Raw genomic sequence first — 72,089 nt, forward strand, 5'->3', positions numbered from 1 at the left:
TTTACATCCGGTTCACTAACTTGGATCGGGTACCATATATGTGTATAATAACAATTTGGGTATGAGTTTTGTGAGAGGATCATTGACCTAGCATATGCATATATCTGTGCGAGTAAGAAGTTGTACGTTGTTCTTAAGTGATGATTGATAGTTTATATGTACGATGTATGCATGTTTATTAAGTTGTAATGACCTGTCTATTTTTCACTTCGGGATAGTCGCGGGATCCTACCTCTACACTATGGCTTTATACTTATACAATACTTGCTCTTTCATTGTTGAGTACTAGGAATGTCACGCGTCGTGGCTACCCACTGGATGAGGACATGAGATCTAGGACCACAAGTGATCCCCAAGATAAACTTGTTGGCATGATCATTAACATAATAAATATAAACTGAATGATAAAAATTGTGCGGAATCTATAATCATAAAAAAGATTGGACAATATCCATATTCGAAATGGAGATATGTGAATCTGATGAGTTTGCTACAAGGAACAAATTAACTCAATACTAAGTTGAATCTATGTATGTATGAAAATAGTATTTATCTTACTAGAAATGATGGTATAGTCCCAGCTAAATCTAGCAAAACTAAAACTAAAGGTCTAAAAACACTAAAAAGAAAATCATAAGTATTTATAACACCTCTAAAACCAATTGGGTGAAGCTAGATCCTAACAGGTATGTCATAAGGTTTTAATGTCCTAAAATGGTCTATAATAGTGTTTGAGGCAGTGTCTAAATTTTGGAAGTGTTTCGAGGTCAAACGTCCAAGATCGTCCAAGAGGTTCAGAAGTTTTTCTTTGAAACGTGCTGGTGTGTTTTAGTGTGCCTTTGCATGTTTTACATGTTTGTTTTGGTTGAAATTGGTGTGAGAGGTTACTAACATGTATAGGAGTGTATTTGAGTTGGAAACGTCTAGGCATGACTACACAAAGACCAACCTAAGGAACCTTGAGGAGGACCAAACCTTGGGTTCTAGATAGCTAAAATAGTCACAAACCACGGAGGCATTGACGCCGCTATGTCCAATCGACGCCCCGTCAATTCGGGCATATCCCTATACTTGGTGGAAGAAGCTTAAGATGCCATTAGAGGAACCTCTAACACTAGCGACGGACTAGCATGATAGTTTGTTGGTAGGTCTACGAGGTGTAGATGGTGTTTGTCAATTGACAACTGCAGATTTTCTTCACGTGTCTCGGACAAAGGAGGGGTGCTTTTGGGATTTCACCTAACTTCCAAAAAACATTGGGCTGTTATTTAAGGGAATTTGGGGTACTTTAAGTAGTTTTATTAGTCTAGAACCCCAAGTCTAGTCATTATTTAAAAATTAAAACCTATACCCCAAAGAAGAACTCTCTAGAACTCCATCTGAGCTTGGAGCAAGGTAGGAGCATGGAGCTTGATTTCTCCATAAGTTCTGTTTCAATTATGTGGCTAATCACCAATTAAGGTATACAGTTTGATACTTGAATCTTCTTTCTTCAAGGACCCAAACTTCAAAGTGTTCTCCAAGACTTTTCAAAAGATGAATTCTCCTCTTTTGTTATCTAGCCTTGAGTTCTTGCGTAAAACATTTTGAAACAATTATTTATGATTGAATTGATGTTAATTTGATTATTTTAAGTGAGAAACTCCATGAACCCATGAAATAATGATTTTCTTGTTTTGCCTAAATTACGGGTGATTTTACCATGTCTCTATTGTATTGAATTCTTGTGTAGTTTACTTTGGGCTATTGAATTATGTTAGAAACATGTTCGAATTGTATGTAGGTTGTCATAAATTGATGAATTTCATATTATATTATCTTGTAGCATTGTATTGTGATTATTGGGTTTAATTGGTGATTATGGGTATTGTTAAGAGCCTTTGGATGTGGATTGAATTGTATGAATTGGCTATGGATTGGAGTTGTGGTGGATGGAATGGTGGTATGTTGACCAAACCTTCACTATATTTTTTTATATAGGTATTTCAATTGTGGTTTTTGGTATGTTCAACTTATGGTGGCGATTCTTATGTGATATATTTGTGAAGAATATGGCCTCGTCGGTATTACTTTATGAATTGTGAAGAATGTGGCCTTGTTGGCATATTTATGAATTATGACCTTATCATACTTTAACTTGTATATGTGAGCATTGTGAAGATCTATATAATTTATGTATATATGTGAAGTTAAGGCATCATTTCTTCTAGTTGATGACAACTGTATATAGTAGACTATGGTGATGCGTTAATGTGTGATTGGTTGATGTTGAGTACGAATATTCATACTTGACTAGGTGAGTGTTATGATTATATATGATGATGATTGTTTAGGAGTTAGTAGGGTGACTTGTAGTATACTTAGTTGACCCTATGTGCTACATGAATGTGATTGTAAATGTAATAAGATAAAGTAAATGTGTGTGTCTCGTTGTGGTTGACCTATGTCCCTTTCCTTGATACGTGAAAAATATGAATATGACTCTTTACTTAGAAGGATAAACCACCTTTGTAAGGAATGTGTATGTCTGATTGAAATATGATCATGAACATAGTTAATAGGGTCATTAGTGGGGAAATTTCAACATAGATAGAAGGTTATGATATCCTTGAAGTTGAAAGCCGTAATGGTATCTTTCTTGTATGAATGATTCACTTAGGGGTTGGTTGTCCGGAAAGACATGAAATCATCCTTAGGAAAGTCATGAAGCTACCTTATTTAACCATTGTGTTGTAGCCCTAGTGGACCCCCTTTGGAAAGGTGTATTATGATTTGGTTGTGACTTATATGTGGCACCTCTTCATATGACCTTACATTGAATAATCTATGATAAAAAAAGCTAGCACCGAGAGATTATTCTTGGGGAGTGACTCTATTTAAGTTGATACTAGAGTTCAATGAAACCCTTGATATTCCTTAACCATGTGCCTACATGGGATGTGTCCTTGTTGTACCCTTCGCAACTGAATATCCTCTATCAGAGTAGGGTAGAGTCTGAATTCCATGCCTAGCTAGTATTGTCTATGTCGATTGTTGACTATTCTCATCATCTAGGATACATTGTAGTGTTGGATTTTTTTTATCAATGTTTAGGTAGTGGAATGTGACGCTATCTAGACATTGCACGAGCAGACTTTGAATATGCTAGTGTATACGTTCCCTAGGTCTTTTTCAAGACCATTATGTGAAGTTCTTAATTGTTGAATGTCTCTTACATGGTTTAATTAACATAGTGTCTTAAGTAAAATGCATGTTAATGAAAAGGTACTTATACAGAGTAGCTTCAAGAATTGCGTAGATAGGCTTGGATAGGGTGTATGGGGCGGTCTCTTCATGTCTTACATAGGTGAGTCTAAGAGTAATTCTATTAAGGGATTTTAATTGATGAAATGGGAATAATCTTATCTTAGGTAGTCTTCAGGATCACTTAGATGTGTATGAAGGGGTTGTATGGGCGGTCGCTTCATAACTCACTCTAGTGAGCCTTCGAACAAACTTAGGTAGGAGGGTCTCATGTTTATGTGTTTTGCAGTGATCTTGATGCTATATTATGGAATATGACTTATATATGTTTATGTGTACTTGTAAGTGAATCTTATACTTGTCTTATTACCATACTTAGTGCATTCTAATGTACTAATTCCATATGCTTTGTCTTATATCTAAACGTATAGGTGGCATTTGAGAGAAGTCTTTTAATTGAATCTTAGATATTAGTATTCATTTAAGCAAAGTTGTGGTATTTCCTCAATTTAATAGACTTTCATATTTTTATTTTGTTGATGTATAGGGTGTGACCCATGATATTTGTATGTATTAGATGGTGACTTTGAACCGTAGTCTTTCCTATGATGTTCTATGAAGTATTTTTGAAGTTTTATTATTTCATATGAAAAGTTTTAATTTCACATTACTTTTTAGACATGTAAGCAATAAATAATGTAAAAGGTCATGTACAAGACCTCCGAGAGGTCAAGTACGCCGTGCCAAGATTTGAGATTACTATTTCTTCTAGGGTATACTTTCGGGTCGTAACATTATTGTCCTTGGAGAATGAGGACTCACCACTGATTATGCTAGAGTGGATATTGCAAACCGATCTAAACATGATCTGGATGCTGAGAACCTAAACCTACATCACAACAAGATTTAGCATAGCGTATGCATCAGTACTTGAAAGGTATTGAGCATGCAGGTTAAAATACAACTGAAATAACATATAACTAAACATTACAAATAAGCAATTATATAATATGAACATGATATAGCTATTGATTACTAATCTAATGGATACAAGGACCGCATTTATAAAATGCTTACTTAATACTAATTGATCTGTAAACATTGTCAATGCAATAGAGTGTGAATAATCCATGGGAGATACTAATAGTAGACGATAAATCCACATGAGATAAAAGTGGAGTGCAATGTATACGACCCATCAAAGAGGACCCAATATACCTAGAAAAAGGTATAGATGCATGTCGGCGTGATCAATAAAATGGTGCCCACAAATGGGACTTACAACCTACCTGAATAGTAGTTCCGTGACTCTTTGGGCATACGTAACCCTAGTCCAACTATGTATTATGCTACTCCCGATGAATTAAGAGATTAATTAACATGAAGGATTTTCTGTAATACTAGATAAATCGAAACTAAATATGCAAACACACAATACAACAATTAACCTAATAATGATGCATTTATGACTGAGGATTGTACATCTAAATGACTAATATATCTGACCTAACATGTGTAATACAAGAACTAAAGAAATACATAGCGAGGGTTTAAAATTCATGAAATAAACTGAATATTATCGTAATAATATTATTTGGATCATTCGAATATCTAAAACCATATAATTCTAACATTGAAGAAACCCTAGGTCAAGATAAAGTTGAAGGAATCACAACTTTGAATCAGAACTACAGACCTATTGGGAAAAGGGAATCCACTAGTTATTACCACTTGCCTGGTGATGAATTCCATGAAGAAATCTTTCGATTTCGAGTACGTAATCAATATAAACTTGTTGTGTTGTTGAACTAGGGTTCTTCACCCTTTTTCTCCTATTATGATTCTAATTCAAATATTTTTAAATGATCTTATATACATAAATTTTAGTTATGTTTCTAGTCTTAAATTGACTAAATCCTTATAATTTAAGGTCTAATCCATGTAGTTTAGAGGTCCAATAAAATAAGAAACGACCAAAAGACCACTTACTTAATTGTCCTTGGAGTGACTGACCAAAAGTAAGTACGAGCCATAATTCAATCTACGGTCCGTAGATTAGGGTCTTAGTACAAGTCCGCCTGACAGGATTTCACTAAAAAGAGCAACACTTTTGACTCGCAGAATGAATTTTAGCAAACCTTATTGCGTTGTAAAGAGGATTAAATTATAGATCATATTATGATCATGTGACATTCAATTGATTTGTGCTCAGATTTATGCCCACTTGAAGTTCCTAATCAATACTATCCCCTAACTGACTACAAAGCTTCACCTATGGTCAGACCTACGGTCCATAGGTCCCCCTTACGAACCATAGTGGTCTTCCATTTTTCACATCAGAGGATGGGTAGAGGAACCCTTAATCTAAGGACACAGACCTGTGACTGTGTTCTAGTCTACACAACGTAGGTCTTTTCTTTAGGTCAAAACTTAGCTTATTTTCTGAGCTAGTGTAGTGACCCTCATAGTGAAATACATTAAAAAACAAGAGCTTAACATGTGTTTAATTAGTTAATAATGTGTTAAATAGTGAATTTTTGTGTTTGATATCAGTTTCGTATGTTTGGAAGTCAAATGTCAAAGAACGACCAAGACGTTTAGAAACGAGCCTTGTGTGCGTGCTAGTGCGTTTTTATTTGTTGTGCATGTTTTTAGGTGTATTTAGAGTCTTCAAACAAGCGGGGATGACCCTAGAAAATATAGGTACATAGAAAGGGTCAAAATGTTTGAGATTTACTCCTCGGCGACCACCCTAAAGGTTTTTAACAAGGACCTAAACGTTGGCCAAGGAAGCTGTCACGCAGCCAGGATGTGGAGCAAAGGGCACGTTGTGCCTACATCACTTGAATGGAAAATTTTGCACTTCTATGCGGGGACAAAAAGATCAATTATGTACCAAAATATATTCAAGAACCAAGATCTGGAGGTGACCCGCGATGCGCAACTATGTCCCAGGTTTTGTTGCGTTCTTTTTAAGTCAAATTAGACTTTGGAAAAGGGTCCAATTTGTGTAGGGGTATTTTGGGAACTTTGCAGATTATTTGGGCACAGTTTTTAGATCAATTTAAACCTTAATTTTTCATCAAATCAAAACCCTCAAGTTCAAAACAAACAACTCACCAAAGAAGAAGACAAAATTCTTCATGTTTGTTCATGAAATGTCGTGGGTTTATTCATATTAAGGTATGGTAGTTCATCCTTTATTATTCTTTCATACAAGGATCCATTCCAATGATTTTTCAAAAAGGGCTTCAAATTCAAAATTCTTCGATTTTTAGTCTATGCATGGGTCTTTGAATGAAAATTCTTTCATTAATTATATATGTTATTTTTAATGTTAATTAATGATTTTAAGTCCAAAATCTCAATACACATATTCTCATGCATATTCTCAACTTTTGTCGTATGAAGTGGGTTTATTGTATTTGAATATATAGTGTTAGAGTTCTATTTGTTATGTCATATTTTGATACGTATTGCCTTAGTATGCTTTATTATGACAATTTTCTGGAGTAGTAAGAAAAGGTATAGGCTTTTGATGAAGAGTAAGTTTGTTTATATTCTTATTGAAGTGATTTCTAGTGGTATGGTCCACCTTTGGTGGCGGTATTTGCTTGAAGTATATGAATATATATATGTATAAATAGGTCTATTGTTATTATGTCCATGAAGGCATGGCATGTGATGTAAGTGATGATTTGATGTATATGCATGTGGTGTTTTATGAAGTTTTTAATATGTGTCTTGAAGATATCTTGTCTAATAAAATACATGTATATGTGAAGCATGATAGTCTGTGAATTATGATAAATGTAGTATGAGCATCTTTAGAAGTCAAATATATGAATATATTGATTACGTGAAAGGTGTGCTCACATGTACTCACACACACTATGAATGAAAAAATGAATTTAATGAATGAAAATGGTTGATTTTAGAGTAGACAATCTTCCTGAATAGAGATAAAGTATATAAGACCATTCCATACTTTTCCTAAATAACTCTAGTAATGAAAAGGGAGGATTTTTGGGTGAACACTATCAGTGAGTTGATATGAAGAATAGGTGGATACTCTTTGTGAGTAGAGATGTTGTATCTAATGTACCTCTTGATATGAGGGCTCTTTGTAAGTAAAGATGAGTTACTTAGAAGCAATCTCCTTACCTGCATAGGTGTAACTATTCCGAAATCCTTGTAAAGGATAAGAGTATGCCCCTACCTTAGGCAAGTTGGGATTCCTCATCCAGTGGGGGTTAATAAGAGTATGCCCCTACCTTAGGCAAGTTGGGATTCCTCATCCGGTGGGGGTTAATAAGAGTATTTCCCACAAATGAATGCTATGAAGTAAGTCTTCTTAAGAGTGACCTACGTAGGATAGGTTGTGGAATGAGACGCTATATATCCAATGCACAAGTACACACTTAGAGGGATTCTTGGTGCTTCCCTATACGAAAATTTATAAATGGTTCATTATATGATGTTAATGAAGTAATGTGACTTTTTGTCTACTGTTGAAGAAGAATGTTGGTATTACGTCTTGTATGAATAAAGTTATGTATATGATAAATATGATGATTCTAGTCTAACGAAATTCTCAAGAATAAGTAAGGTGGAGGTTGTAGTGTAGGATACAACTTTCACATTGAAATAAGTTTAACATGGGGGTTGTCTTAGAGGATGGTCCTTTTGTGAAGTTTAAAAATTCATGTATGTTCTTCTAGTGTCTTTAGTATTGAATGTTTACTTATTAAATGAAATGAATCATGCTTATCTTTGCTAGTCTTAACAGTCACTTAGTTGTGTATTAAAGAGATTGTATGTGCGGTTTCTTCATGTCTAACCTTAGTGAGTTTTAGCATAACTTTTGATAGGAAAAGTCTATATGATATGGGTTTACTATTAAATGTGACTTTAAGTTGAAGTTTATCAAAGTTTTACCTTATATGCTAAATGATGATTTATAGGATACTTTATGACTTGATTCGTGATGATTTTACTAAAATAGCATGAAAGGTTTGTTTAAAATAAAATATCCTTTTTTGCATGTTTTTGCATAATGCCATACTTAGTACAAAATTTGTACATGCCCCATGCTCTTTTATATTCCAATGTATAGGTTCATAGAAAGTGAAAGTTCTTACGAGGCAAAACATGGAACGTCAATTCTTTCAAGATTGGTATGTCCTCATATATTCGAGGAAATAGACTATGTTTCTTTTAATTTCTTCTTTTTAAACTCTGTATATTACTTAATATGTTTTCTTTGAATGTAAAGGGTCGTGACCCTAAGATATCAAAATGTGTGTTTAAGTTGGCTTGTGATGATGAGATTTATTCCTTAGCTTTTATAATGAAGTTTCTTTTTATTATTTACTATGAAAAGTTTTAATTCTGCACTAGTTTTCATACCTATGTAATGAATGATAGCTAAGAGGCTTGTGCAAAACCTCCGAGAGTTCGAGGATGCCAGTAACTTTTGGGGGTTGCTCAACGCTTGGTTTAAACTGTCTATCAGAGCATAAGGTTTTGGGAAATAGTTTAGGGTCCAAAGTCTCATAAGCCATGTCTAGCAGAGTCTTGTTCATCAATGTGAGTCGTTAAATATCCATGAGCGAGTCTATAAGGTGATAGAAGTTTCACTTTCTTCCTCACTCTAGTATCGTGACATAGAGTCGAGTTCTATAAGTGTCTTTTCTAAACCTCTTCTCTAGTGTTTATAGTTTATAAATACGAGAAGGACACCAGCTAGAAAGAAGGACGGAGGAGTAGCTAATGAGAGAATACCTCCCCGGGGTGAGCAAGTCCCTATAGCTAACCAAGAGTATGTGAATGAGGCGGTTCCCCCTAAAGAACCTCAAGTATCCTGAATGCCTAAAGTGCCCCAGGGTCCTAAATCTCCCTATGTTGAACGGATATGACTAATGAAGAGATAAGGGATTGTCTTTGGACTTTGACCAAACACATGAAGACTCAAGCTCAAGTTGGCACCAATTATGTTGTTTCGCAAGCTAACGTAGGAGTTGGACATCAACCTAATGCAAGTACTCCTACTTCTAGAATCCGAGATTTCATGACAATGAATCCGCCAACTTTCCATGGCACTAAGGTGGATGAATTTTCACAAGGATTCATAGATGAGGTGTTCGAGGTCGTCGAAGCTATGGGTTTGACTCCTAGAGAGTAAGATGAACTAGCCGCTTATCAATTAAAAGATGTGGCTCAAGTGTTGTTTAAGCAATGGAGGGATGATAGGCCCATAAGAGAAAGGTCTGGCAGATTGAGAAGTGTTCAAGATTGCCTTTATTTATAGTTTATTCCCTATAAAGTAGAGGGAGAGAATGTAAAATTCAAGAACCTTAATTAAAAATAAATGAGTGTGAAAGTCTATTCTCTCATGTTCACCCAACTCTTTAAGCATGACTCATCCTTGTTAGCCAACTCTAGAGATAGAATGAAAAAGTTTGTGATGGGAGTGTCTAGCTTGGTGGAAGAAGAGTATCGTACTACAATGCTCCATAATGATATGGGTATCTTTAGACTCATCGTGTATGTTCAACAAATGGAGGATTCCAAGCTTAGAAAGATGAATAGAGATGGGAAGAGGCCTAGGTCCAATGATCCAAGTCAACAAAAGTCAAGGAAGAGGTTTTATAATCAAGAGTCTTCCATGGGAAACAAGGATACGATCTTAGAAGAAAATTCTCAATGAGGTGGTTATGCTTTTGAGAGGCCTATATGTACTACTTATGTGAACTACATTTTGATAACTGTCTTACCAGTACGGATAGTTGTTTTGTATGTTGTAATAGGGGTCATAACATAAGAGATTTCTCGTTCCCCAAGACAAAATGGAGGGAGACAAACTAAGATCATAATGATGGTCCAAATCCTAATGATCCAAAGAATAATCGTTTCTATGCACTTCAAGCTAAACAAGGAGTTAATTCACAATGAAGGCCCCAGTAAGACATAGTTTGTTGTGGTTCTTTTGATATTATTTAGATGGGTTTACCCTATGTTGGGGGAGAATGAGTTGAGTATTAAGGTAATTTATATCCTTATCTTTTACTTCTATTCTTACTCAAGCTTGAGACGAATGTTAGGATAAAATTCACGCACACACACTAGATGAATGAAGAACACAAGAACTTTCAAGAAAAAAAGATGAGAGATCTAGAGAGAGAAAGAGAAAACCCAATATTTCATGGTAAACCCCCGTAAGTAAACTTCCACGGCGGTGAGGTATATTTATATTAATAAATCAGAGTATTTTTGGTTACAGAGAATAAATAGGAAAACCTAAAATAGAGAATAAATAGGAAAGCCTAAAATAGAGAATAAATAGGAAAACCTAAAATTAATCAGGCTCCACTACCTAACAATTCTCCCACTTGGAGACTGACTCAGTCATCCAAAAAATACATTCTCAAAAAAAATCTCTTCATCATCAACATCTTTACCGCACCGCAACATCTGTAGCAACAACTACAGAAGACCAACCGAGGTTTTACATAACCTCAGTTTCCCAACATCAACACATTTCGTCATCATGTCTGCCGGGTTCTTTGCACCCTCTATCTTCTCCAAGCACATATCACCATCCTCCACTGCCTTGCGAGTGAAATGGTATCGCCTTCTGATGTGCTGTGTCTTCAAATGATAGACTGGATTTTTCACCTAACCATATCATCTCTTTCCCTGCTTCAGCTATTGCCACATACTCAGCTTCAGTAGATGAAAGAGAAACACACTTTTGAAGCCTGGACATCCAACTCACTGTTGTTCCACCTATGGTGTAAATGTACCCGGATGTACTCTTTCTCGAGTCAACATCCCCACCAAGATCAGCATCCGCAAAACCTTGTAGAGTCACCTTGTCTTTGCGAAAACAAAGTGAAGTACTGGATGTACCTCTCAGATATCTCAGAAGCCACTTCACAGCTTGCCAATGCTCTTTCCCAGGGTTCGCCATGTACCTGCTAACTACTCCCACTGCATGTCCTATATCAGGTCTAGTGCAGACCATAGCATACATCAAACTACCAACTGCTGAAGCATATGGAACAAGACCCATGTGATCACGCTCCTCGGCAGCCTTGGGTGACTGCTCCTTTGATAATTTAAAGTAATTTGCCAATGTAGTAGTCTTGGGTTTAGCATCATTAACCCTGAATCTGCTCAGCACCTTCTCAATGTACAACTCCTAAGATATGCCAGCAGGTCTATCCCGAGAAATCTTCATCCTCAAAATCTGCTTTGCTTGACCCAAATCTTTCATCTCAAACATTGCAGACAACCTTGTCTTCAGATTGTTAATCTCTCTCATAATAGATCCTGCAATCAACATATCATCCACATACAAGAGTAGAAAGACATATGAATCAGTGTATTTCTAGAAGTAACAACAAGGATCCTTTTCAGCTTTGCAGAATCCACTCTTGGTCATGAAGGAGTCAAACTTCTTGTACCACTGCCTTGGTGCTTGCTTTAGTCCATACTAGCTCCTGGTGAGCTTGCACACCATGTGTTCCTTGCCAGGAACCACAAATCCTTCCGGTTGCTGCATATAGATCTCTTTGTCCAGATCTCCATGTAAAAATGCTGTTTTTTCATCCATTTGCTCTAGATGCAAATTTTCTGAAGCAATAATACTCAACAGAAGTCGAATAGAGGTTAACTTCACAAGAGGAGAGAATATTTCCGCATAATGAATACCTTTCCTTTGTGAATATCCTTTAACCACTAAACGAGCCTTGAACCTTCTTTTGCCATCTGGTTCAGTCTTGATTCTGAACACCCACTTGTTCAGCAAAGCTCTCTTCCCTGCAGGTAACTCAGTCAACACCCATGTGTCATTCTTCTGAAGGGACCTCATCTCATCATCCATGGCTTGTTCCCACTTAATCGAATCATCCAGTTGTAGGGCCTCATCAAAAGACTTTGGTTCCCCCTCATCTGTCAGCAATAGATAATGTAATGAAGGTGAATACCTATCAGGTGCCCTGATGGATCTGGATGATCTCCTTAAAACCTGCTCAGGTGTAACTTGCTCCACTTCAGATTCTTCAGTAGGAGTTGGTTGAGTATCTGCTTCGACATCGCTGGGGTTACTCTTCTCCAACTCAACCTCAACCCCCACTTGCTTTGTAATCTCTAGAACCTTCTACTCTCTGTCCTTGTACAGGACAGACTCATCAAATGTCACGTCACAATGTCTCAGGATCTTTCTGTTCTTGTCATCCCAAAACCTATAACAAAACAAATCATAACCATATCCTATGAAGTAACACTTCACAGCCTTGGCATCAAGCTTGTCTCTCTTTTCTGGATCAACATGAACATAAGCAGTGAAACCAAAAGTTCTCAAGTGTGAGTACTTGAGTTCTTTTCCTGTCCACACCTACCCTGGAATCTTGAACCCTAAAAAAAACTGATGGTCCCGTGTTGATCAAGTATGCAGCTGTGCTCACAGCATCTGCCCAAAGTGTTTTGGGCAGCCCACAATGTATCCTCATACTCTTTGCACGCTCATTCAATGTTCTGTTCATCCTCTCAGCAATTCCATTCTACCTTGCCTTACCGAGAACTATTCTCATCAATCTGATTCCCTCAGCTGCACAGAATGCCTTGAACTCTGATTTGTCATACTCTCCTCCATTGTCAGACCTTAAGCATTTGATTTTCAAACCGGTTTGATTCTCAACTTCAGCTTTCCACTTCTTGAAAGTTTCAAACACACCTGACTTATGCTTTAAGAAGTAAACCCATACCTTCCTGCTGAAATCATCAATGAAGGTAACATAGAATTTGGATCCTCCAAGTGATGATACTGGAGATGGTCCCCAAACATCTATATGGACCATTTCCAACCGCACTTTCTTTGGCTCTCTAGGAGTCTTTGTGAAGCTTACTCTTTTCTGTTTGCCCATAACACAGCTCTCGCAAAGACCCATATCAACAGACTGCAGACCCTCTAATGCTCCTTTTGCAACCAGCATCTTTATTCCGTTAGTACTCATGTGTCCAAGTCTGTTGTGCCACAGACATGAACCGGATGCACCTTCAGCAACAGCGGTCATGTTTATACACCCTGCAGTTGTGTACAAGGTTCCAGATTTGGTGCCACGAGCTACTACCATAGCACCTTTCACGATCTTCCACGAACCTTTCCCAAACACTGCTGCATATCCTATGCTATCAAACTAACCAATAGAGATCAGATTTTTCTTGATCCCAAGAATATATCTGACATCCTCCAATGTCAACTAGGCTGTTCACACTAAGGATTAGAGCATCCCTAATGTCCTCTGATGAATTTAAAGAATCATTGTCATCTCCAAATTTCTGATTCTGTTTTTTCTTTGGCATTGTACAGTTCATCCGAAAGTGCCCTTTTTCTCAATAGTTCCAACAAGTCACGTTTGATCTGTTCAGTGATTTTCCTCATTTCTTTGATTTTGATCGACCATGTTGATTTTGGCCTTTCCTTTTACTTCTCCCCCTTCGATCATCGCTGAGAGCACTGCCCGATGAATCTCCCACTTCTCGTTTGTGAATACTTTCGCTAAGAACAACATCACGGATTTCATCTAACTTCAGTTTTTCAGATCCACGGGAACTGCTAATCGCAGCAACAAAAGTATCCCAAGACTTGGGCAGAGATGGCATCAAAATCAACGCCTTAATTTCATCTTCGAAATTAATATCCACAGAATTGAGTTGACTCACTATCATATTGAACTCAATTATACGATCAGAAATGGATCCAGTTTCAGACATCTGTAAATTGAACGATCTACGCATCAAATATACCTTATTCATAGCCGATGGTTTTTCATACATATTTGATAGTGCCTTCAACATACCGGACGTAGTCTTCTCCTTCACGATGATGAACACCACGTTTCTTGACAAAGTCAACCGGATCAACCCTAGAGCCTGGCGATCCTTGAGTTTCCACTTCTCCTCCGTCATGGATTCCGGCTTCACCCCGGTCAACGGTTCGTGAACATCTTTCTAGTACAGATATTCTTCAATCTGCAACTTCCAGAAACTGAAATTGGATCCATCAAACTTCTCGATTCCAAGCTTTGAACTATCCATCTTCAGTGATTGTGTTGAATCTCCTTAGCTCTGATACAAGTTGTTAGGATAAAATTCACCCACACACACTAGATGAATGAAGAACACAAGAACTTTCAAGAGAAAAAGATGAGAGATCTAGAGAGAGAAAGAGAAAACCCAATATTTTGTGGTAAAACCCCGTAAATAAACTTCCACGGAGGTGAGGTATATTTATATTAATAAATCAGAGTATTTTTGGTTACAAAGAATAAATAGGAAAGCCTAAAATTAATCAGTCTCCACTACCTAATAACGAAAACCCTTAGTAGTTTGGTTTTGTTTTGGAGACTTCCATATTAGTATGAGTTGCATGTTTCCTTATGTTATAAGTGTCATTGATGATATGATGTCTTGCATGGTCTTGATGATATTTCCATTAATTTCTTCATAGTTCTTATGTTTGTATGCCAATATGTGATTTTAAGATCATTAAATTTTTATCTTTATAGTCCTATTATGAGCATGTCTAATGTTGGAGAGGGTAGTTCCTTCATAAGTGAAATGAAATTGATGAAGTGTGTACTTTAAATTGTGGAAATAGTTCAACATTTTCTTGTGTTGATTAAAATGCTTAATGATGTGTACTTGGTGTTCCTTGTAAGTTTGGTACACTGACTATGAATGTTATGTGAATAATTATATGTGTTTTGAGCTGCTAGTTAAGTCGTTGATTTCGTTGAAAGAGTTTAGTGTCATTTGAGGACGAATGTTTTTCTAATTGGGGATAATGTAGGGACCCTTAAAATGAACTAGGTTGAACAAGAGATTCAAATTTGTTTCATGAGTTAATAATGTGTTAAAATAGTGAATGTTTAGAAAATGACCAAGGTGTTGAGAAACGAACCTTGTGTGTGCGTTAGTGTGTCCTTATTTGTTGTGCTTGTTTTTAGGTGTTTTTTGGAGTCTAAAACAAGTTGGGATGACCCTAGAACCTATAGGTACATACCAAGGGTTAAACCATTTCAGTACGACTCCCCAGGGACCACCCTAAGGGTCCCCAAAGAGGACCCAAACATTAGCCAAAGAAGCTGCAGGGCAGGTAGGATATGGAGCTAAGGGCACGTCGCACCTACATCAAGTTAAAGGGAAAAATTTTACCACCAATGCGGGGCCACCACAAACCATTATTTCCCAAATAAGATTCTAGAACCCAGATCTGGGGTTGACCTCGCTACGCATAGCCATGTCCTAGATGTCGTCACATCGTTTTTAAGTAAAATTAGACTTTGGAAAAGGATCTAATGAGTGTAGGGGTCTTTTCGAATTTTTGGAGATTTTTGGGGACGGTAAGGTTACCTTGAACCCTAATTGCCCCATCAAATCAAAACCCTCAACTTCAAAAGAAATAACTCTCCAAAACCATTTCTATTAAGTCCTCCATTGAATAAGCTTCAAGCTCTAAGGAAGAAGACCAAATCCTTCAAGTTTATTCACCAAATATCCTGGATGACTTCCTATTTAAGTTATGGTAGTTCATCATTGACTCTTCTTTCATTTAAGGAGCCATTCAAAAGACTTCTCAAAAAGGTTTCAAATTCAAAATTCTTAATTCTATTTTTGATTCTAAGCATGGGTCTTTGTATGAAATGTTTTCATGAATGAAATGTGTTATTTTATATGTTAGTGGATAAATTTTAAGGTAAAAACCCAATGAACCCATGGTCATGCATATTCTCAACTTTGACGTATGAAGTGTGTTTGTTGTATTTGAATAGATATTGTTAGATTTGTATTTCTTGTGTTGTATTAGGATTACCTACTAGCTTTTTATGCTTTGTTACTGGGATTTTTTGAAATAATTATAAAGGGTGACTAAGGCTTCGATGTAGGGTAAGTTGGTTTATGTTCTAATTGAAGAGATTTTGAGTGATATGGTCCATCTTTTGTGGCAGTGTTTATTTGAAGTATATGAATATATACATATATACATACATACATACATACATATATATATATATATATATATATATATATATAGGTGTATTGTGAGTATTGCCTTGAGGCATGTCATGTGAAGTAAAGTGATAATTTTATTGGTATGCATGTGGTGTTTCATGAAGTTGTTAATATGTTTCTTCAAGATATAATGTCTAAATAAAGTACATGTATGTGTTAAGCATGACAGTGTGTGAATTTTGATAAATGTTGTATGAACATGTTTAGAAATCAGAGTTATGAATATGGTGATTATGTGAAAGGTGTGCTCACATGTACACACATAATATGAATGATAGAATGAAGTCAATGAATGAAAATGAGGGATTGTAGAGTAGACATTCTTCGTGAGTAGAGATAAAATTTCTAAGACCATTCCCTTCTATTCCTAAACAACTCTAGTGATGAAATTGGGGATTTTGACGGCGAACACCCTTCCTGAGGTGACATGAAGTGTTTAGTAGCAACCTCACTATTTCCAAGAGATTTACAAGATAGCTTAGGGGTTAGATACGATTCGTGAGTTGAGATATGGCATTCTACAGTAACCTCTAGGGATACGTATTCTTCAATAAATGAGATGTGGTACTACATAGTTATAAATTAAACAAAAGTTAACCAATGTTTAAGACTCCGTGGTGGAGTTATGATTATCACCGAGAGGATCTGAAGAAGGGCTGGATACACTGCGTGAGTAGAGATATTATATCCAATGTACCTCTTGAGATGAGTGCTCTTCGTGATAATAGATGAGTTAGTTAGATGCAATCTCCTTATCCGTTAACTATGCGCCCACATTGGTGTAGCTATTGAATAATCCATGTAAAGGCTAAGAGTTTGACCCAACCTTAGGCAAGTGGGGATCCCTCATCCCGTAGGGTTAATACCGGGAATCTATAACTAGCTCTCATAATCTAAGTTGATTAAAGCTAACCACAAAAAATTAATCTTACTATATAAGTTTTCTTAAAGCTTTTATACTTAGGGTAGTTTGTGGAATGGAACATCTATCCTTTGCACAACTAGTCATTAGGAGGGAGTCTTGCTGCGTCCTTAAATGAAAATGTATGAATGGTCCATTATATTATCTTAATGAAGTAATGTTACTTTATGTCTAATGTGAAGAAGCATTTTGATATTATGTCTTGTATAAAGAAAGTTATGTATATGATGAATGTTTTGTGCCTAGCCTAAGGTAATTCTCAAGGAGCACTATGGTGGAAGTATTAGTATGAGATGGTACTTTCACATTGGACTAAGTGTAGCTTGGGGGTTGTCTTGGAGGATGGTCATTATGTGAAGTTTCTAAACACATGTGTGTTCGTCTAGTGTCTTTAGTATTAAAAGTTTACTAAGACCTATGAGAGGTCGACGACCCAGTAACTTCTGGGGCATACTACCCGGTCGTTACAACTAGGTTTGGGGAGGGGTTCCAGTGGTAGACTACAGACCTTAAGCACGGAAAGTATGTCACACTACAGTCAATTAATGGTGATCGTAAGTTGCACTTGCAGTTTCTGAAAAGCTTAAATCTTGTCTATTTTTGGATACAATGTGTTACATTACCTCCTCTTGGGAACATGCATTGTTGAATCAAGACAAGACTAGCTGAAACGGAAGGAAATGGCTCCAATTCCTACAATCAAATAGTGGAAACTGAATTTGTTGTTGATCTTAGTTCTAAGAACATGCAGATACGCTGAAAGTTAAAAAACAAACTTATGGAACATGATACTAAGGTTGATCTTACACATAAAAGGCTAAAAAATTGAAGATGAATCATAACATAAAGATGGACTGTGTAACACCTTGAAAATCAAAGACATATTATAAAGCCTAAATTGGCGTCAGAAGGTATAAGTACTACTTCTATGTCTATTATTAATGAATATAGGTCATTTAAGAGGTTTAACAAACAAAACGTCCATGACATCCGGGAAGTTGGTTCAAAGGGATGTTAGTGTGCCTTAGCCTATTTGACTAACTTTTAAGAGTTTGACATGTACGAAAGTTTGTGGAAAGGTATAGAATAGGTGTTTGACTTGTTTCTTGGTTGAAACATACGGGTATATCTCCACAAAGAATAACCAAGTGCCCCTAAGGAGGACCCTTGTAGTTTATGCAACACTGCATGGCAGTGTGCATCGACGCGATAAATGACAGCTCGTGTGTGGATCTACGGGGCATCGATGCCACCGTCGTCCTACACTTAGGCTGGTCGAGAATTCCCCTTCACCCACACCACCTCTGAACTCATCGACGGAGTGCAAAAATGTGGGCTGTGGTCCTTGCGTGGATCGATGGGGTGTCGATGCCACCGTCATACCACACATAGAAAATTTGGAGGGAGCTCTAGACTTCATATTCTTATACTAAGACGACGGAGTGGAGGACGGAGGGGGGCTGTCCGTCGACTCACAAACGTCTCGTCGATTGGGATTTCGTCTACGAGGGTCAAGTTTCCTGCCTAAATTAAGTTTGACTCATTTACTTAGTTAGAGGGTTAGGTGGTTTAATTAGGGGTTAAGGGAGTGTGATTAATTTGATTTAAGACCCAATATAAGTACTCTCAACCCTTAATAATCTAAACACCTCTTAAATAAACTCTCTTCCTTCTCTTTTATTTCTCTCTCTACATGAACTCACCATTGAAGACTAGCAAGGACTAGGGTTTGGGAGCTGGAAAGGTACGAATTCAACATCAAATTGTTGACAAACATTAAGGTATGGGTTATATAAACCTTTGAGACTTTCCTCAAAGGTTTCCTTCAAAATAGATTTCAAAAGGTTATGTTTTCTTATGGGTTTGATGCAATTACGAGATTGAAGATATGAATTGAGTGTTTGATGATTTCTTTAGGTTATATTGAGCATATTAACACGTAATTCAACTTGTTTATGGTAATTATTTATTTTTTATTCTAAATTGAAGAATATGATCCTCCATCCCTAACCCTAGGTAGTGCTCTTCACCTATATTGTGTTATGATCATTCAATTGAGTTGGTTGTTGATTTAATTATTACTTATGGTTTTATTATGATAAAATTCTGATTAATTATAGGCTTATCATGCTAGTTCTTGAGATGTGATTTGGTCATGAATTATAATGTTAAATTACCGTATGTATATTATCTCAACTTGTGATCTAAAGTTGAATTTTGTAATAGAGATGCAATTTTCCTTGTTATTCTATTTGTTGTCATTGTATGATGATGTTACTTCCCAAGTTGGGTTTAGTTATGTCTTGATGGTAAGACTTTGATGATAGACTGTGAGGAAGACTTGGTAAGTCTTAGAATCTCAAACTTTACTTCCAAATTGTGATTGATTGTTGTTAAGTAATGATATTACATTGGAGTATGCCTTTTACTAGGAATATAGGGTGGTATGATGTTGAATTGAAATTTCTATACTTTGCTGTGAGGTTGATTAAGGTATATGTGAAATAAGGATGCTAAAAAATATCAAAGTTCCTTAATATGCTATGAATTGCTAATGTGTTAGCATTACTTATATGAATTGTGATGAAAGGACTTATACTCATAAAATTCTTATTAAGATATTGATGATGATGATTATACAAGGGGTAGACTATATGGTCTAAATTAAGCTATAATTTATAACTAAAGGATTAAAGAGATTTCAAAAAAGGGTCTCTAGCATATCACCGAGTGAACTAGATAGAGGAGTGTCCCTTTGCACATAGGGAATGTAGAAACACTACATTACTCTTGATATTGGAGACTAAAATGCATGACACATAAAGAGGGTCCCAACTAAATCTCCTAGTTCTTGAACTATGTTGCCCCCATAGGAATAATATCTTGTGTATCCACGTAGATTTAACGTTTCATGTTTCGGTACTACCTTTGAAGGTAGTCCGATTTCTTTCGGTGTAGGATTTTATGACACCGGATTCAAAACTACCTCATGTGGTCTATGTTACTTAGGTCAAGATGTTCCGAAATGGTAAAACGAATTAAAGTACTTGAACTCTAACTTATTTAGCCTAAGGGGTCTAACTTAGTCTAGGTAGTTGTATGGGACTCTGCCTAAACATTGCACTAGTTATCCTTGAGGGGAGTCTTAGGAGGGAGGTTCTTATATATGTTTATGTTATGATGATATATGATGCTACATGATGACCATGGAACATTGTTGATACTATATGTTAATTAGTTCATTTATGAATATACCTTGGGTTATAATGTTAATATATGATTAAATGTAAACCTAAATGCATGATATGTAAAGTTGGACATTGGTCATGTTTTCTTGTTGAGGATACTTAATTGAGTAAGGTTATGGGGCTTTGCTTGGTCATTGCACTTGTTGATTAAAAGGACTTGTGAGTAGTTGTATTGCTTATTATGACATGTTTGACTCTTATTCATTCTTGTGATATTATTGCTTGATGTTAAGGTTGTAGTAAATCATGGTTTCAAGTATGTTGGGATAAGTATTACTTATTAAGATAGTAAGCATGTTTGGTTTGTTGATATGACTTACTTGACTTTGCATTAAGTCCCTAAAATGGGTAAAGTGACATGTTTTGACAAAAAGTCCCTTTTTGCATGTTTTGCTTCTGTATGTGCATAAGATCTCGTACTTAGTAAATATGGAGTACTAACCCCATTTTCTTCCCTTTTCCTAAATATTTTAGGTTCAGATTGTTGAAGAGTTTTGAAGGTGACATTATTGAAGGCTTGGATTCTCCCTTTAATCCAAGTGGGGTAGGTCCTCAACATTCGAGGGCAATGCCATCCTCTAGCTTACCAATTTTTTTATGAGCTTATTGACTCTTTCATTCCTTTCATTTAATGGAGTATTGTATTTTGTATAACCTACATATGGTCTTGTTGAATTGATGTAAGGGATATGCCCATATTGTGATATTCGTTTTGATGGTATGAGACGAGACAATTGTTGAGACTGTTTCTATATTTTATGCATATGTATGTACAAAAAAAGTAGAAGTCTATTTAACCTTCCTATACAAAGGGACTATGTATATTCAATATGAATATATATATTATGTGTATGTAGAGGTAAATGTAAACCTTCAAGTAGTGATAATGAATGTTTTAAATTTTTCCACATTTTTCAACCTATGAATGTAATGACATGAAACGAAGAGGCTAGCCTTAGTCATTTAAAAGGACAACAACGCTGTTTACGTCTGGGGGTAAATTCGTATGTGACAACCTTGGTATTAAAGAACGAGGTTGAATATTGTTGAGGTATGTATCTCTCTATACCACGTCAATGTAGGTTTGCATTCATAATTGTGATGTGCGCCACACTTATGAGTAGGAACCTATATTATTCAGAGGAATCACACTCATTTTTAGAAATCTTATATCGTGCCAATTGAGAATCCATATGGTGAGATTTTGGATCTAATCCTATTGTTGTGCTTATAGGAAGCATGAACACTCGAAGGAATGCCGATCCAAGACTTGAGGAAGTAGTTGCTAATACGGTAGCTCCTTCCATGATTAGCAAATTTCTCCACTTGAAGAAGATGCTAATGTGGAGCAAGCCCCAGCTAATTTTCCACCTTTGACAGAGGCTGAGATAAGGGCTATTCTTGCTCAAATGTCCCAAGCCATGACTACTCAAGAACAAGACGCGACCATTCAAGCCCAACCTATGACAACATAAGCTTATCAGGATATTGCTCTCCGTCCTCTTCAACAAGTAACTACCATGGCTTCCCATCTAAGGGACTTCTCTCTATTGAACCCTCCTACTTTATATGGGTGTAAGTTTGATGAAGACTACTAAGAATTCATCGATGAGGTCTACAAGATAGTATATGCTATGGGGGTGTTTTCAGGTGAGAAGGACGACTTGTCCACATACAAACTCAAGAATGTGGCCTAAACTTGGTATGTGCAATAGAGTGATAGTGGGTCCTTGAGGGGTGGTACGGTGATTTGGGAGATCTTTAAGGCGACTATTCTAGTTCGGTTCATCCTTAAGAATATGAGGGAGGAGAAAGTGACAGATTTCATCAATCTTCGCCAAGGAGGAAAGAGTGTCCATGAGTACTCTTTGGAATTCATTAAGTTGTCCAAATATACTCCTTCTTTGGTCGCCGATTCTAGAGACCAAATGAACCATTTTGTGACGGCGGTGTCAGATGACTTAGAGGAGTGCCAATCGGACATGCGACATTACAACATGAATATTTCCCGTCTTATGGTGTACGAAAAGTAACCATAAGACAGGAATTTGGAGACAAGGTCTAAGCAAAAAAGGTAAGATGATAAGAGAGCAAAGTCATTTAATGGAGGTTTTCAAAGAATAAGCTTGAGATACAAGACAAGCCTAGAGTTAAGAAGCATGTTTCAATCAAGTCCCTTCCAAATTCCCAAGAGCTAGTGGTGATAGGGTGTCTAACCCTAAATTCAAGAAAGGAAAAGGTACTAATTCACCAAATCAGAAGCTAACTTGTTGAATGTGTAGTAGAAAGCACTATGGTGATTGCCTTAAGGGGATGGATAATTGTTTTAGTTGTGGAAAGAGTGGTCACAGATGAGAGATTGTCCAAACTTGAAGAGTCAAGACAAGGGTAAAGGTTAAGCTCAAACAAGTGGTTCTAGTGATGCTCCAAAGAAGAAGTGCTTCTATGCTCTCTGCTCTAGGGGTGAGAAAGAGACCTCTCCCGAAGTGGTGACCGGTATGTTGAAAGTTTTCTCTCGTGATGTATATACCTTACTTGATCAAGGCGCTACTTTATCATTTGTTATGCCTCTAGTAGCTAAAAATTTTGATATTTTACCCAATATTTTTCATGATCCTTTTAAAGTGTCTACTATGGTGGGTGAGTCTATTATTGCTCAAATGGTGTATAGAAATTTTCCAATAATGTTGCCTAAAAGAGTTTTTTATGTTGATCTAGTAAAACACAATATGATTGATTTTCATATTATTTTGGTTATGGATTAGTTGTATTCATGTTTTGCGTCCCTTGATTATAGGACAAGAATGGTGAGGTTTAACTTCCCAAATGAACCCATTGTTAAGTGGAAGGGGGGAAATTCTATTCATAGAGGTCGTATTATATCTTGTCTAAAGGCGTGCAAAATGATCTCAAAAGGTTGTATTTACCATATAGTAAGAGTCCAAGATCTAGACTTCGAAGTTGCTCCCATTAAGTCAGTACCCGTAGTAAGTGAATTTCTGGAGGTCTTCCCTAATGTCCTTCCCGGTATTCCTCCCGAATGGGAAATTGACTTTGGCATTGATTTTCTACAAGATAAAAATACCATATCAATTTCTCCTTATAGGATGGCTCCGGCCGAGTTGAAAGAGTTGAAGGATCAACTTAAGGTTTTACTAGAAAAAGGTTTTATAAGGCATAGTATTTCTCTTTGGGGTTCTCCGGTTTTATTTATTAAAAATAAATATGGGTTCTTGACAATGTGTATTGATTACTGCCAACTTAACAAGTTTATTGATACACTCAAATTTACTTCTCAAACTGAAGTAAAAGCGGTCGCATCAAGTAAAGAACTCAATTAGTGAGGTTGGGATCGTTCCCACGAGGAAAATGGTTTAGACTTAACTTTATTCTATTATTACTTCTATTCAGTAAATTATTTCCGTAAAATAAATAGCTAGAGCGGTTTTTTATTAATAAAAGCAATTACCTAAATTAGAGTAAACAAGTGACAGGTTCAAATACTGGAGTTTAATCAAGTAATGAGAGTAACTAGGGCGTAAATGTTTCCCACAGGCTCCTAACTAGGTAATTCTAGCTATAACAATCCTTTACTAGTATCTTGCATTCAAAATGATAAGTTAGGTATCCATAAGTCCTTGGTCTGGCATCTAGAGAATTTCACTCCGCAACTTCGTCCGGCTATGTGTGTTGCTTTACTAAACCTTATCTTTACCTCATATTAAGCATAATATTCTATATTTGATTAAGTTGTTACTTCGTACCAATTGTAACTAGCCTATTATATAGTATAGACTAAATCTATGTTGATAATTCATTTCCTATTATCTTCCTTATTGGTCCGGCAAGTAGCAATAAGGTGAGTTCTAACATTGGTCATCCGTTAAAAAGACTTCTAAATGAAAGAATTATCAGTACATGCAAAACACTATTCTTGAATCAATATTTTAGCTAGGTTTTACCTTGTTATTTACCCGTGGTTCCCACAACACTTGTTATGGAGTTTAGTTACCCATGCTTATAATCACATAATTCATAATAATAATGTAAGAATTAATGCACTTACTTTGGTGAGAATGAATAAAATCCAGAATTTACTTGAATAAATCAAAAAACACCAAGAATCGATTCTGGAAAAGTAATATCAAATCCCAAAATGGGAGTTCAATACTAAGACAATAAAATTTAAAATTATCCAAGAGCCTAACTCCAAAAGAGAGGCTTTTAAGACTATTTATCAGAAACAAAACCTTATAAAAGAGGGAAATCTATTTAAGGAAAAATATGCCCACAACGCGTCTTAGTCGACGACCCTCGTGACGGACCATCGTGGTCTTCTGTTGCTCTATACATAGCACTTTATCAGCTGCTTTTCTTCATCAAGTCTCTGTTACACTCGATGGACAGATGTGAAGGATCGTTGCAAGCACAAAGATCCGTCGAAGGGCTTCATTCTACGACACTTAGAATGTTCTAGAGTTCGGCATTGGGACTACATTCTGTTAGCATTGAAGAATTTGCACTACGAACCTTCATGGCTATGACGGTCCATTATGATCTTCCGTAGTCCCACACTTGGTTAGAATTAACAAATTTCTTTTAACAACCATTATCTTTTCACGACGGTTGACCCCTATGTAGCGTCACAGTCACGACGGACCGTCGTGGGGTCCGTAGGTGGTCACTTCTGCAATTTCAGCTCAAAATCTCTACTTTCTCCTTTGGACAGATTTCCTGGATATAAATAGAAAAGTAGATCAAAATCAATACAAAAAGGCTATAGACACATACTAAACATTAGGAAGAGGAATTCAAAGTACCGTGAAATCACTATACATCAGTTACCATTAAGAATAAGTACCCTCTCCATTGGATTGACGACTTGTTTGATCAAATTCAAGAGGCTAGTTACTTTTCAAAGATAGACTTGACATCGAGGTATCATCAACTTAGGTTGAGATGGGAGTATATACGAAAGACGGCCTTTCAGACAACGTATGGGTATTATGAGTTCTTTCTCATATCTTTTGGTCTCACTAATGCTCCGGTGGCATTTATGTACCTAATAAATAGAGTATTTCTAAATTACCTATATTCATTTTTAATTGTCTTCATTGAAGATATCTTTGTTTATTCAAAGAAAGGATGATCATATGGTTCATTTGAGGGTAGTGTTGCAAACCCTTAAAAACATCAATTGTATGCCAAATTTAGCAAGTGCGAGTTTTTCTTGAGGTCGGTGACTTTTTTGGCACATCATGTCTAGTGAGGGAGTTGAGGTAGACCCAAGGAAAATGGAAGCGGTGAATATTTGGCCTAGACCATTGACTCCGACTGATATTAGGAGTTTCTTGTGTTTAATGGGTTACTATCTGAGGTTTGTTGATGGTTTCACATCCACTGCATCTCCTTTGACTACTTTTACTCAAAAGAGTAAGAATTTTGAGTGGTCGGAGGTATGTGAGAATAGTTTCCAAATGTTGAAAGATAGGCTAACTTTTGTTACGGTGTTGAATTTACTGGAGGGTACAAAGGGTTTCAACGTGTATTGTGACGCATCTCGAATGGGTTTGTGGTGTGTACATATACAACATGGAAAGGTGATAGCCTATGCCTCTAGGCAACTAAAGGTACATGAGAGAAATTACCCCACTGATGACCTTGAATTAGCGGTCGTGGTGTTTGCTTTGAAAATTTTGAGGTATTACTTGTATGGGGTTCATATTGATGTTTTTACCAATCATTAGAGTACCAATATGTGTTTACCAAAAAGAAGTGGAAACTTCTCCAAAGGTGTCTAGAGTTGTTGAAAGATTATGATATGCGTGTCCTGTATCATCCCAAGAAGACTTATGTAGTTGCAGATGCCCTAAGTCGTATGACTATTGGTAGTGTATCTCATATTGACTCAGCCAAGAAGGACCTAGCAAGGGAAGTACATAGGTTGTCTAGATTGTTGTAAGGTTGGAGAGTTCTGCGGATAGGGGTGCTATAATTCATTATAACTCCGAGTCATCTTTAGTGGTTGAGGTGATGTCCAAACAACATCTTGATTTAGCCTTAATGGAGTTGAAAGAATCGATTCTCACCAAGTTGAACAAATTATTCTCCTTAGGGAGGATGGTGTGTTAATGTAACAAGGGCTATTATGTGTTTGTAATGTAGATGGTTTGGGGGATCGGATCCTATAAGAAGCACATAGGTCCCGCTACTCAATTAAATCAGGGTCGACAAAAATATACCATGACCTAGGGGAGATATATTGGTGGGAAGGTCTTAAAAGGGACATAGCAAAGTTTGTCGTGAAGTGTCCGAATTGCCAATAATTAAAGGTCAAACACCTAAATCTTGTTGGCTTAGTACAAAAGATCCAAAATCCAACAAGAAGTGGGAAGACATCAATATGGACTTTGTAGTAGGTTTACCCCAGACTTAAAATTTCTTTGATTCCATATGGGTGGTTGTGGATCGATTGACTAAGTACGCTTGGTTTATAACCATCAAGTCTTCATATTCTTAGGTGGATTTTGCAGGAATCTTCCTAGATGACATTGTGTGCCTCCATGGCATTCTGTTATCAATTATATTGGATCGGGGCGCATAATTCACATCTAGATTTTGGAGGTCGTTCAAAAAAGGATTAGGTAGTACGGTGAAGTTGAGCACCGCTTTTCATCCCCAAACGGTTGGTCAAGCGGACAGTACGATACAAACCCTTGAAGATATGCTTAGGGCGTGCATCATTGATTTTAAAGGGTTTTGGGATAGATATTTACCTTTGGTGGAGTTTGCTTACAACAATAGTTTTCATTCATCCATTTCCATGGTTCCCTATGAAGCCTTGTATGGCAGGAGGTGTAGGTATCCTATTGGATGGTTTGAAGTTGTTTAGCCCTCGATTCTTGGTCCCGAGTTGAGTTATATGTCTTTGGAAAAGGTTCATATCATAAGGAACCGGTCGCAAACGTCCTATTGTCGGCAAAAGTCTTATGCCGATGAGAGGAGAAGGGATTTGGAGTTTGAAGAAGGTGATAGGTGTATTTTTAAATTTCACAAATGAAAGGGGTGGCTAGATTTGAAAAAAGGGGAAATTGAGTCCTCGTTATGTGGGTCCCTATTAAATCTATTAAAGAATTGGTAAGGTTGCCTATAAATTGAAAATTCCTAGTGAATTGACTTCGGTTCATCCGGTTTCCCATGTTTCTATGTTGAAAAAATATATCGGTGATCACAAGTCCATTCTTCCTATTGAGGGTCTTGGTGTCAAAGATAACCTCTCTTATGATGAAGTTTCGGTTAAAATTCTTGATAGCTAAGTGAAGAAGTTAAGAAATAGAGAGGTGGTTTTTATAAAGGCGTTATGGAAAAATCATCTAGTTGAGGGTGTAACATAGAAGGCAGAGTCCGACATGAAGTCCTATGACCCTCATCTTCTTGAAAATAAGGTTAGTCATTCTTTTTAACAATATAAATATGACTAGAATTTGATGTTTCTTGATTCTTAGGTGATGTTTTGCACATTCTGCATTTTTGAAAAAAACATACTATGAAGGTACTGTAGTATTTCTGTTAAAAACATAAAAATTTTCATTTCTCTTGTTTTGAGTTGTGTTGTGCATTTTGATATGGTGATTCTTTATGAAATAATAGGTAGCATGTTGTCAACTTGAACCTTGTGATATTAACTCATGTAATGTATGTTGCGCTCTTAAGTGTTGTGAGAAGGAAATGTCTCATGATGAAGTGTTTTGAGCCTTATGTGTTGTAATATGTGTTTTGACATTTTCCTTATTTAAATGACATAATTCATCTTGGTTTGATATTTTTGATTTGTTTGGTTGCTGCTCTTGAGTCTATTCCTTCCTTCAAAAGAATTTTAGTGTCATTCGGGGATGAATGTCTGTAAGGGGGGGATAATGTAACACCTTAACAATCAAAGACACACTGTAAAGCCAATCATAGGTGTCAGAAGGTCTAAGTAGTACTTCTAAGTATATTTTGAATGAATATAGGTCGTTTAGGAGGTTTAAGAACCAAAACGTCTATGACGTCCGAGAAGTAGGTTCAAAGGGATATTAGTGTGCCTTAGCCTATTTGACAAACTTTAAGGAGTCGGAAATGTACTAAAATTGGTGAAAAGGTAGATAATAGGTGTTTGATTAAAGATATGACTGAGGTAAGTTCCAGTTATGTTTCTAGTCTTACACTGACTAAGATCTCACAATTTAGGGTCTAAACGACGTAGCTTAGAGGTCCAACGAAATAGGAGAAAACCAAAAGACCCCTAACTTAATTGTTGTTGGAGTAATTAACAGATAGGACATACTTTCGTAGGTCAATCTAGAGTTTATATATTGCGGTCATAGTTCATGTCTTCCTGATAGGGCTTCACTAAAACAAGCATAATTTTTTACTCGGAATTTGGATTTAAGTAAAATTGGTGGCATTGCAAAAAGGATTAAATTATCTATAGTCTAATAGGTCATGGAAAACTTTGGTATTTTTTATTAAGTGTTATATCCAATTGAAGATGACCTAATCAATAATTTCCCCTAAACTAATTGCCAACCTTCTCCTATTATCATACCAACATTTTTTAGGTCCAGCTACTGATTATAATGGTCGATCATAGTTCGTGTCAAACGCTTGGTAAAGGAGGTATCGATCGATGGACATAGACCCCAGAACACCTTAGTCTACAGAATATAGGTTTATTTCATAGGTCGAGACTTAGCCAATTTTCTGAGTTGGCCTTGTGGAAGGGTTGCATTGGTGAATTATGGACTTAATGTCCGGACCGTTGGGCAGACTACATCCGTGGATGGCGATTGTAGGTTGCACCTACAATTTTTGAAAAGCTGAAAGCTAGTATGTGTTTTGATACTGGGTGTTCTTGGTAATCTTTAAGCTTCTACTAAGAGACCTCCTTTAGAAGATCAGGGATTGACTAGAATTCAAGTTTAGCCAATTCTTTCAAGATTCCATGAGTTCTCTTTTTGCTTCTGTCCACACCTTCAGACATTTACTATTACTTTAGATTTTCATATGTTTAATTGGGTTGTATTGATTTCGTATAGACTTATTATCTTTGTTAGTATTTTTGTACATTGACTTTAATGTTATTGGAATTAATTAAGAAATTATTTGTTAGACTTTTGGAGTTTATGTGTACTCTATTTGACTCTTGCATTTAAATCCACTTCCGGGATAACATCCCAACCATTAAATTCTTGGGACATGAACAACTTCATGAGTCGTGGCTTAAATTTAAAACACTTTTGATTTAATTCCCAAACTCACGTAATTCCAGAGATAATTCTTCTCGAGTTCTTTTACAGAAGTATCTGTAAAGAAATTGGGGTATTGGTTGACCAAGTTATCCATGGTAGTTTTGTACAACAACCATAAGAGGTAGCAGCTCAACTTTTAGACCATTGGACAAGTCCAACCAAGAAGCAAAGAGGGATTTAATCTTAAAATGCTTCTCATTTTGTAGAAATGATTTAACCAAAAAGGTTAGAGAGATTGATCTACTGTTCATAAAAGATAACTTCTACTTCCTAACATATGAGCACCAAAAGTTGAGGAGCAAAGAGGATGGACAAACTGAATAGATTCTCACATTCCTCATCAGAAACGCTACCACTTAGGATAAGGTATTGGATAAACTAAGGGAAAATACATTGAAGTTAAACTATATTACTAACTCCAACATTTTACTTATTCGGATACTAGGCTCTCAAATAGATAATGTTCTGAAGGATTTCTAGACGAGTTAGAGAGGGGTAGCCTAACAAAAGTGAGGTAGCACCTTCAAATAGAACCTCGGAGTGATTTTCATAGTGCCATAAAATTAACTAAGACGTTGTTTGAGAGGTAACCCAAAACACTTTTAGTCCTTTAATTATTGTTTCCGTAAATAGTGGTGTATAGACTGTGCATATTAATGTGTTGAAACTACTTGAGAAATGCAGATTGGAGAACAAATAATCCATTTAGCTAGTCGTCTGAGAGGTTCGAGTATCAGACTTAAATTACAATTTGGCTCAACATAATTATAACTTAGAGACTATAAAACTCGGGGATCTCACAAATTCATTAGCAAATTACCCACTAAGTTACCTAAACCCGATAAAGTCCGCCAATTAGACCACCATTATTTGGGGGTCTTGTAGATCTTGATGAGGTAAGAAACCACAAATCATGTCACCGACGGGATCGTAAAATACAACTAATGATTATAAGTTGAGGTTGTTGATGTGCCATGAGATCTTGGCATGTTTGATGCTAAAAACTAAGCATTATTGCTAGAATCTAGTATATATAAGTTGATATGATGTGCTTGGTGATGTTGGACAGGTAAAACATGTGGACGTGGAAAATAGAAAGAGAAGAAGACTATTTATTCTTGAACAAAGATAACAAGGTAAAGACGGTCCATGGTCTCTTTTACGGTCCATCATGAAGCTCGTAAAGAATTTCCAATAAGCAAGCTTTGTAGAGTTAAAGTTGATTTTATCCAAGGAAAGATCATGGATGCCCTGATCGGTCGTGGTGATCATGATAGCTCGTGTTGTTGCTCATTATGTTTAACTAGTGGGAATGCCTTGATGGACTATGTTTTTGTTTAACAAAGTAAAGACTATGGAAGCCATATTGGTTCATGCACCTCACGACGAGTCGTGGTTCTATTCGTGACGGATTTAAAAAGTAGACATGCATTGAGGAGTAAAGCTTATCATGGTTGTAAGTACTACATAACCTAAAATAGACCATTGTTCGTGAAAAGGCTCGTGATCAAAATCATGAAGTGTTTCCGGTATCTAGGCATTGAAATTTCATATTCAATTTTACTACGTTCTGGCCATGGCATGCTTCATGGACCTTGAAGCACGTGATGGATCGTCAGGTCATCATGAAGCTGCCCAACATTGAAGTCCTACTTCGAGTAGGACTCTTTGTAGACTTACCATTTGAATTAATTATGTTTTAACTTTTAATTAGCTCATCATATCTGGAATGAAAAACTACTTTCTATATTTTATCTACTCTTGTTTTTTAGTGATTAACATTGAATCGAGGATTAAAGTTTTTTTTTTGGTTTTTGAATACCAAGTGTTCTTTAATTCTACAAATTGTCGTAAGTGATTTCTTATAATGAAGTCATTAATTATCTTTGCTTATTTGATTGAAAGAATGAGTAGCTAAACACCACAACTAGGTTTGTGGGAACGATCACTTAAATCTAAGTGTAGATTCGTATTACGAGTAGAATGTAATTCATATTTTCAATATACAACTCAACTTTCGTTATTCATTTACTATATTGCGCATTAGAATGTTCCTGCATCTTTAAATTGTTCGAGAAAAATCAATAGTTAGTGAAAACTTGAGTTGAACAGTTGAATTGGAGTGAATATTTGGAGAGAAGAGAACTTTGATTGTAAACTATGCGAGGCTAAAATCTAATAACTCTCTAAGACCTAGACGATTTCAGTGGAAAATTATCGAACAAGAACAAGAAGTAATTGATACACCTAACTCGCATGTAAATTGCATAGGTAATTATTACCTGAAACACATTCATGAATTAACACTAGATATAACATCATGGTAAGCAGAGCCCTGGTTTCATTCATTAATCGTGACAACCTTGAAGTTAACATTCTATTGATTTTGTTAATCTGAATATTTTAACAATAATGGTTACTTGAATCTGACTGCCATACCCATTTGACATTTTTTCCATTGCTTTCTCTAGGAAATAAAAACAACCTTTTTGTAAAGGTGACAATAAAACTATTTAAGTAATGAAATTCTCTATGGGATCAACCTAAAATCACGTTGAGTTCTATAACTTGTCTTCGACTTTTTATACTTATTAATTGAAGTTTAAGTTTGGACGTATTACTATTTTGGGTCATACAGGGGTCAATTACTTAATATATTGATATCTAATATCCAATTAAGGAGATACGTTCCACTCACAACATATTTTAAGGTTCAAGATAAAAATATTTGGAAATTACAGGTGAAGACATCATCTTCATCTCACTACAACCCTTATCGATAAAGTCGTAGTGATTAAGAGTAGTTGTTCTTCATTAAAGCTATAGCTTGTTTATACAGTTGCATAACCACAATAAAAAAGATCCATTATGTTAGTTCTCCCAAAAAAAAAAGCTTGAACATTAGTTTTTACTATTTTATTGTATTATACCCACAGAAATATAATACAATTATTCCATAATTAAAGAATCGAACTACGCTTGATTGTATTGATCTAGAATCTATACATGATTTCTCTAAAATCTAGTATTTCAAATGTTGGAAAAATAATATACCTTGCCAGAAAAAAAAATTAAATACATATTACTGAATTACTGTGTCAATGTTTTACTTATTGTACTAGATTATGATTTATTGAGCAAAACTTTGAAGGTTATGTATTATGTATCTACTCTCAATTACCGATTACGAAAATTGAATTTTAAAAATACAAAATAAAATATCAAACCTTCACCCCTTCGAGGCACATAGATTAATTATATTAACAAAAAAGTATAAAGAAAGGTAACATAAACCTAACCTCCAATTAATCATAATGTTGGTTACACTTTTCAAACAACAAATCATTAATCCTTACACCTAAGCTATCAGGACTCTTCTAATATAAAGTAAAAAAGGAAAACCTTCGTACAATTTTTTTTATAGTAACCTGATATAGTGCAGTAACGAATTAGCATACAACAAAAATTTAAAACGGTCGATGTTGTAAAATTTAACTCTAAAAAAAACCCTAAACAAATTTCTTAATTAATTAAAGGACGAAATCAATAATATTTTCTTCTTTTAATCCACCATTCTCTTCTTTCTCAAATCCTATGTTAGAACCTTAGGGAAAAAATTCAATAGAAGACTTCCATTCAAGATTCTTTAATTTTTTTTCAAGATTCTTCTTCAAGGTAAGTCCTTCTCCAAGAATTTTATTCTTTAAATATCAATTTCCTCCATAAAGTTGTGAATCAATAATGAAAATAATATGTTTTGTCCATAGAGATTTCAAGAAAAAAAATTCAAGGATCTCAAGAAAGGGTTTTCTAAATTTTTCTACTTCAAGGTAAAGTTTCAAGGCTTGTAATCATGTTCTTCTACAAGATTCATCAAGAACCTTATTCTGATAGGCATGCAAAGGCTATCAGAGTGTTGGACTAGTTCATCCTGAAACCCTACAAAATGAACCTTTTTGTGTTATAAATCTTGAGAAGCTTTCTTAAGCAAACACTTGAGTTTTAAACTGAGTTTTTGAGCAAGTAAATACGAGTTTTGAAGAGTTTATAAAACATGATTAGTATTATAGATGAGTATACCATGCATGTTTAAGCCATATGGTATATAGATATGCTATCTGTTTTTATGTTGTAACTTCCCGAGTCATCTATGATCATATGACAATATGATTTTGATATATTTTGAAGAATAATTTTCAAATATGAATTTAGTAAGAGTATAAGGGAGCTATGTATTTCAGAGGTATCTTTTTTTAAATAGACAAAATAATTTTTTCCATTTCTTATTGATTTAATGAGTTTAGATATATTTAAGAGCAGTTACCTCTTTAAAAAAGACATAACTTATTCATGTAGAATTTTTGTGGGATAGGACTAAAGCTTTCTTCTTGAGAGACATGTTCTAGTATTTGTCCAATCAAACTGTTTGGATAATGGAAAATAACAAGTGAGAATCATGCCCACTCACCCTTCTTCCACGGTATAAGTATAAAATCATAGTTGAATAGAGTTTAATTTATTTTATTTCACATTTAAGTCACCTTTCACCTTGTCTTTGTTTTGAAGTCCAAAAATTGTTCAATTCCCTTTCGCACATAAAAATTTCCCTTAGAAACCACCTTGTTTATGAGTTCAACACTCCACACCACCTGTCCATTACCATTGCTAAAATTGATTTTTGTTTTATGGCATAACCTTTTGATGAATGAGAAAACTTTAAAGAAATTGAGGTTCACCCAGATATTATAGAAACAGGTTTACGCCAGTAGGCAACTTATTAGTAATGAATAAGTACAACATGTAGCAATGGGGAGAATCCGATAAGGACTCTCTTTAGAAACACATGTGCTATCATGTTGTTAGTTGTATTCAAAGAAAGTTTATGATTTTTTTAAAATTATTTTTCTCTCTGTTCCACGTTCATATGAGTATCTAAATTTTCTACTGATGTTTTGAAATTTCATGCAGTTGTAAATTTTAATAAGGTAAGTTTTGGAGCATTACTTGATATTAGTGTTGTAATATGTAAAATTCTTTTCATTCATAAATAATTTGTTGTTGGTTAAAAATTTAACCTACACCCTAATAACGCTTTTTTTCAAAAATGTTGATAAGGTCTTGATAAAAGAAGTTTTGTAATGAACTCAAACCGCTCTTCCTCGTTTGATATATTTTTATTAGTGATAATAGAATTACATGACATTATCAGTTTGTCTTGTTTAAATAACTCATATAGTTTTGGAAACATCACTATGACAGAATCGTTCTACTTTTGGGAAATATTAAGTGATAGTGCATGGACTAAATGCATATCAAGAACTCGCTTATTTTAAATTCCATGAACACACACAAACGACACAAACCATTTTTGTATTATTTATCTAACTAATTCTATTTGAGCTTTAATAATTCAAAATCTCTTCTATCTTCATGTATTAAAAATTGACCCTTAAATTTGGTATTTGTCCAAGTAGTAGTCTATTTTATTGTTTTTCCTAGTGTGGTTTGGCCGAAACCTTCTTTTGAAGGTTATATTTTCATATTATCGCATTATATCATTTGAAGGTGTATCTTATGCGTATAAAATTTTGTGTCATTGCCAGAGAATATCGTCTGAAAATTTACCATGAGATGTTTGATTATTTAATATATGACACATGTTAATCATGTGTGATGACCCAATATCTCGAGCCATAATGACGCCTATCAACCCGAAAGTAGGCAAGCCAAACCATGTCCTGAACCTTGTGAGTAATAGTATTGAGGGGAACTATCCTTAACGAAGAGAAGCATAAATGAACATAAGACATAAGAGGAAGGTTGAAGTGAAGCCAAAACTATATATACAAAAGATACCTCACAGAAGCTGGTTATTGAAAGAGTAAAAGTCCAAAAAGTGGACCTTATAAAGAAGATTGTCTAAAAAAAGCAAAAGTTATGTCAAAATGTAAATACAGAAATGAGATAAGATATCCCAGAAAGCCATGTGCTCACCCACATCCCTAGAACAGATTATTACAGGATCAAACTCAATACTGATAGCTTGTGATCTAACCTGCATCATATAAACAACATCATAGTGTAGAATGAATACCAAAGCAAGACGTACCCTGTATGCATGATAGGACGACTGGGGAAAAAATAAAATCAGATGGAAAAGATAGCAATCAAACACTTACAAAGGTCAACAAAAATAAGAGTAGAGCAATCAGAGACCAAGTCAAAGGATATTAAATCTAAATCTAGATAGCTATCCCCCCCTACACACATAATATTTGCTAGGACACTCAAGCACAAACAAAGAAGAACCCGGACAGACTCGCATCAGCCTTATAGGTACAGAGAGAAGCAACAACTATGGAACCCAAAGAAAATAAAAGAATGAACCGACACAACCAATAACTCAAACCCAGTAAAAAAATTTGATTTTTATATCGAGCCATCTGGCTCGCCAGAAACTCTGGGGCATTACCGATCCAGGTAAGTAAACATTTAGAAGTGAGTTCTCTATGATTTTATATAAGTCTCCTCAGTAATGTAAATAAATCCACTCAAAAATACCTATTCGAACAGACCAATAGGCTACCACTCTAAGGGTCCTACCCAAGCAAATAAATTATACCGTCTAACACTCCCAGGAGCACTGCGATATGAAGAAAGAGTTAGCAAGCTTGTTAACTCAAAAGAGGACCTAAAGTAGGTTATATCGTACTACACAAAAATTAATCACCTCGTGGACTTCCATATAGGTAAGTCATTTATAACTCCCAAGGGGCCTACCAAATGAAAGGCAGAGTGTGCGGGTAAAATCAACACCATATAGGATCCAAATTACAAAAATGGTGAATCAACTCCAAGACAACGTCAATCAACATCCACTATCAAGTACCTCACACCACAATCGACCGCCTGACACCAAATAAGGAAAATACCATGCCTCCAATAACATATTGGTATCATAAAAATAAGGAGAGAAGCCAAAAGGATCACACGCAATAAAAATCCCAACACTAAGTCAACTATCATAACCAAGTCTGCTACGCTGATCTGCAAGGATTTAGTCCATCTTCATTGGTTTCTCATACATACAAAAGTTAACCAGGTGCATGGGTATAAGGCAATACTAGTCTATCCTAGACTAAGGACAAAAATAAATTCCAAAATAAATAAACAACCAACTAGATACTACGCATGAAACGATGGATACACAACCAATCATGTAATTCACCAGTACCGACATGTAAACAACCCTTTCAACAAAATGGTACTTAACCTGAAATGGCATGAAAAATCAACCCTGCAACTTTGTTTATGAGAAGAAGAGATGACATACAAGCAGCACACCCTAATTCACACAATAATACAATCACCCTAAGTCTCAAGGATGGGAAGTTGTAGCCTACATGAAGGACAACTACACGCGCTCCAAATCAGTCCGCCGGAGCATTTCCTTTCCGAAAAGCTTTTGATTTTTTCCACGCTATCAAAATTAAAATCACCTGATTAGCACAATTTTTACACACTAAATCATAAAAAACGGAGAGAGAACCATTTTCTATTCAAAATTGATAAATGTCATGCCTACAAAAGAATTAATTTCTTCAAGTGGTCCTAAAAACTCCCTCAAATTTGTACTCCCAAATGGAGCACGTCTAGGAGCTCGGAATAGCTTCATGCAATAAAACAAATGCAAAACTTTTCGCAAAAAAAGTCTTTGTGAAGACATCATATTGGACATACACCACAATCAAAAAACTTCTGACATGCTCCATAGAGTCACCCACATATACAAAGCAAACTAGAACAAATAGGACTTCGATTCACTCAATATGGAGTTCTATAACTCGAGATAGTGAAGTCTCAAAATCACATTGAATCTCATTATTCCCTATTTAAGTAGTCATAGTTCTTGTTGCTAAAATTTAAATCTAGTTGTCAAAAGACTAAATAATAGTTTCTAATGGTTTGCACTAACAACACTTGCTTTTGCAATAATTTTTAAAAGAGTCTCGGAATGGACCTTTGGAAATCTTTAGGGACTAGATGAAAATAGACCAAATATGCTACCTAACTAAATTTTACATTGCAGACACAGTGGCACAATTATAATTTCCCTACAACATCATTTAAACGAAAAATGGCCCCCAAATCTTAATGCATTTTTATCAAATTTCTAGTATGGGCCTCGAAATATGACCTGAAGCCCCCGGGAAGCACGCGAAGAGTCCTTTTAGACCACACTGATTATTCCAAAATGAACTGTGCTAACATAATTCTCACACGAGCTTATTTATCAACAATGTGGACCCATGTAAAACTTAAGCAAAAATTCAATGACTAAAGTTCCAAATTGCCGCAAAGTAACTCTGAAAGACTCGTGATTTATGCCAAACATGCTACTAGCCTAATTTGGCCACTCCAGAGATGATGCAATTGTAAGAATTCCCATTTTAGGTCGGTTACTATAGGTTATGATGAAATCTACTTTATAAGTTTTAAAATCTCCAAAATAATGAGAAACGACATAAAACCCAAACAAATGACTAGGAGACGGAACAGTTTGCCCGAACAGGTCATAATGACATATGATCCATACATGAACGCTCTTAATGATGGAAAAGGTCATAAACATAGAAATGTCGTGGAGGGTCGTTACAACATCCGCTACTAAAAGGACTTTCGTTCGTAGGAGAGAAAGTTAAGAAGTACATGTAGGATCAAATAAGAAAGGGAACCGCTCCCGCGCCTCCCTCTCGATCTCCTAAGAATCCTACTAGGTCATGCCTCATATAGACCTTTATCACAGGAATGGCTATAGACTTCAATAGCCTCACATTTCTAGCGAAAATTGTAACTATTTAATCAATATATGTGAGATGATAATAAAACTCATGACATTATAAGAGAGAACATGAGACTCATCTTGAACAAATTGACGCAACATCAAAGGATTAAAACAGGATAAATAGCTCATAGGCCACATCACAAATATCTCCAAAATCCCAAAAGGCCCAAAGTACAGGGGGATAAGCCTCCCTCACCTCCTAAATATCATCACGCCCTTCATGGGAGATGCTAGGAAGAATACCCGGTTACCAACGGAAAATATCATTGGACGACTCTGCATAAATCTGATGTCTACTTTAAGCCAACCCGAGCATATCCTAAATTAACCTTCGATGAACTATGACCTCTTGAAACAATGTTTTACAAGACAACCTACACTCCTGAAACTCAAACAAACTAAATTAAGTGCTAAAATGCATTCTATACAAGACCTCAAATGGGGCACTCAGAATGCTAGAATTGTAGGTGTTGTTGTACGCAAATTCCCCCAAAGGAAAGAACTGGTGCACTGAGCTCTGAAATCCATAACACTGGCCTAAAACATATCCTCAAGAACCTAAATAGATGAGTCATCAAATCCATGAATGCTTCAGGGGCATTAGTAAAAAAAAGACATAACAAGGAACACAAAATGTCAAAACTAGTCCTACGTGTGTTCTTTGGGATGTTTGATTCTATATTCCTCAACTGATGGTTGTTGGATTTCAAGTTAATCTTACAAAGCCCTACGACGCTTTAAAGTTATCAAATAGATCATTTATATGAGGAATAGGATAATTGTTCTTCACCGTCACCTCATCCAATTGTCTATAATTAATACATCTCCACATAGTACCATCTTTCTTCTTACAAATATGATAGCGCACCAAAACGTAATACACAAGGAAGAATGAATTCCTTACCCATGAGATACTGAAGCTAAAACTAAGCTCCTTAAACTCAACTAATTAGTACAATATGATGCTATGAAAATAAGATTAGTGCCCGACTCATAATTAAAGCCAAAAAATTTATCCCGCTCCAGGGTTAGACTAGGAAGGTTAATATGGAACACATATAAAAAATCTCATACCACAATCAACTGAAAGGCCCTACCCTAGTAACATCTCTAACATAAGCCAAATATTCCCAAAACCCTAGCCACAAGTCTATGAGTTGTAGATACGAAATAACCCCAACCAGTGTGCCATTACAAAAATCCTGCCACACCACCAGCTGAATACAAGGCATGGGTAATACAATAGTCTTGACATAGAAACCCCAGATCGCTCAATAAGGTGATAACAAGTTCATGCCCAAGGACAAACAAATATCCACAATACGAAGCACAATAAGATGCATCCCAGTATCCTACCACCAATAGTCACCATTGAAGATCAGAAAACTTGATTCACTACTAAAGAATTCTATACTAGATAGAAACGCGAAATGGCACCACTAAGGGCTCAAGATTCACCCACAATAGAGGAGCACAATAGACAGACACATAAAAATAAGTAGAACAATGATCAAAAAAGGATGAGGTGGACTGATCGCATAAGACAATCTTACATATGATCACATTATTTAATGTCTTGGCCACTACTCTAGCGGGAGCTGAATATAAATGATCCTAGGTTCCTATACCATGCGCATCAACGGTGGCACCTACACTCCCTCCTCGAGAGCCTCCCTGAAAACTAGAATGGTGAATTCCTTCTCTTTTTTGAGGGGATCTTATTGCTACTAGTTTCACTACTTGGGGAGCCGGTAAGGCCGATCTAGAGCTAGGACATTGTATAGACTAATGTCCAAGATCCCTATACGTGAAGGAACCCCGCGATGATCAAGCCGCTACGAGAGGTTGGCAACACAGACATGATGAACCTATCTGAAACATTGCATGACCTAATTTGGGCATGTGCTATAACCATCATGATTGCGTTAGTTACCCTCTAATAACAACAATGATGCCTGAAATGGGTGACTAGGCTGAATTTGCTAAAATCTTTGATGAACCAGGTCTTCAATATTCCTAGGCTAAAGACAGACCCCCCCTAAAGTTGTCATCCTTCCCAGTCCTATTGATACTACCCCCGTAGGCCTCGCAATAGAGCTACTCAAATGCGCGGGCATGGACCACACCAATAAAAAATCTACCTACTGAAATAATAAAATACGAATCAATACATAACTACAAACTCAATCCATTAACGAAGGGCTTGAGTATTTCCTTGATTGATTGAATGATCATGGAGGGATGATAGGGTAACTTATGAAATTTGGCCTCATTCACAGATACCGTCATGGAGCCCTACTCTAACCTCGAGAACTCATCAAAATTTCAATTTTTTAATGCTCTATGGGATAAATCTTGTTAGAAAAATTCCAAGAGAACTTTGTCCACTCTATTAGCAATTGACCCTGGTGGTATGGTCTCAAAGAAAGAGCGCATCCACTGCCTGGCCAGCCAATCTAATGTATAAGTTGTGAACTTCCCTCCCCTCTACTCTACAAACCCAAAATCCTGCAATATACTCCACTAACCCCAGAGTCTGATGTCGCTCTCGGCATTTAGTAAAGAACTCTTGTGCATCCTCTTCAACTGCACAAGCAAACATCCATGGTTATAGTCTCAAAAACACCCATGCATCTTTTGTTCCCTTAGTCGACTAACTTTGTTTAAAACATCCAGCTGAACTGCAGCATGGGGTGACGACTGCTGAACTTCTAGGACCACTGAGTAAGCTTCAAAATTTGTATTGGGGCTTAATGTTGTTCATTTCCACCAATAGTCGCTAATATACACATATGCATTATCTATACATCATAGGAGGTAGTTGGTGTTGGTGGTGGTTAGCCTAGTCCAGGCTCCACCAGCTAGGAAGGAATCTGGTCTAACTATGGCTCTGCCTATGGATTTCGGGTACTCCTTCCCTCGAGTTGGTATTACAGCCCGGCCTCGGGGTCGGCCTCTATTTCCTGTGCGAGCCATTGTGTGATACAATGAAACAAGTAGTAATCGATAAATTTTACTATAAAAGAATGTGCTAGAAATATACAAAATAAGAGAACTCCCTAAGGACCTCTTGTAGCCTCCTGAAGAAGATTCACAGACATCTTCATGCTGATCTTTATGACTTTACTAGAGGTTAGCTCTGGACTAGTGAAACTGAGGAACCTACTTAAAGCTCAATCCAATAGAAACTAAGTCTCATCCTACTTAAAGGTTGACTGTGCGTGCTCCAAGTTACTCTGCCAGAGCTTTTCCTTTCTGAACAACCTTGGAATTTTGTCATAATATTAAAAATTCAACCATGTACGATCATTTACTGAAATCATTAAAATTAGAGATAGACTATTTTTAGTGTAGATCAGGAAATGTGGGACTAGAACGATAATTTTTGGAATTGACTCCAGAAGAGGACCAAAACACTCCCTGTGCTCCAAATGGAGAGCATCTCGGGGCATGGAAAACTCCTTGCAACAACAAACCATAATGCAAGATTTTAAACAAAATAGACTTAGGAGAACCACTTAGAATGCTGATACACCACAATCAGAGACTTTATTACACACTCAAGATGATACACATACAACCAACTCAAACTCCAATTCATCGGACATTGAATTACCAATAATGGAGCTCGAGAATCCATATATTAACGTTTCAAAATAATAAAGAATCTGATTTTAACTATTTGAATAACAATAGTTCTGGACTCTAAGTGCTAAATCTAGTCGCAAAAAGATTAAATTCTCGTCGCTAAAGATCTGCACCAGTAACACAAGAATTTTTTATTTTTTCTAAAAGTCTCTAATAGACAATTATAATTCATTCGAGACTCGATAAAAATAAACCACATATTCTACCTCATTCAATGTCATTGTTGAAATTTCAATGCGAGGTCATTTCGAAAAAATTGGCCCCACACCCAAATTTTTGCCAATCTCCAAAATGGGCGTCAAAATAAGACCACAAGTTTCAAAAATCTCACCAAAGGTCATTCTAAACAAAAATCAACATTCCGAAACTAACTTCCTTGACAAAATTATCATACAATTATGTTTACCAAGAATGTTAATCAAAGTAAAACTTAAGTCATAATTCAAAGGCTTATGTGCTAGATGTCCCCAAAGTCAGACTGTATGCCTTAGGACTCGTGCCAACTATGCTAACAACCTATTTTTGCTGTTGTGGATCTTGTGCAACTTTCAGATTACCATTTGATGTTGTTTACTTGAGGTTATGACTGAAATCAACTTTTCAAGTTTCAAAAGCTCCAACAAGATAACGGGTATAAAACCCAAATGAACGACTCGACGATCAAATAGTCAATCCTGGTAAGTCATAAATTACTTGTGGTCGCTAGGGGAAAGCTCTTAATTATGGAATTATGACATAAACATAGAAATTACCTGGAGGGTCATTATGCCATAGAACAAGAAGCAACACATCGAGCAAAAAATCGACAACACATAATATCCCTAATGATGTTATTTATTAAAGGTGTTCAAATTCTCCTTCAATATAGCAGCACAAACCTTGTTCCAAAAATGCAAATAAAATCTATCAGAACTTGGGTGGAGTTTGTCAATGTATTCTTAGTGGTTTCCCTCTAAGTGACCATTGCAACTGTAAACGAAGTGATCATTAATATGGACACAAACATAGAACTATTGACTAAGATTGGGCACAGTGTTTAAGAGTAAAAAAAATTTCAAAACTTCTCGCATATAGTAAGCTATGGCTATAAAGTAAAACAAGAAATTTGAAGTTAAATTGTTACTAGGTGTTGAAATATGTCCCTTTTTATGGAATGAATAAAAAGAAAAGGCTATCGCATATACTGTTATAGAGGTTAAATCCTAATAGCAACTATTTTATATTTCAGGTCTACCAATAGTAAAATGGAAAAACCAATGATGTTATATCTCTGGCATTCCATTTGCCTTGCTTTAAGTTCTCACTAGCATTTTACTTTTAGATTTTTATTGAGAAACAGTACTCCTCTAACCAGCTTAATCAAGAGTCTAGGGAGGGAAAATCGACATAGCTCTACTAAAGAATGTGCTAGATATATTTGTTGAAATTGGATTGGGGTCAATGGATTATTATGAGAACGATTTTGAAGATGCAATACTCGAGGACAAAACAACTTATTATGCCTGCAAAGATTCGAACTGCACATGAATCTTTAAGGATACAATCAGAAGCTTTTAAAGAATAATAAGACGCAGTGTCCTCGACCATTGTAACTTCAAAATTGTTCTCATAATAATCCATTGACCACACTCAAATTTTAACAATTATATCTAGTACATTCTTCATTAGAGCTCTGTCAATTTTCTCTTTCTCATGCTCTTGATCAATCTTGTTAGAGAAGTATTGTTGCTTGATAAAAATTTAAAAAGAAATGTCTTCGACATCTCAAAGCCAAAGAAAACAGATACCAAAGATATAGCAAATGAGTAGTTCTGCATTATTCACCTGAAGAGACACTTGAATATTCTTTTAAAAATTCATCTCCTCAAAAACATAATTGTTCCGATCTAACTAATGAGTAGTTCTGCATTATTTTAAGTCAGACGATAACTTATTATTCAAGTTTAATGAAATATGCTCACCATTCCAATAGGTTTAAGATTTCGTGTTTTTATTTTAAAAAAATTATTATATCTTAATGTTCAAGAAAAAATTGTTTGTACTAATGGAATATACGTGCAAAGCACGTGTTCTGATAATAATGCATATAAAAATAGATATTACAATCTATAAATAATTTCACACTTTTAGTGTAATTTAAAATCGTTACAATTTGATTGACATGTAGTTGAATGCAAATTAAATTCGTTTTATCCTCCTACATTGAAATTTATTGGAGAAAATTTCACATCAAAATAATGAGTTTATTGTTAATATATGGAAAAATAATTGAATGAATCTCTAGCTTATTATCTTGTAGTTTGAAAGTGTACGAAAGTACTTTACTATAATTATAATAGGTTATGTTCTTGCACATAAACCAAGATATTAAATACATGTCATTCATATAAATTTGATTTATAAAATTTAATTAATTGGTAATACTAAAATATACTAAAATAGTATTCTTCTTATTGCAAGGAGGTCGAAAGCTTGTAGTTTCCCTACACACCTACCTTAAAAAATAAACATCCTCAATTAAAAATAAATTTGATTGAAATCAAGCTGAAAACAAATATCCTTTTATTAAAAAGAAACTACACTCAAATAAAGATGAAACACACACATCCATTAATTAAACACAAAATAGTCTTAAATGAAGTTACAAAAACACAGATCCATCATTTAAAAACAAACCAGACTCTAATCAAGTTGAAAAATAGAGATCAAATAAGTAAAAAGAAATTAGACTCAACTTAAGTTGAAAACTACATATCCATGAATTAAAAAGAAACTAGAGTCAAATCAAGCTGAAAAACAAAGATCCGTCTATTAAAATGAACGTAGACTCAAATCAGGTCGAAAAACATAAATGTATCTATTAAAAGAAACTACGCTCAAATCTAGCTGGAAAAAAATAAATATCCAACAATCAAAAGAAACTATATTTAAATAAAACTGAAAAGTACACTTCCATTGATTAAAAAAACGTAGACTCATATCAAGTTGAAAAAATATAGATCCATCAATTCAAAAGAATTTAAACTTAAATCGAACTGAAAAACACAGAACCGTCAAGTAAAAGAAAACTAACCACAAATCAAGGTGAATAACACATATCCATCAATTAAAATAAAATTAGACTCAAATAAAGCTGAGAAACACATATTCATTACTTTACTTAATAAGAAACTAGACTAAAATCAAGATGAAAAATTAAAAATACATCAATAAAATAAAAGACACTCAATTAAAGCTATAACAAAACCTAGATCGATCAATAAAAAAACAAGTCTAAAATCAAACTGAAAAACAGAATCCATCAATAAAAAAGATAGTAGACTTAATATAGGCTTAAAAATACATATCCATCAATTAAAAAGAAAATAGACTTGAATCAAATTGAAAAACACGGATCCATCTATTAAAAACAAACTAGACTCATATCAAACAATGAATGAATAGAAACACTAACATTTAGCCAACCAATAGGCACCCAGGATGACAATCCTTGGTTCACTGATAGAGATGCACAATAATTTGATCAAAGGAACTAATCATATAGATAGGAAAAAGGAATGAACAGATGCATCTTTCAATCTCACGTTACAAATAAAAAAGAAGTTATGAAGAGAAGGACACAAATATTACTTCTACAAGACGAGAAGCAACGATGAACACCAAAGAGGGACATGAGTGTTGATCATCCAAAGAAGAACATGAACTAGACTTTTATTATGGAATCTCATCACTATCGACTTATTCAGTAGAGAGAGGATGTTGAGAAATAAAATTATGAACCTTCTATTGCAAACCCTAGTAATATATTAGTTGATATAACAAAAGGCCTCTTTTTTTGACTGGGCCATTTATCTTGGCCTTTTTTATTGTGTGTTTGTGGAAATATATGGAAAACCATAGTGTGGAATACATAGTTATACCTAATTAGCTTTAAAAATAGAAAAAGTTATGTTGTGAATATAAATCTTAAATATTAAACTAGTCAAGATCATACTTTTTCAACAATACAACTAGTCTACATGTTAATTTTTTTTTATTAAAAACCTTTATTTTTATAAAAAAGTTTGTAGGCATAAAATTTGTCAACAACGCCAAATTATAAGAATTTATATTAGTACCCAAGATACAAATTAGTTTTTTCAATTCACCTATACATTTGAAGTGTTACACACGATTTTGTCATAGTAAAAATAATTTATTATCAAATTTTTTTATTGTCATTACCAAGCAGGACATAGTGTATACCAACATGTGTACATTATTCGACTTGAAAAATGCTATTAAAAGCTTGTTGGAATTGACCAATTCCATGTGAACAATAATTAAGCATAGTCGAAATTAAAAGTTTGGATTGATGTGATTAAATTTGTAATAAGATGTTGACGTATTAGGCCAAGAACATAGAAGTTGGTGTAATGCTAAATGACTAAAATACCTTATACATTTGTTCAAAAATTTATAGGAAAAATGCATAAGTAATCTCTCAACTTTTTCTTTAAATCTCAAAGACACACTTATAGTATACTAAGGTCCTATCACCTCGACCTTATTTTACAAATAACATTTTCGTCCTATGTAGCACTAGTTAAAAAAAACATGTGTTGGGCCCCAAAAGATAGCGCAACATAGGCTGAAAGGGCTAGAAAATTGTTTATTAAATACATTCAGAGGGTAATAGGACCTTAGTATAGTATAAGTGTGTCTCTAGAATTTCGGGTATAGGTTGAGGTGGTACTTATGCATTTTCCCAAATTAACGTCAATATTAATATTTTTTAAGTGAAAAGGGGAACGACCAATACTAATTAGTAAAGTAAAAGTTGGTAACTAAAATATCCAATTGAACATTAAATAATAATTGCTTATCATCCTAAAAATTTAAACTTCACCAACTAAATGTTACCACCTCATTGTTTTCCTTCATGTATAAACAATTTATGGCCTTGTGAACGTTGTCAAACTATTTATTTTACTTCATTTATCGATTAAATCGGATAATTAGTCTATATAAAATTCTACTCATTAAGTAATCTTTTATAAAGACATCAAGAATATATCAAATTCTCACCATTGAATAGAAAAACTCACGAGGTATACATTGAATCTCTTTACAAATTCCATGTAAATTTAATCCAATCATATTTTTATTTCCTCTAATTTTATGTTGAATAATATTTTACTCCTATAAAAAAAATTGAGATCATATATTGTAAAATTATACAATTTTCTACAAGAACCTCGAATTGTAGAATTGTCTGCTATGAAAAAAATTCTCAGAACACTATAAAACCCTCATTCATCAATGAAGAAAAGAACATTTGCAAGAAAAATCCAAATAGTTTAAATAAATTTTGTAACATTTTGGGATAAGGCACAAGTACCCCCTTAGACTATATATGGAATTTTTCGATCACATCTTAACTACACTAAGATCCTATTACATCCCAAATCAATTTTTGAAATTTTGTCTCTTTTTTTTGCCAATGTGACATCCAAACATCTCCCACGCGACCCAACTTCATGGACTCACAAATTGATTAAGTAAGTCAAAAGGTGTTTAAAAGTATAAAATAAACTAGGTAAATTACCTGTACATCACACGAGATTGAACTATTTTATTAAGCCTACATATAATCATTCTATAATATTCCAATCGATACATGCATTACATTGTACAAAACATTTTATTATAAGACACAACGTTCCTCTTAAATCTTAAAATGCTTTACTTTTTTTTTAATTTTTATTTTTGATATAAAAAATTATTTGTCATAGATGGATTTTAAGTATAAAAAAAAAGTTTTAGAAAATTTCCCTTAAAATAGTTGGTCAGATGTAATAAATAAATTTTAGTTTCCAAAAAAATATAATGAACAATATCATATGTTAAAAAAATAAATAAAAAAACGTTGAACAACAATACTCCCAAGTATAGTGGAACATCGTGTTCATACAAAATTTTAATTAATAAAATTAAATGGACCAACTTGGACTCCTTTCTTATGAACCTCAATCAACCTCTTTTTATTATTCTATGCCATATCAAGTATATGCTAAAAATGACCCGAAAAATATAATTATCATAAATATTTTTTTGTCATTGTCTCATAATAGTCATCACTATTTTTAAGGTTTCATTCACCGTCCCTAAATTATTTGAATTAAATCATAGTTATTATTATGGTCATAGTATAATGTTTTAAAAAAACCAATGCAATTATTAACCAAGGAATAGGTGACATCTGAATGTTCAAAACGTCATATACTAAACAAAATTTTTGACATATATCATATTAAAATCTAACAGCATAATTTTGTGAGCGCTGGAATTCACAAAAACCCAATAATAATAATAAAGACGACCATACTTTCCTGACAATAAAAATGGCATTTTTCTTAATATAATTTTCAAAAAGGTAGTCTTTACAGTTTTTTTCAAGTTTAGAGTTCACAAAATTAATTGAAAGAAGCCAAAAGAAAAAGTTAACATCTTTATCAAAAAAACTTATAACTTTATCACAAGAATGAGTTACCAGTATTGAAAAAATGATCTCTAACGTCAATAGCTTAATTATCACTAAATATATATTTTCAAAGTCAATTGATACTTTGTATAAATGTCCCTAAAGTCTTTAGCAACATAGAATCCAATGACAATTAATTTGTATCGGTAAAGGCTGTAGGACCCTTTCTAAACGTGCATATTAATTGTCGATAAGAAATTATTTTTAGCATAGTGTATTTTATGCATTTGTAGTTGCACAAAAAGATGATCTCTTATATGCCCAAAAAGATGAGAAGAAGAAATTTGACAAAGTAGTTTACTTGCTCTATACTATGTGGACTAATTGTCTCTTTACAAATATTCTAGGAATAGGTGCAATGGCATAGAGTGTTTTTACCAACAAAACTAATAAAAATAATATACTAATTGTGGCATACAAGAAAGCAATCATTTTGGTTCTTTTAACAACTTCATCATTGATTCCATATTAGTCATCAAATAATGAACAACCCACAAGTGATTTTTCCAAAAACTATATGAAGAAAACCTGTAGAGAGGGTTAAAAGAGAAGATAATTTTTTAATAATCCTCACTGGAATTTTGAACATAATTCAAAAAAAGTCACAAATATTTCAAATAGAAGTTGGAATTGACACATGAATCACAATGATTTTTAGTAAAAAATTAAATTTTAAGAAATAGTAGGAAGAAAAAATTAAGAAATAAAACACACATTATAAGAAGCTTAATTAATTTATTTGAATTCGAAAATACATACAAATAATAATGAGATAATTCAAAGATTTGTTTACTAAAGAACCAAATGTAATGATTTTATAGCACCTTCTCAGTGCAATACTAATAATTTCTTATGCACTGTAATTTTCAAATATTGATGTTATTGTAAAAATGTTATATAAGTATTTGTAAAAGTTTAAAAAAACACTATTACTTCAATATAGATTATATAGAAATAGTTGTATAGTCAATACTATTCCATGTATAATTTGCTATGAGGAAAATGTTGTCTAATGGTTGTTTTAACAGTCTACTTTATTTAAGACTTGCAAATTTGGTAACAAATTTTCACTTTTATATTCACTTGTTTTAAACTATTTTATCTATACACACGCAACCTACACTTCCCTTTATTTTGTATGTTTATTGTACTGTTTTAGTATTCGATTAAGTAACTTTTTACATCTAGACTTGTCATTAGTTTGACACTTCCATTAAATTTTAGAGGCTATTGGACTAATGAAACTAAATTATGAAGTCATATTTTAGCTTTTCCACATTTCGTTTCGTGAAAAACATAGGGATTGTTTGATAGAGTGTATTTGAAAATAATGCATGTATTAGCATTGTGTATTACTAATACTTTCTATGGTACTCTTTTTCAACCAATGTATAACTAATGTTTATACATACAATCTATTATTTATTAAAGTGTGCATTACTAATGTCATGGATCTACGTATTAGAGGTTACACCTCGAGCCTACCCCTTGACGTAAAATAGGACCTAAAATTACAAGTGACCCCAAGCAAACCCTGAGTAATAAGAATTAGGTTAGCAGTATAAACAAGAAAAAAATGCGGAAGAGAATTATAATGATTAAGGAAGAAAATTGAAAGATGTGTGAAATTCCAGAATAAAATTTCTAATTTCAAGATTATGTGCTAAGAACCCTAATTGATATCAATATTCAAAGGTAGCGGATTAACACTAATTATGATAATAATAATAAAGTCAATTCAAGAACTTAGATCAAAAGTGATCTAGACCCCTATTCTGAAGAAATTAGAGAAAATACTTAGTATAAGACTAATAACCTTCCCTAATTTACGAATTGAAACAAAAGTTATCAAATAAATAATAAATCTTATCTCTCAAAGAATCGTTCATATAATGTTGTAAGATATATCCATAGTCACCACACACAAAGGTGTAAAGAAGAGAAATCTCTCAAATAATAGAAACCATCACTCCAAAATTCTAAAATCAACCCCTATATATAGGGATAACCTATCCTAAATAGAATATGATTTACATCCTACATTTATGGAAACTTTAAACTAGGAATACTTTAAGCTAGAAAACATTAAGATAGAAAACAAGAAAAGCTTACAGTAGGAAACTTTTTTAACTAGGAAAACATTAAAATACGGTTTTTAAACAAGGAAATTTTTTATACTAGGAACACTTTAAAATAAGGTTTTTAAACTAGTAAACATTAACTATACTTTGACTTCAACTATTCAGCTTTTTGGGCTCCTTTAGTGGGTTTTTTTGACCCAATCTTCTTCTGTTTTTGCTTGAATTTTAATATCTCTTTTGTGATAAACATATTCTTGATATTAAATTGAAGCTTTTCAACTTTAGTAAAAGTAGACCGACATGAATGCTATCATTTCCCTACTCTTTAAGACAATTCTTCCTCGAATTTATATCTCTAAAAATTTGGAAGATGTGCATTAGCAAACGACATCCATTACTTGAGAGCAACAATAGTAGGAACAAAACAAGATAGTAACAATGTGTCCGCTTAACCCAATTAATACAATTAATGCTTGCATGTATAAATACACCCGAATAAAGCATGTGAACATCTTCATCCTAATATAAAATTATCATATATATGTATATATAAACACAACAAACTCCTTGTGTAGATGCCATTGCGAATGATACATGCAACTTCACTTTAGTTTTTTCAATAAATTTCTCCAATGGGCATGACAAAGACAATATAAAATTCAAATCATATTGAATACCTTTTGTGATAAAACCAAACATCTTCAATCAAACCTCCCAAAGATTCATCTACATAAAAATTTTTCAGCCATTCATCAATTTATGTTGTATCCAAATAAGCGTTGAAGTGCTCTTAATCACGTAACTCATCATCGCTAATAGAAATTTAAGACACATATACTTGTACATTCATTTATACAACAATAGGATGCATAAGCCTACCAAGTCAAGATTATGTGGTGAGAGTATGCTTTCAATCACAACACATTCAGATTCTATACAAGATCATTGTTATATAATTGAAATCACATGTAAGAAATCTTCAAGACATGATTACCTTATTTCTACTAAATTCACAATCATATAGCTTTAAAGTAAGCACCTGCACCATAAGTGGATCACACATCAATGTATCACAATTGTAAATCAATAAGAATAGGTCTCAACTTTTCTTTCCAATATAGCACAATAAAGAAGAAAATTGACATATATCCATAAATAATTCCATCATCAATATGAGCATTTCAACAAGAAATTGATCACAATATACCTTCAAGGCTTTAGATAAAAACTCACCAACACACCAATACCTCAATACAAAATACTTCTCCATCACAAGACATAATTAATGACATGAATCCATAAACTAACTTCATATTGACAGATTCTATTCAATATACATTCATATTCAAGCAATTTCCATTCAATTTAGGGGTTTAGAGGAAGACGTGAGTTCTTGAAGGAATTATATATAAAATAAACCTAAACACATCAATAAAGCCTTAATTTATCAATATAAATATCAAAAAAATATTTTTCTAATGAACCCATGCTTATATTAGAAAGTAGGATTTTGACCTTTTGAAAAAGTTCGAAATCTATTTTGGACTGGCTCCTTGAATGGAAGACTAATCAAGGATATTGGGTCACCGTACCTTCTTATATGAGAATTAACGAAAAATTACTTGAATAGCTTGAATAAACTGACCTTGCAACCTTGAATTTTTCACCTCTAACGGAGCTTTTCTTGAGAGAGTTTTGGGGAAGAAAGGTTCTAACTTTTGGGATTTCGAAATAATAAAATCCAAAATACCTTTTCAATGTTTTGACACTCTTTAAACACCTAAAAACACCTAAAATAACCGTATATACACTTAAAAAAATATGGGGTGAATTTATCAATTCACCACCACCTTTACTGAGCTTGCACCAGCAAAATAGTACCAAACCACGCCCACCTATAAACGGATCGTGAATTAGTCTAGTGAACATGGATTGGGTTCGAGGTTTTGGTCAGAGACTAAAATATTGCAGGACCATGTAGGATTGATCCATGCCGAAGACCCAGGAGCTATAGATTCACCTATAGCTCCTGGTTTGGGGTCATAGATCATGCTGCCTTCGCAACTTCTTAGCCAATGATGGGGTCCTCCACAAGGACCCCTTGGGTGATCCTTGGGGATTCATACCCATATGTTTAACCCTTAGAAATTATGATCTATGTTTTGGAAACATTCACCTTGACTTAAACCTTCAAACGACACACAAAACTTCAACGACAAGATACTACAACACACTAGTTCAAAGGACTAACGTCCGTTAGTCACGATCATTCCTTGATTTTTGACCTCAAAGAACTTCAAGCTAAACTCAAAAGCTCATTTCTGCTCATTTAATCAAGTTACCACATCAAACACATATACGAAGCTCTAGTTCTTTCTATTCCTTTTTAAAGTCATTACATTATGGATACTATAGCAATTGAATAATAATCAGTCTCCAAGACTTAAAAATTTCTAAGTCTAAAGAAGATATGTAGAAACAAAGAACTGATTAATATCTAAGGACCTAATGGATGAAAGGAACCCATTGGTGAAATCCGGCATTCCTAGACCAAAAATATATAGAGAAATCCTTCTGTATTGGTTGTGAAACTTGAAGAAAATCTTCTGACTGCTTTTGGGAAATTTGTGCCTCTTTCTTCCCTTTTTGCTATAAGTTTTGATGATTTTAGGTGTATAAAGGTTTCAGATAGGTCCTTACTAGATTATTAGGGTTAAGCTTATTAAAATGATAAAGTTTAGATTCCCAATGCATAGATGGAAACACCAAAACTAACATGACTTTGAAGTTGGCGAGGGCTGACCACGGAGCCACTAACGGACCATCAAAAAGAGCATGGATCATCTAGTGGGTAGTGGTTGATGGCTAGTGTCTACTGGTTTTTGGCATCTATGTAAAATTAATGAACCGTGAAGGCTACCATGGTTATTTACTTGGGCCTAGGGGTCTACTTAGTAATGTCAACAAACCTATCCACGACCAAAATCATCGAGACCATGGCCTTTGGCGCGCTCCGTGCTTTTATTCTTGAGCTATGGCAGTTCTTCCTCATATCCACGAGCCATACAATAGATCATGTGGGGGTCTATAGCCCATGAGGGACATTGTGTCCACCACTTCTGGTTGGATTTGAATCACGAGAAGGTCAATAAACTATAGTTTGTTTCATAGTCTGTGAACCCTTCCATGGTTCACCAATAATTCTGCTATTCAAGTCTATTATGTTCTGAGGTGTTACATTAGCAATGGAATGGTTTTAATGCACGAATTAACATAATAAAAGACCTAATTGTCCCTCAAAACCCTTTTCTTTACATGTTTTCCACCATAAAAGTTTAGGGTATCTTTGTATATAAATTTTAATGCAAGACATGCTCTAGTCAATACATCATACCAAACAATGCAATAAGATAATATATGTATAAATAATGCAAACACAAATAAAACATGAATTTCTAATACAATTATTACTAATACACTCTCTTTAGCATTTTTCTTATACTCTCTACCAAAATGACCTATTGTCTTTGGGATATTTTGCTTGTCTCTATGAATAAATTAGGATTATATGTTGAATACAAAAGCACTAAACTTCGGTAACCTAGGTAGACGTGTATTAGGTGATTTTTAGGGTATTTTGAAGATTACAAATACCAAATCTACATTATTAGTTAGTTCTATTTTATTAATCATACTAGAGAATGACCTAAAACAATTAGAGATATTTTTTTCTTCAATAGAGGACCTTTCAAACAACACAACTTTAGTAAGTAAATAGGTTCTCAAAATTTCTAGTTAAAGGATCAAGAAAGCAAGTTGTAACACCCCAAAGTTCTACTCTGAGAGTCCAAACTGATTGTTAAGGAGTATAAACTTGAGTTGGGTGATACACTACTAGTTCTTATATGTTAAGTTCCATTCCTATGTATGATAAGTGCTTTGGATGTATGTTAAGGTCATAATGAACCATTAACACAAAGTCGAGTTGAGATAATCTCTAATTATTAACTTTTTTCATGTAACTTAATTAAAGGATACACTACTAGTTCTTATATCTTAAGTTCCATTCCTAAGTATGATAAATGCTTTGGATGTATGTTAAGGTCATAATGAACCATTAGCACAAAGTCGAGTTGTGATATTCTCTAATTATTAACTTTTTTCAATCGTACTCCCTAAGAATGAGGAGTTTTGTTGGTTAATACCAACCATATGAAAGGTGTTGAAGTCTTCGTTCAACTAGTTTTGACCCTTCATCAATCCAAGTAATGTGTTAAGAGTTATACCCATTTTTCTGGGCACTATGTAGTCTGCGTGAACCGGTATGCTAAGTGTACATAAACCGTGAAAGATTCAGTTGCGTAACCGTGAACATCACATCACAATTCTTTAAGTTTTCACTTTTTTTCACGTGTTAGGAGTGGATTTTTGGTCTTTTACACATCCCAAAACACTCTCATTCTAAATAAACAATCTCCGCTCAAGAACATCAAGAAACATCAAGGATAAGGTTCATTGTCCAAAGTTTTTCTTCAGAATTCGTCATATAAAGGTATCTAAGACTATTCATATTGATGGAGTTGGTTCTTCATAATGTTTTACATCTCAATTTAGTCTTTAATCTAGGGTTATACCTTTAGTTTACAGAAGTCTTGATATGAGTTATGTTATTGATACTGTTTTCTACATCTTTTACCGTGAGTTGTTATATATATATTATCATACATTGAGGTCCTTGAGTTGTTCATGTCTATTTTTTTTAGCATGAATTCTATTTTGGTTGATAATGCTTAGAATCTTTTAAAGAAAATATGCTTGTCTTGAATTGATTTCATGAGAAAAAAATATGAGTTTTCAGAAAGAGTTTTAACAAGATTTCAGCAATAATATATTAAAGTATCGTTTGAGAAGAGTTTAAGGGAGGACAAATAAATCCAGAAACTATAATTTTTACATTGAGAAGAGAACGATAATTCATTATAGTATGACAGTCGAGTATGTAATCAATATATGCGCAATATGAATTCTAGATATGTAATTTATGTTTATGCAGTATTACTTCTAAGTGATTAATAATCATAGCACAATAAACATTTGTTTTAATAGTTTTTCTAAGAAAGTAAAGAAGATTTAACGTATTGTTAAAGAGAACTTTTTATTGAAGTATAAGGTAATTGAGTAGTCCCAAATGTATAATTTTGTTGCAATGAGAAAAGAGAATCTATGATTTCTAAATGAGTTTATAATTTGAAAGATATTTTATAGCAATTACCTCTTTTAAGAGGAAAGTTTGAGTAATTATCTTAGACTAGAGAAAAAAAAATTGTTATGTATTCGATCATGAGCGTGTGTGTGTATATATATATAAATATACATATATATATATATATACACACACACACAATAACATAACTATGGCAAAAAGAGGAGCAAATAGGAGATTAGAGATTTCTCTCGCAATTGTGTTGAATAAGTGTATTTGATATTTAAGAATAATATTGTGTTAAACTGTAAAACTGAAAATACATCATTTAAGACGATCAACACTTTTGCCTGATAATGCTTCTTAAATTTTGTATGTGTAAAAATAGATAATTCAAAACACCGACACAAAATTCATTTGGCTTAATAGACAAATGAAATAAGACATAACAAACAATCTAAAAGACAAAACCAACTTCCGATTCCTCCAAAAAAGTAATCTTATTGAGTGCCTTCTTAAGTGTAGGGTTTTCCAAATAAGCCTCTTCCTTCATTGCCACCGGAAAAATGAGCCCTCTTAGGGATAACAACAAGTTCCACCTCCTCTTGTCATAGATAAATATTGAATTCAACAAGTTACTTCCTTTATTATCATAAAAATAAGAATAAGTTTTCTATATTTTCCTTACATTCGTGTTCATACACCTGTTTTACCTGATGAAAGTACCTCCGCAATTGTTTTCTCTAATTTATTTGATTGTACTCCTTGGGCGCTACTTCTGTATCTTATCTCAAGGATGGATGCATAATTATTTGCTTGGCGATTTCAGTATCTTTTTTCCCACTCTTTTCATCATCTTGTGGATCTTATCTCAAGTTCTTTTTAGTGACTAATAAAATTGGCTATAGAGTTAATTATTTTGGAAGATTAAAATGACCATGTAAAAATATTTCAAAATAAATTCAAAATTTAAATATGAGGATAAAGTACATTTCTTTAGTACTATTGTTTTTAACTTTACTCAATTTTTTAAATAAAACTAACCAATAAAATTTAAAAAATAATATCGATATAAAAAAAGTCAGCAATAACTTTTCCTCTTAAAGTTATTAAAATAAATGATGAACACCATTTAAGTATAATATTTTTTCATAAATATCAAACTTGAAATCTTATGACACTAATAACAAGTATCATAAATATTACAATATTTTATCTTTATATGTAATATATATTTTACAACATATTATTACTCAACTAATATTTGATAAGACTATCATAGAGATGTACTTTTATAAAAAGTGTACTTCTCTAGTGATTTTTAACACTCTTATAACTAGAGTGTTATGGACACAAAAATTTTGATATAAAGAGGTAGGTTAAATAGTTTATTATTGGGATCAACGGTCCGACCTAGGGTTGATATTATTTACTATAGTGTCGGTAATTAAGTTGTCACAACCCTCAAAATGAACTAGGTTAAACTAGATCCTATCATGCGTTTGATGAGTTAAAAAGGACTTAAATTATTAATATTAGTATTATAAGTTAAATTAAAGAGTTTGGAAGTCAAACATCGAAGAACGACCTAGACGTTTGAAACCTAGTCCTTGTGTATCTAGTGTGCCTTTGCATGTTTTACTTGTTGTTTGGTATCTAAATTGATAGAAGAGGATTTGAAAATATAGATTAACATCTTTGGGGTCGAATCTTCCAAGTACGACACCCCAAGAACCAACCTAAGGGTTCTTCGAGAGGACCCAAACCTTGGCAAGAAACTGGTAAAAGGCTGTCCAAACTACGACTACCAAGCCACATTGAGTGGTTACATCTACGCGGCGTCGATTTGGGGCGTTGATCCATAATTACTTGTGGGATATTATCCCCAAATTTCAAGTGTCTGACCAATATGATGCCCAATACGATGCCTCATTGATCAGATGACGGCCAGTAGGTGGCAACCATCGTTTGACACCTACAACTTTCTGCACGTGTCTCGTTCAAGGTGAGGGTGTTTTGGTAAATGCACCCAAGGTACTAATTAAGTCCTAAACGGTTATTTTAGTTGTTTTTAGATAATTTAAGTTATTTTATATACCTAAAACCTAATTTAGACTTCACTTTTCCAAATAAAAACCCAAGATCAAATTAAGTTCTCTCTAGACTCCATTGAAGCTTGAAGCCAGGATTGAAGTTCTTCATTTGTTTCTCAATCAATATTGTGGATTTCTTCAATAAAATATGGTAATATATTCTTGATTCTTCTTTCATTAAAGTATCCAAATTCAAATGTTTTTCAAAGATCTTTCAAAGCCTTAAAGTCCTATTTTGAATTCTAATTATGAGTTATTGCATGAAAAGGTTTAAAGTGTTGTTTTATGGATTGAACAATGTCAACCAAGCAGGGTTAACCGGCATAGCCACTCCTTCACCTCGAGCCTGGGGTGGAACCTGATTGTCCCCAGTAGTTGCTCGTCCTCTCTTCTGCCTAATGTTTCTCTTAGTATTCATTTTCTGAAAACTACAAAGATTGATTTTAGACACGCTCATTACATAAAGAAATTATAAATTAGGAAAAGGCTCGATAATATTAGAAAAAGGGAGATTTTCCTACGCATCATGCAATCTCTAATTAAGGATAATGGTACACATCAGTTCCATGACTTAGAAACTACTCGATGTGGTTGATGTAAAATTATACTACTAAACATTTAACCTAACTCTCGGATACAAACTTTGTCATGCCAAGATTATAGACCTCAGACGAGACTGTCATCGTTGACGTCTCAGAGGTCGCAGACAAGACTACATGCATCGTTGCTACTTTATCTAGGTTAATTTTAAAGGAATATTTGAACTTTTGGTTACTTAACATTAATGTAATTCATTATACATAAACTCATAGACATTCGTAATAAACCATGTAAAATTGAGATTATCAAATGAAAGAAATAATTTTAATTGGATTAACCATATTTTTGCAAAAATGGCACCAATGCAAATACTCAAATGAAAATGGAAATGAAACACTATTGGAACATGCTCCACTATTTAAAGCTTACATATAAATAAAAATAACAGTAGAAATCCTCAAAATCATGATGGCCTACCATATTTGGATGAAAAATCCATGTTCGGATCGCTGCAACGTCGTACTGTAAGCTTTAGTGTCCACTTGTGCCTGCACCTAAAAGTAGATATTGTATGGGGTTAGTACACACTTGTACTAAATATGGTTATATGCAAGCACACACCAAGGAAATGCATGAGTAAGAATATCTCTTTCCGAACAACATGATCTATAGAATGTCGAGTCAGTGAACTTGCAAAAATTGGATTATGAAAGTCAGCTGACTTGCCAAATTTTGAATAGGAAAGTCAGTGGAATTTAAAAATTTTTATTTGGAATGTCATTCCATGAGAGAAACATGCATCATTATAAGTATTATATTGCACACAACACATCTTACAAAAAGCACACAACATATTGCATATAGCACATAACTTCTTTCATATCATACATTCATATGTCATAAGACCTTGGGATCATTGACTTGACATTACGACTTCCCAAAATTAGGGCTCAACATATGGGACCTCATCTAAGGATCCTTCTTTAGCAAATTCAAAGTATTCTTCATTAATTCACACGTACTTCATTCCATGCATTCATTAGCTCGTGTAAGCACAAGCTATACCTAGGATGTAGTATAATACTTTCATAGGGTTCACTGTGCAATGGCCAAGAATGACCTAGTGTCATTACTTAAGTATAGCTCACCTCATGGTTATCCTACCCTAACATCTTTGGGATCGTTTATTTTATATATATGTATGCCTTGAGGCTGGCCTCATTCTTTCTTTGGGAACATTAAATTTAACAGACATCGATAAAGTGAGCATCGTTAAATCAATTGTTTGCCCTACACCGAAAAGCGGTTGAATCACTGGCCAAAGTTACCCAAACATGCTAGCATATATAGGGAGTTTATCCCTGCTAGATCCCTATATTGTCAGTATAGGTTCAAAGACTAGAAGGTATAAGGAGACCCATACCTGGCATGGAGAATTATCTAATCTAATTAAATTTATGTGAACCTCCTCCCTTCCCAAAGGAAGGCATCAACGCTCATAACTAGCCTGTCGGTGCTCAGTATAATGTTCCATTACATTCAACTTATACATCATAGAAGTTGGCTTGTAGAATGAGGACATCATAGCTCATTAGATGATTTCCCCATCATAAGTATTAAGTATACATTAATCTTAATACATTCATTAGAGTGTTCATAGATACTGGTATCTTCATTAACTTTACACTCTCACAGGTCAGTACGTCTTGGTAACATAAACTTAGGCTCATTTGAGATTTCCCTCACCTTTCTCATTAGTCTCTTATCATGTTGTCACCATACTCTTAAACTTTAGAAAATTTAATCTTCATAATTACTAACTAGTTACGTGAATGTTCATTTTATCATATGCCAATGCACTTGGTCATTTAGTATGTATCACACTCTTACTTAACCTCTTTGGGTTTTCATTATCTTATCAAATAACAACAAATTCATTTACTTTAAAATGTATGCTAGACTTATGAGTCCACACATACAAGCCATGAGGCTTCATTATTAGTTTTTCTAAGTGATTCATATTTACCCAAGATTATGTGGTACAAGACTTATACATCTTGTAGGTATGCCAAGATATTGATTTCGATCTTTAAAGGAAGAATTCATTAAATACTTGTTTATATATGACTTATGTGTCAATACGTACTTGGTCAAGGGAATCTGATTTCAATTACGTTGAGTAACACTTAAGCTTATAGTAAACTTGATAATTGCATTTTCAGATTTGGGGGACCCTAATTCGATCCCCATCACTCCCATAATATTTTCTGTTCTTTTTCTCCTGTCTTTTTCGTTTAAGGCAAGAATGTTTTAGGATAAATCCCCCACAAGATCATTCTTTTTCTTTTAATTTATCACTTCACTTTCTCACCTACACAAGAGGTTGTGGGTTAATTCCCACTCACCACATTCATTTTTCCTCCTTTATTTTTATCCTAACTGTCTCATCTATTCATGAGGTTTTGGGTTAAAACCCCACTCACTACATCTATGTTTCCTCCTTTATTTTTATCTAAACTCTCTCATATGTTCATGAGGTAGTGGGTTCGGATCCCCACAGCCTCACCTTATTTTAATTTTCATTTTATTCTTACCTTCTCATTCTGCCAAGAGGTTGTGGGTTCCCACATACCTCATTTTTATTATTTCTTTATTTCATTCTTGTTCTCTCTCCTTCATCCGTCCAAGAGGTTGTGGGTTCAAATCCCACACGTCTCACTTCATTTTTCTTTCTGTCCCCTTAACTTTTCACTTAAACTTTATCCCATTACGAATCCCCCTTATCACATTTTTTTTAAAGATTTCTTGTAGTGAGGTCTTGATTTCATTCACTTCTAACCTCACATGTTTTAAATTTATATTTAAAAATTGCAAAACATCAATCATCTGGCCGAAACAAAATTTCCAGAATGTTGGAAAGTTGATCACGTTTTTCCAGTCCCTTTTTGCAGCATTTATACGTTAGTTCTTAGGACATTTAGTGGATCATTTAGTACACCTTTAGGTGAATTTTCATGGTTACATTTGATCAAGAGTTGGAACTCAATTCAGCAACATTACACCACTTCTGAACATCAGGATTTACACAAGCAATTGCATGTAAAATTCAAGAAATTAAACAAGTCATTTGACGCTCCAATCTGTGACTACATATTTTGGGAAAAATATCTTTTATTACTCACATAATTCGGATATACATACATTTACATGCTTAGAACCAACCTTTTCTTGCTCAACTAACTCACCAAGTTAGTTTGCTTGGCTGTTGCAGAGGTTCAAGGTCTAGTTCTACCCGCATCAATCCGTGTGAACCCGGTCAAATCGTAGGCATTTTAGACACATTAAGCATGACTTAGCACATCCTTTTTTAGGGTTTGTTACAACCGGAGTGCCCCAAGGTGAGACACATGGTCGAATGAAGCCTTTATATAACAAATCTTTCAATTGTTCTTTTTACCTCTTTTAAGTCTACTTGTTCCATTATGTATTGAGGAATAGTGATAGGACGAGCATTTGGAATGATGTTTTTGCCGAAGTCTATCTTTACTTTTGTAGGGAATTAGGGTAGATAAATAGGAAAGACTTCTGGAAACTCTTTCACTATAGAAACTGACTAAAAGGAAGGCACCTAAGCACTTGAGTCATTAAATGGGACTAACTGATATAAACACCCCTTCAAAAATAATTTTCTCTTAAAGGTAAGGAATGAAATGACCCTTAGGCACATCTGAGCGACTACTCCGCTCTATGTCTGGATCATTAGGAAGCTGGAACTTGACAACTTGGGTTTTATAATGTACTGACGCATAACATGCATGAATCCAGTCCATACCTAGAATTATATCAAAATCTACCATGTCTAAATCTACTACACTAGCCATGGTGTTCTTGTGATTGATAGAAATTGGACAATCACGATAGGCTCTTTCCGATATAATAAACTTTTCAATAGGTGTAGAAACATAGTAAAGTTCATTAATTTTTTTAGGAAGAATCTCAAACTGATTTGCAACTTAATGAGTGCAAAAGATAAACTTTCTCCTAGGTCTAACAAAGCATAAACAACAAATACAAGACTTTGATAATACCTGTGACATCATTTGGAGAGTCATCTTGCTCTTGGCGGCTAGTGATTGAATAGAACCAATTTCCCCCTCTGCTAGTACCATAAATGAATCATCAAGGTGCCCTGACTGGTGGAGAAACTGTTGAAGATAGGTCTCTATTCCCCGGATTTCCACCTCTGTGGTTATTCTTGGGACACTCTTTCATGTAGTTCTCGTCTTAAACTCATTTGAAACAACCCGACTGGCAATCACAACACTTACCGGCGTGGTTTCTACATCACCTACCACATACAGGAGCCTATCTATCTCCTTCTAACACACTACCTTGGGACTGGACTGTTCTAGCCTTAATGTACTGCAAATTCTTGCCATTATACTTACAAAGATAATGGTAACGCCCCTTCTTTTTTTGAAATTGTGGTCTACTTGAACCACCCTTATGTTGATTAGACTAATTACTAGTCATAGCTTTCTTTTTCTTGTACTCCTCTCTCCTCCTGATTTTCTCCTCTTCAATTTGTTGCACATAGACCATTAACCTTGAAATGTCCATGTCCCCAATCAATATTTGAGCCCTACCTTCTTTGCTTGAAGCACGACCCACACTAAAAAGAAACAAGGGAATAAAGTATAACTTAAAATTAGGGACCTAATAGGAGAAAGGAACAAAGTAGTGAAATACAACATACCAGGTGATGAATTCCATGGAGAATGTTTTTGATTTAGGGTATGTAATTAATGGAAACTTGTTGCGTTCTTGAAGTAGGGTTCTTAACCATTTTCTCCTCTCTTGATTCTAATTTTCTATGTTTTAATTAATAATTTAGCATAGGTAAGTTATAATTACGTTTCCAAGATTAAACTTACTAAAACCTCATAATTTAATCTTTTAGCGATGTAGCTTAGAGTTTCAATGAAATAGGAAAAGACTAAAGACCCCTGACTTAATTGTTGTCGTAGTGGCATACGAAGAGGACGTATAGGTCGTAGGTTTATCTACTCCCTAGATTGAAGTGTTAGTTCAAATTTTCTTAAAAGGAGAAAAAAGATTACTGGAAGATCGAATTTTAGCTAATTCGGTTGCATTGTAACGAGGATTAAATAAACAATCATATGATAGATCATGTGACATTTAATTACTTTGTTCTAAGAGTTATGCCCACTTGAATTTCTAAATAAACAACTTCCCCCTAAATGACTACTAACCTTCACTAATGGTAAGACCTATGGTCCACATGTCTAACTATATACCGGGTTGGACTTTTGTGGTTAGCATCTGAGGCTGAGTAAAGGGACCCTAAATCTACGGACATAGAGTACTGACTGTGTCATGGTCTACATAATGTATGTCTTTTCTCTCGGTCGAGACTTAGCCAATTTTGTTAGCTAGGTTTTGGGAGGGGTTGCGGTTCTGCACTACGGATCTTCACCATGAACCGTAGGTCAAACTACGATCAGTTAATGGTGACCGTAACTTGTACCTGCAATTTATGAAAAGTTTAAATATGGTCTCTTTTTGGATATGATGTGGTGCCTTATCTCCCCATTGGGTACTTTCGTCCTCACATGAAAGATAGACAAGATGAAATGGAGGGAAAAGGCGTGCAATTCCTACCACCAAACAATAGAAACTTAATTTCTAGCTGACCTTAGTTAAATGAATATCCAAATACGCTGAAAATTTAAGTACAAACTTAAGGAACGTGAGACTAAGATTGCTATTATGAATAAAAGGCTGAAAATCATAAGATGAACTATAACATTAAGATGGAGTGGAATCAAAATGCTTGAAAAATAGCTATTATTAAAGGTGATATTTATAGGAGTAAGCTTATCAACCCAACTACCCTTGAAATAGATCACAAAAATGTCAACATGCCCTCCGAGGTTTGAATTTTATGCTCTACCAGCCCATCTGTATGCGGATGAAATATTGTGCTAATGTTCACATAAGTACTAAAACCTCTTTTATATGACATCCATAAATGAGAGGTATACCAAGGACCTATATTTAATATTATTGACAATGAAACCCCATGTAACCATAAAATCACATTAATGCTAAGCTGAGCATTGTCCTATGCCGAATAATTAGTTTTGACTGCCAAAAAGTGAGAAAACCTAGCCATTGGATGAATTATCAACAAATAGAGTCTTGTTTTCTGCGAGTACGAGTTATCCTTGTAATACAATCCATAATTATCATTTTCCACTTCCATGTAGGAATGTCTATCTCTAAAGTCATACCCCCTGAATTTTTATATTCTACATTTACTTGCTGTCAATTGGGGCACTTACTCACAAAATCTGCTATATTCATTTTAATGCTTTTCCACCAAAATACTTCCAAAAGATCGTGGTACATCATACTAGCGGCTGGTTGAATAGAATATCTAGAGTTATGGGCTTCGTCAAGAATATGTTGTCTTAAATCACACACATCAAGAACATACAATCTTCCTTGATAGTAAAGTACACCATCTCCCCCATGGGAGAAAATCTCAGCACTCTGATTGTGGACTACACCCTTATGTTCAAGAAATATTTGATAGTTGTATTGATTTTTGTTAACTTCTACCACCATTGAGGATTCGATCCCATTTAGAAATATTACACCCTTATATGATATACTCATAAGGAGATCTCCCAAGTGGGCAAGCGTGTGAACATCCTTCACACGTTCCCCTCTTGCTTCCTCAACATGTGCTACCCTACCTATGCATAATCTTCTAAAGGAATATCCTAATACATTTTTCTGTACCAGGATTGTAATACATACTCATGTCATAATCCTTCAGTAACTTACGTCATCTTCTCAGGGGAATATTCAATTCTTTTTGGGTAAACACATACTGAAGGCTCTTATGATATGTTGACACGTCTACATGAAAATTATTCAAGTAAAGTCTCTGAATCATAATTGTAAACATCACCGCTGCAAGCTCTAGATCATGAGTTGGATTGTCCTTCTCATTCACAATAAGTTTTGTAGAAGCAAAAGTTATAACTCTACATCTCTTCATCAACACACAACCTAGGTCGACTCTTGATGCACCCCCATAAATAACATAACCATCTGGACCCTTTAGTAGAATCAAAATAGAAATTGTAGTCAGATGACTTTTCAATTCTACAAATCAATTTTCACAATCATCTTACCGCATAAACTTGACCATCTTTTGAGTAAATTTAGATAATAAAGAGCTATAGATGAAAATCTTCCCAAAAACCTCTGTAACAACCGACTAGACACAAGAAGCTTTTGATATCTATAGGAGACATAGGTCGAGGCCATTTTGCGCTGCTTTTATCTTTTATGAATCCAATTTTTATCCCCTCACTAGAAACAATATAACCAAGGATATCAACGAATTGCAACAAGAACTCACATTTGCTGCACTATGTGAATAACTGCCGATCTTTAAAACTTTGCAAAAAAAACACTCAAATTACTCGCATGTTCTTGATCATTTATATAGTAAATGAGGATATCATCAACAAAGATTGTTGACATCCCGTGAAAGGGTGCAACATTGCGGTGGCTCAATTTAAAAAAAATTAAAAAATGTTAAGTGGGTAAAAGAGATTAAAGGCAGTCGTCACCTAATTTTTAGCAAAACTAGGAAACCAATTATCAAATTGACATAAAGTAAGTCAATGAAACCAGTTTTATTCTATATGAGTGGTTCAAGTTATTTTGAACGGATGGGGTTAGTAACTTTTTAAATCCACTAGTGTGGATCTCGACTGAATATATTTTTTAAAATGGATGAGAATAAAATAAAAGAATGTACAAGTATAATAAACATGCAATATACCCAATAATACAATAAAATAATAATATATACCTAAGGTTTCCCAAATAGAGATATATACAAAATAATAAATAATGTAATTCAAACTTTGTTGAATAGCTTCAATGGGAAGAAGCAACTCCGGGTACTTATAAGGACACTTACTAAAAGTATAAGTAATTAATAAATATGAATAAAAATGAATAAACAAAATATTACCTTAAAATAAAAAACTCGTCTTATTACCTATGGAGGCCTTGTAAATCAGAGGTTATTTCTTTATCGGCTATTTTAATAAATAAAATATAAAGTTAAACTAAATTTCCATCATTTAAAATCGGGAGAACTCCAAAATTATCAGCTGGCAGTTTAACATGTTTTGCTCGCAATAATTTAAAAGAAAAATAACACATCAAAGATATATTAATATCGACCCTTAAAACTCACAACAACAATATAAGCAATGACATAACACAATATATATATATATATATATATATATATATAAAGCAACATTCAATTCAATAACAATATTCAATAATAAGAAAGCTTAACGAAAACATTAAACAATAATATATTTAGCAATAACAAGTACGAAATGTTAATATTGGAATTTTTTCTCCATGAATATTAGAAACGCTAAAAAGTAAAACAATATTAAAATGGAAGAGGGCTTAAAATCCCTCGAAGTATTAGAAATGGTACAAAACTACCCTCCATCCACCTATTGGATCCAAAATGCCCTTTTCACCCACCTGTTGGTTCCAAAATACCATTGTCATCAACCTTTGGGTGAAAAATGAACCACTTATTTAACGTTTACAATTTAAACCATTTGAATAATTTTTCTAAATACTTTCTCAATAATTTGATATAATTTAATTTAGTAATATCATTTATACACCAACCCACTGCCCACCAATTACTAAATAAACCCCACAAAATTAATTAATCAATTCTAATATAACAATAGCCCTAAACAATACTAAAACATGAAGAAATTACAGATTATTGAAAATGTCATTCAATTTTTTTGAGTCTTAATAGGAATTCCAATTAAATTTAGGTTGATCAACTTATTTAGGAGGACACTTTCAATAGGATTCTCTTTCAAGCTTAAATTCGAATTTTATGATTAAAGGTAAAGAAGTTATACATAACAAATTAATTCTTGCACTTTTTTAATATGATTTAATAAATATTTATTATTTGTTTTAAATATTAATACATTAATACTTTTTTAAAAAAAAGTTATTTATTAAGTAACATCACATAATCAGATGGGTGAATAATTAAGATGAACATAGTCAGACTCTTTAATAATGGTGGGTAGTAGATAGATTTATAAATTATATTAATAACTTAAATTATAACAAATAGTTGAGATGGGGTGAATATTTCAATTCACCTATAGAGTTAACTGTGAACTGCGCAGGGATAATGTTCATAACCGACTTGCCAAACCACGACCCGTTTCCCAACCAACGGACTGTCCTGCTAGTCCGTGGAATGGGACCGAGGCTTGTCGTTGGAAGCTACACCTAGCACGCCTAACTCATGACCCACCACCTCCATCAGCGAGGCGTTGACGAGGCTACTAGCCGTCATTTGCCTTAGTAGATTGGGACTGGTCTTGACAACATTTGTCTCTTACATGAGTACCAAGATGAGGTTACTTTTGCATAAGCCACCCTCAACTTAGTCTTTTGGCCTATGTAGAGATGCATATATTGAAGGAAGGATTGAGGCAAAAAGATTTAACCCTAGGTAGGTGAGTTGGTGAGTTAGAATGAAATGGTCTATTTAAGGCTAAACACATTTGGATCAAAGGGAACATTCACTTTATTTTATCATTTTGACGAAGTGTCTATGATCACTTCCTAGCTTCTAGTGTCAATTCCTTTAGAAGGCCTAACCGGGCAAGTTCTAGTTAGGAGCCCAATATTAAATAATCAAATTTCTCACACTCATTTTGAACATTATTGCACTATGAGATGATCGGAATTACCAATTCATGTTTTAGTTATAGGTCATGCAGTTGGTGCATTTTTCATGAGGTTCCTGTGGTTCCCCCTGTTATGGCTTATGGAGATATTAGAGAGATTCTCTTTACTCTAGCCGGAGCTATGACTACACAAGTAAATAGAGACATTGGGACTAGGGTTAATGCTTTGGAGAGTAATATGGCCTCCAGATTAAGAGACTTTGTGAGCATGAATCCTCCTATCTTTTTTATTTATAACGTATAAGAGGATACCCAAGAACTATTTAAATTTGACGGGTCTCATTTTTCATTAGCCGTCATGCTTCAGTATTTTTATGCTTCTACAGATACAATTGCTAATACATGCCAGTTCAACAGAACTTTAAGCACTCTCTTGGAGAAAATGAACACAAGTAATAAAACCCCAAGAGAGGATCAATTTTGGAATGAAAGTAAACCCATGTTATGGACTACTTTTCAAATCAATTCGACGGAGCCTCTTGGGGAAAGAGATACCAAGAGTGAAGAGTTACCATACCTTAAAAATACTTGAAGATTTATGGAGATAGAATTCCATTCTTGCAGATCTAATGACCTTTAACCTTGTCTTAAATTGTGGTATTTTGGGAATGAGAGAGAAAGTAGAGAGAAGGTAGAGAATTTGAGTTTGGGAATTGTGGGGTGTTGGTTTAGTTTAATTAGGTTTATGTATTATATAACCCTTTAACTTAATTAATTATATACCCCTTAACCCTTTATTAATTAACTAACTAACTAACTAATTAATTCTCTGAACTTACAATTACGCAGTTGACACATACAAGGACATATGAGACCACGACCTACAATTTATAGGTCCATCGACACCACCATACCTGAAATCCATTGATTATAATAGAGAATGTGTTTTTTGGGATTTTTTCCAATATATCTAAGTGTTTTCCAATGACTAACATCGATAGAGCTTCGACCAATCGATGTCTCGTCGATTGGCTCGTCCTTGTCTACTTTCAATTTGGAAGTTTTAGATCTTTTGCTAGTGTCCTCTCTAAGGAACTTAGGGTGGTCATCGCAGAGTAATAACTGGACGATTTTACCCTAAGCACACTCTAAAAATGTTTCAAAACTTTTATACCATTTTTAATTAATTTTCGACTCTCAAAACCACATGAAACGTGCAATGGCACACTAGTCTACATTTCACAATTCACTAGATGTCATGGATGTTTCCTGACGTTTTGACTCTAACAGTTCCTAAATGTTTCAAACATATTATATTAGGCCTATAAATAGTGATCGTTATCGTAGTTCTTCATGCGAGAATCTAGATAAGGTCTTAGACTCTCAGAGTGTTACATTACCCAAAACATAGGCTTTTGGCCTAAGTCGAGGGTGCACATGTCCAACTAAGGACTGGACCAAAATATTAAACCATGTGAAGGAGGGTTGGTGAATTAGAAAGAAATGATCTATTTAATGCAAAACAAATTTGCATCAAAGGAAACATTGACTTCATTTGGTCAACCACTTTTAATGCTAGTTGTGGACTATTCTTAACAACGACCTATGATCACTTCCTAGCTTCTAGAGAAAATTCCCTTAGATGGACTCACCGAGAAAGTTCAAGTTAGGCACCAGCTGTTGAACAATAAATTATTATCACACTAACATGGAACATCGTTGCACTATCAAATTATCAAATTACCAATTCATGTATTAGTTAAAAGTGATCCATTTGGTGCATTTTCATGTCATGTTTAGAGCAGACACATTCAACTTATCTAAGCCTATACATGCAATTACTTTTTAATTTGACAGGTCTTAGTATTTTTTATTTGCCATCATGCTTAAATATTTTTATAATTTTACACATGCACTTACTAATACGTTCTAGTTCGACAAAAATTTAAGCACTCTCATGGGGCAAAAGAACACAGTCAAGAAAACCCCAATTGAGGGTTCTTAGTTCGCCTACTCAAGCTTCACCCTCTCACATTCTATTTGCCCCATTCCCACCAAAAGAGAGAGAAATTGTCCCCAATCTATAAGAAATCATAAAAGTTTAATGGTAGGCGAAGAAAAATGTGGTACATAGCATCGAAGACCTATCAACAAGCGAGTGGGTTCCGTTTCACGTAGCCCAGGGGGTCAGTATTTGGGTCACCACTAGTAGTGCTGACATCTCTATGGATGACACCTTTAGTAGTGACATTCACAAAACTATCATCACCATCGCTAGTACTTAGTACTCCACTCACGGGCTCGAAACTGGATGCCCCAACAAATAATTCTTGCACCCTCCTCTGGCGCATCTTGTCACCCCTATCCACACCCTTCTAGCCTTTTCAACCTGTGTCCACTCTCTTTTTTTGGCACGGTCATCATCATCGGTCTCAACATTATGGATAGAATGATAACTCTTGCTACAAACACGTTGTTCAGGTAGTATATCAACAGGTTCCTTTAACAAGGCCTCAAGAATGGTATCTTCCGCAATTTCTAAAAGGGCATGCTTTGATTCAGTCTCCCATATCTCTAAAATAAAATACACATCCGTTTGTATGTTTGTATAATCTATGTTAATGACAGCGAGATCTTTGGTGGGGGCTGGTCATGCAAGAAATCACAACTGCCTGAATCTGCAGCTCAGTTTTGTTGGCAACCTTATTTTTGATGTGGTCCTCAGCCGCCACGATGGATTTCTGCAACTAGGATTATATGTGATGGAGGAAGGTAACCATCTCAGACTCTAGCTTCTAGAATCTAGCTAAGGGAATTACCGCTGCAGGTGGTCGTGTAGACCTCAATGATTTGGGGGACCTGCTAGTGAAAAGAGAAAAAAAGGCTGGGTAGGGTCGGCCAACTTTTGTATGGAGGGGTCAGCCCCTTGTGCTTGCTCCACCATGTCTGCCACATTTACATCAGGCCCTCTGCGGGACGCTGCCATATAAGATTCATCTTCGATAAGACATATATCCAATATCACGGTCGATGGACTGAGTGTGTCATAGTGCATGATTGGAATTCTAGTGTCCCTGCACATGTGAAAGATCAAACATGAAAAATGGTAAGCAGTTGAGTTCTCGAACTCCCTCTCGTATATCTTCGTTAACATCTTAAAAGAAATGTCAATCTCCAACCCTTCAAGTAGTGTTGTAACTATGAACGCTTGACCCACGTTAGTAAGTTGTTTGCCATTGTAGGTGGTACTCTATTTTGGACTAACATGCAGAACAATTTTGCCGCAAAGTTAAGTGTGGACTTCCTGATGATCCCTCGTGGTGCTATGACCCACTTACCACGCTCACGATTTGTCGGTATGAATTAGGCTACCCACATTTCATTGACTCTATGGTGTTAAGGCTCCAATTTAATAAGCGGTCGGGTCGTATAGTAATCAATATATGATGGCCTATGAGATATCTACCTAGCATCCTCGAACTAGTGTATATGTGAGAGGGTCTAGTTTTGCATTTTTGGCCTGCTTATTGATGGAACCTCTAAGAGTGGCATCATAAGAGACATAGA

The 72,089-nt window shown here is 34.6% G+C and overlaps 1 long non-coding RNA gene across 1 annotated transcript; it reads right to left on the reverse strand.

Moving 5' to 3' along the window:
- Window positions 1–35,603: 35,603 nt before the first annotated feature.
- On the reverse strand, window positions 35,604–46,154 carry LOC112942022 (uncharacterized). The gene is made up of 2 exons (XR_003247855.2): window positions 45,907–46,154; window positions 35,604–35,838 (listed from the first exon to the last, which is right to left on the reverse strand). It is a non-coding gene; the product is annotated as an uncharacterized lncRNA (long non-coding RNA).
- Between the last annotated feature and the right edge of the window lie 25,935 nt (window positions 46,155–72,089).

Source organism: Solanum lycopersicum, chromosome 8, assembly GCF_036512215.1.
Source record: "Solanum lycopersicum chromosome 8, SLM_r2.1".
In the NCBI taxonomy this organism is placed as follows: domain Eukaryota; kingdom Viridiplantae; phylum Streptophyta; class Magnoliopsida; order Solanales; family Solanaceae; genus Solanum; species Solanum lycopersicum.